The 72,089-nt window shown below is 38.0% G+C and overlaps 3 protein-coding genes across 3 annotated transcripts; 1 reads left to right on the forward strand and 2 right to left on the reverse strand.

The window, feature by feature from the left end:
* Positions 1-20,465: 20,465 nt before the first annotated feature.
* LOC145776725 (leucine-rich repeat transmembrane protein FLRT2-like) lies at positions 20,466-24,567 on the reverse strand. Its single transcript, XM_082587954.1, has one exon. It carries the CDS (start codon positions 24,565-24,567, stop codon positions 22,705-22,707), a length of 1,863 nt encoding a protein of 620 aa, XP_082444080.1. The 3' UTR covers positions 20,466-22,704.
* Positions 24,568-44,762: 20,195 nt separating this feature from the next.
* On the reverse strand, positions 44,763-51,910 carry LOC145777341 (ras-related protein Rab-21-like). The gene is made up of 7 exons (XM_082588704.1): positions 51,804-51,910; positions 50,639-50,735; positions 46,906-46,975; positions 46,481-46,574; positions 46,295-46,324; positions 45,944-46,072; positions 44,763-45,702 (listed from the first exon to the last, which is right to left on the reverse strand). Exons 1-7 carry the CDS (start codon positions 51,844-51,846, stop codon positions 45,548-45,550), a joined length of 618 nt encoding a protein of 205 aa, XP_082444830.1. The 5' UTR covers positions 51,847-51,910; the 3' UTR covers positions 44,763-45,547.
* Positions 51,911-54,719: 2,809 nt separating this feature from the next.
* Positions 54,720-57,540, forward strand: LOC145777340 (leucine-rich repeat transmembrane protein FLRT3-like). Its single transcript, XM_082588703.1, has 2 exons — positions 54,720-56,636; positions 57,262-57,540. Exons 1-2 carry the CDS (start codon positions 54,757-54,759, stop codon positions 57,443-57,445), a joined length of 2,064 nt encoding a protein of 687 aa, XP_082444829.1. The 5' UTR covers positions 54,720-54,756; the 3' UTR covers positions 57,446-57,540.
* The last annotated feature ends 14,549 nt before the right edge of the window (positions 57,541-72,089 follow it).

Genomic DNA, 72,089 nt, shown 5'->3' on the forward strand with positions numbered 1-72,089 from the left:
CGGCCAAAATTTCTGAATAACCCCCCCCTCCTAATTTTTTTTCTGGGTGCGCTACTACCCACGACTGTACATGAGTGGACATGTCAATAAGGAATAAGCAACACGCTGCTACACTGGACACTAAGAACAGAGTAAGGGGGGATGAGGTAAGTTGAGCCACTTTTTACTTGAACGCTTCTACTAAGAAAACCGCTTGGTTAACAATAAAAGTGAAAGTGGCTACATAATGGTTGATGTTTTGACTTCAATTAAAAACAAAATTTCATAACTCATAAGTTAAGAATATAACAAAAACATGTTTTAAATATTATGTCATTTTGGCTCAACTTACCTACCCCACGTGGAAAGTTGAGCCGGGGTGTGAGGTAAGATAAGCCACTCGTTTAAGTTTAATAACAAAAGCTGTAGCGACGGTAGCCTACATGTAAAATGTTATGCAATACATGTGCTCACGAAAAAAATTATTGCCCAGCTATTTGTCCCCGTATTGTAACATAGATTGTGTCGCAATCGTGACGTCATCATTACGATGCACTATCACGCTTGGGCGACAATCTTTCATTATTTTTTCTCTATTTTCTAACTCGTGTTTTCGCTACTTGGCAAAAACGTGGTTCGGCCTTTTACGATGTGCGCATCCATCGGACAGACGTGCCGTAATGAGAGTGTGCAGTGACTATTCCACATCACAATTGAACCCGTCTCTTTTTGACAATATACAATCTTAACTCAACACGTGTGGAACTTGAGTCGAAGGATAAGAAGAAGATAGGTTGGGTAGCAGTTAATACATAGCTGTTACCAGGAAGAAAGAACAACATATGAAAGGATAAATTTATTTTATTGTGACTGTTCGACTGTGAAATTGCGCACTTCCCAGCCGACAAATCCGCCACTTTTTTGTTGATTAAACGTCAACAGACGTTGAATCAATGTAGCAGAAAACAAAACGATGAATTAATACAGCACAATCCTGATTAAATATACCTCCAAATGTGAATTTGCTAAATCAATTTCCGTTGTCTGTCAGATCTTAACTTATTCAATATGCCACTGATCAAGAGAGCACGGAAACAGGAATTTCTGCTGACGTGGAAAGTTCCTCCAAGTTGTCGGGTGAGGAAGCTTCTTCACGACATCTTCTTTAGGAAAACCAAACTTATCGTTCCGCCTGTTCCGGACAATTTTTAAATCAAACGTCACATAAAACCGTTATGATCTACTTAACCTAGCTGGCGTCTTATGTCATGGAAATTGCTAGAAAATGTCCAGAGATTGCAACATACTTCGTAAGACCGATAAAACATTGCACCTGTTGAAACATTACATCATCGTTAAATCTTGAATTGCACAACCGTTTGAACACCTGTTGAGAATTGCTTCACAATGCATATCATTATTACGTCACAGTAGCTGCCTACGTGCGTTTGAAATATTGCAATCTGTTCTCGACATTTTAAAATTGTTGCTTGAAAAGTTGGTCGCATATTTAACTGTTTTGCTTAGTGCTTGCCAGCTGGACGAAATTTCCGTCTTTATCTCAGTAATTTGTATTGTAGTGACAAGTTTAGTGGTGTATCGCGTTGCACCCCAATTTCGACAGCCAGTGGGCTATTTTTTACAGAAATACAATTCTCGAATAGACGTTTTCAGAAGAGTGTTTCTTTCGGTCATTGCAAACAGACGAACGGATCCGGTAATCTTATGTTACAATTTTCCCACCAAGAAATGATGGTTTACCGCTGTGACCATAAAAAATAAAGACGGTTTGTTACTGGTTGGTAGTCTACAGAAGCAAAATAATAAAGACGTGTTGTTGTCAGTTCCAGAAGCACAAAAGAAAATTAAAGACGTTTCTTCTCAGTTGGTAGCCTACTGAAGAACTTCAAGCTGAAAATTAAAGACGTTTCTTTGTTGGTTATCAAGAAAAACAACATTGACATTCATTGGCAAGAAAAAAGATTAAAGACAATCGATTTGTGCTTGAAGATTCAAGTGGACGAATCCAAGCCAGTTTTGTGGAACTTTAGGACTTCATATATATACCCCTATAACTACGGTATTGTGCATTTAAATTTATTTTGTATTTTTACGGTCTTTGCAGTTAAGTTTTTTATAACTACTGTAATAATTTTGTGTGTTTGTGTAACTTAATTTTTTAATTGTTAAATTTAGCCCCAACATTTAATATGTCTACACTCGGTGGCGACAGGGACTCGGCCGCCGTCGACTCGACTGAGTTTAAGCCTGATGATGTTCTTTTTGGTCGGGCAGGCCATTCTGGGGAGGGACCCAGTAACGATGAGGCTAAGTCAGTTCGAGAGGCCCGGCATCTTAGAAGGGATATTTTGACTCAAATTGGGGAACTTTCTGTAGCCCTAGGTTCTTTGAGTGATAAGCAGGAACTGTTAATTTTTCGATCTAAGTTATCTACTTTAGAAGAGGAATTACGGCATTTCCATGCACTTTTGAGTAAAATTTTTAACTCTGCAATCTTGGCAGAACTTCGTGATAGGGTAGATCCCGAATTTAACTCGTTAAAAAATAACTTCGAACAACAGTGGCCGGCAGCAGTGGCCGAGTGGTTAGCGCGTTGGGCTCGCAGTCGAGAGCCTGCACACGTTCGACTCCAGCCACCCGCACTTGCTGTTGTTTCTCTGGGCAAGATACTTTACGATAATTGCCTCTACCCAGTGATCGATTTCGAGTAATGAGTGGTACCAAATTTAAGTCATAAGTTTGTTTGTTTGTTTTATCTTTATCCTGCATTGCGAGAAAGCGGACTTGAGCGCTATGCATCGGTGTGTACGCCTTCCGACGTACACCTGACCCACGCTGCAGCCGACGGCAATGTCTGTTTCCAGTTGTCTACTCTACTTATGACTTAAATTTGGTACTACCCATTACTCGAAATCGATCACTGGGTAGAGGCAATTATCGTAAAGTTTCTTGCCAAGAGAAACAACAGCAAGTGCGGGTGGCTGGAGTCGAACATGCCGGCTCTCGACTGCGAGCCCAACGCGCTAACCACTCGGCCACTGCTGCCTGCTGCCTGAAGTAAAGTAGACGACAGGAAACAGACATTGCCGTCGGCTGCAGCGTGGGTCAGGTGTACGTCGGAAGACGTACACCGATGCATAGCGCTCAAGTCCGCTTTCCCGCAATGCAGGATAAAGATAAAACAAACAAACAAACAAAAAAAGTAAGTGAGTTCTCAGATATGTTGGATGCTGACATAGGCTACATCCTGAGGATAGCGCCTCAAATGTAAGCACTAGGATGTCTAGGAGTTCGTCTCGGATATTGGCACAAATTAACCTACAGCTAAGAAGTGAGGAGCTCCAGATACAAGCTGAGGCCGAAGCGAGAGCTGCTGAGGCCATCGCGAGAGCTGAGACCATACGAGCTGAGGCTGCCGCTAGAACTGAGGCCGACGCGAGAGCTGCTGAGGCCATACGAGCTGAGGCTGCCGCGAGAGCTGAGGCCGACGCGAGAGCTGCTGAGGCCGTACGAGCAGAGGCCGCCGCGAGAGCTGCCGAGGCCGCCGCAAGAGCCGAAGCGAGAGCTGCAGAGTTCGCACTCAAAGACGCTCAGTTGAGGGCTGAACAACGTAAAGAGGTAGTTTTAGCTGAATATCGATCAGAGTTGGGCTCCCGGTGTAGTTCTAAGAAGGGCTCTTCTAGCCATTCCAGAAGTGAACATCAATCGCAGTTTAATTTACATAACCTTTTTCAGACGCCTGTTCAATCCGTAGGTGGGCCAGTGCAATCCAAACGTTTTCAAGATGTTTCAGGAGGTCTCGGGGCCGCGGCTAAGGGTCTTCCGAAGGCTCTAGAGCCAAGGCCTGCAAATTATAACCGAACTCCTCCCCCAGAGCGTACAGGTCACGGGGCCGCCATTAGCAGTAATGCTTTACCCCCTTCACAGTTTTCTGCGCAGCTAGTTTTTGATCGCCCAGCTACACGTAATTTGCGTGATTGTGAGAGGCGTATCGCGTCTCCTGATTTTAACGTTTGTGAGGATCGTGATCGGGCTGTACATGTGACTGAGCCCCCTCAGCCCCTTAAGGGATATAGCTTGTCTTCTCCCGCTAAATCGAGTTCTCAACAGCAGGATTGCTTTTTTGAATACCAAAATAGTAGGACGTTTTTCGATAAGGCGACCTTGATTGGTTACGATGGTAATAATATGCCATTTATCTTCTTTAAAAATCGTATTACGGCTTTGATGGCAGCTTCGCCTTTTACAGGGACTCGTTTGACTTTGTTACAAGCAGCTTGTGTTAAAACAGCTGCTCAAACGATTGCTAATTTGGTATCTGACACTCCTGGCTTGTCAGAGGAAGACAGGATAGAAATGTTGTTAGCTCGCTTGTCCCAACGTTTTGGAGTTCGTGGAGGTTGGTCACAGCGGTAAACCATAATTTCTTCGTGGGAAAATTGCAACATAAAGTTCCCGGATCCGTTCGTCTTTAGTAATGACCGAAAAGAAACACTCTTCCGAAAACGTCTACCGTATTCGAGAATTGTATTTCTGTAAAAATATCCCAAGGCTGTCGAAATTGGGGTGCAACGCGATACACCACTAAACTTGTCACTACAATACAAATTACTGAGATAAAGACGGAAATTTCGTCCAGTTGGCAAGCACTAAGCAAAACAGTTAAATATGCGACCAACTTCTTCAAGCAACAATTTTAAAATGACGAGAATAAATTACGATATTTCAAACGCACGTAGGCAGTTACTGTGACGTAATAATGATAAGCAATGATAAGTTATTCAAGCACCTGTTCAAGTTTGGCTTACACCTGTTCAAGTTTGGCTTACACCTGTTCAAGTAATTAAAGATTTAACGATGATGTAATGTTATGCTGCAGCTGCAATGTTTTACAGGTCTTGCAAACGATTCTGCAATCTGCTCATTTTTTAGAAATATCTCATTACCTAATACGCTAAGATTCAATGGACCTGAACGGTTTTATGTGACGTTTGATATGAAAATTGTCCGTAACAGAGGTCTTTTCGCCGAACCGGAAATTAGAAAGTATCGCTATGGTAGCAAATTAACTTCGATCTCTTCCAGTGATTTGAAAGAGTTTAAAGATGAATTGTCGCAGTGTCTGCTGGTCAGCGTGATAAATTGGAAGGACGTTTTGTTTTGGATTTGGCTAAGCGACTCCCGTTTGATGCTAAACAACGCTATCTTGACTTTTTAGGTGATCAGTATGGTAGCACTAATGAGCCTACTTTTCAGAGTTTGTTCGATTTTGTAGTACGGAGGAAATGCGCAAGTCGACTGATTTTAGCATTATGCTAATGGGCGATTCTGGTGAGTCGCAGCATTTTAAAAAGTTTGGCAAAGGAAAATTGCCTTCATGTCCGGTTAAGCAGACGTCGGTAAAACCCCATGATAATGTGATGTCAGGGAGTTCGCAGTACTCGACTGCTGTTGGCGCACCGCGCGGTGGTGAGGCCAGATGAAGAGATCTACCCGCATGTACTTATTGTTCGTCACGTGGTCAAGTTGAATATCATTTTTTGTCTAGTTGTAAAGATTTTTTGCGCTTGACACCTAAAGATTGGAGAGATGTTATTGTGAAAGCTGGAAAATGCTTGAGTTGTTTGCACCAGCATATGGTTAGGGACTGTAATCATGCAAACAACTGTTGTCAATGTGGGCCTAACAGCGATAGGAAACACTTTTTTCTTCTGCATGATTTTTATGCGACGTCACGTGATTCTCTGGATTCGATCGGCAAAGATGATGCTGGTGCCAGAGTTCCTGTGCGTAATGTTAAGATTGGAAATGTTAAAGCAGCCTTTAACCGCGTTACTGCTGCTCGTGTTTTGAATCCAATAACTGGCAAATCGAAGTTGGTGTATTGTCAGCATGATCCTGGTTCGGAGTTGACTTTTGTTTCGAGTGATTTGGTGTGCGAACTTGGCCTTAAACCGTATGATAAAGCGTCGTTTAAAATGGATACCCTGGCTGGTCAGAAAGCTACTTGTGCTGACCTTGTTAAACTCAACATCCAGTCGTTAGATACGGATGAACTGTTTTGTGATATAACTTCGGTGGTTAACCCAGCTTGGGCTGACGATGTTAAAACTTTACCGCATAAGCAGGATTTAAGTGGCTTCCGTCATTTTCATGACGTAAATATGTTTCATTTGATTGATTGTAGTACTGTAGATGTACTGATTGGCAACGACAACGCTTATTTGATGTGGGCTAAAAAAGAGCGTGTTGGTGAAAATCGTAGTGAACCGCATGCTTTACTCACTCCTCTCGGTTGGTTGGCTTGTGGTGGTAAGTCACCTATAGATGAAAGCGTTGCTAACGTGTGCAGAGTGCAGACGTCTTCAGAGTCGGATGTCATCTCTGGCTTTCAGCGTAAAATTGAGTCTTGTGATATGGAAATAGCAGACCTGAATAAAGTCATTCAGGATTTGACCTTGCAAAATGAAACCTGTGAATTGTCTCACAATGATAATTTGGCTAGAGAACTTGTTGAACCGAATATTAAGTTGAAAGATGATCGATTTGAGATACCTGTACCGTTGAAGGAAAACATTGATTTACCTAACAAATTTGTGTTGGCGTCAGATAGAGCTGCTGCTTTAAGGAAGAAGGCTTTAAAACAACCTGAACTTCGTAATTTTCTTACCTACACCATGAAAGATCTTAAATCTAATGGTTATATTGAGCGTGCTGGTGAAGCAGAAAATGTACAGGGATTTGAGTGGTATTTACCATACTTTGTGACGTTACAATTAAAAAAGCGCATTGTTTATGATGGCAAGTCTGAATTCCGAGGAACTTGTGTTAATGATGTAATGTTTTCGGGTCCTGACTTGTTAAACCCTCTGGCAGATGTCTTGGCTAGATTTCGGCTTGATAGATTTGGTTTCTTGGCCGATGTGACCAAATACTTTTTTCACATTTTGGACTCTTCAATACGCAAGCCCAATTTTATTGAACTGCTTACGTACACGAGCAGTGCCGTTCGGATCGTGAACGAACGCCCTTTGGTACCTTTGAGTGACGACCCTAGGGATTTTACTGTCATCACCCCTGCCTCACTGTTGAACCCATACTTAGACCCATACTGTGCTGTTGGGCAAACACATGATCGTGACCAACTAAGAAGGGATTATCGGTTCAATTTGTCACTTTCTCAGCAGTTTTGGAGCAAATGGATAGATTTTTACTTGCCAGGGCTTCAGGGCCGGAAAAAATGGTTAAAAATGGCCGAGAATTTGGAGCCTGGTCAACTTGTAGTGGTAGGTTCTTTCCAGCTCCAGGACATTGGTAAACGTGGGAAGTACCGGTATCAACTTGGGAGGGTGTATGAGGTAGTTCCACAATAGGAAAGGGAAGCCTGTGGTTCGTAGAGCTAAAGTTGCCGTCTGCAACTATGATGAGAGTACGGGGGAAGTGAAAGTAGACTACGTGTTGAGGGATATTTTGTGCCTCGCCCCCGTAAAGAACACTTAAGTGTTAGGGTTTGAGCCTGGTTCTGTCTGCGGTGGTCGACCCTTGTCTGAGCCCAGAACAGTCGGTTATTATCGCAACCATTGTATATAGCGTCATTTTAGCGTGTACCTATGGTACCAATTTCATGTATTCTTATTGTTGTTCATTCTTTGCATGCCCTTTGTATTTGCGTATTAACTTAAACGTTAGTGATTTAAACAATTTCTGTATCGTGTGTTTTTATTCATTGGCTCAAAATTGTCCTTAAATTCTTTTTTAGTTATGCCATGTTAGACTGTCATAACTAGGGCCGCTATGTTCCGGACAATTTTTAAATCAAACGTCACATAAAACCGTTATGATCTACTTAACCTAGCTGGCGTCTTACGTCATGGAAATTGCTAGAAAATGTCCAGAGATTGCAACATACTTCGTAAGACCGATAAAACATTGCACCTGTTGAAACATTACATCATCGTTAAATCTTGAATTGCACAACCGTTTGAACACCTGTTGAGAATTGCTTCACAATGCATATCATTATTACGTCACAGTAGCTGCCTACGTGCGTTTGAAATATTGCAATCTGTTCTCGACATTTTAAAATTGTTGCTTGAAAAGTTGGTCGCATATTTAACTGTTTTGCTTAGTGCTTGCCAGCTGGACGAAATTTCCGTCTTTATCTCAGTAATTTGTATTGTAGTGACAAGTTTAGTGGTGTATCGCGTTGCACCCCAATTTCGACAGCCAGTGGGCTATTTTTTACAGAAATACAATTTTCGAATAGACGTTTTCAGAAGAGTGTTTCTTTCGGTCATTGCATACAGACGAACGGATCCGGGAATCTTATGTTGCAATTTTCCCACGAAGAAATTATGCTTTACCGCTGTGACCACTGCCTTTAAGACAAAGGACAACTAACTTTTCCTCGGACTTTCCAGGCACTTTTCTTACAAACTTGGCCTCAATTTCTCCATCTTCATTGAAGCATTCGATTTGACCAATGTCACGCACAGATCGGGTTTTCCTTTGCATGTTGCTGGTACAGGTTACAAATAATCTTCAAACATTGATGATGATGATGGCGTATGAACGATCTTTCCAGGCTAGATTGGAGGGCAGGAAATCTTCAGCCACTCAGCAGTCTCGTCGTCCAGGATTCTCAGACCATGCGCACCGTGTGGAGGCCGGTGGGTTAGGCAGTGGTGGATGACATGGTCTGCGGTCTGTTCCGTGGCACCACACTCGCATTCTGATGAAGGAGCCTGGCCCCACTTGTGCATGTCCGAACGAAAGCGGCCGACGCCAGTTCGCAGGCGGTTAAGCCTGACGGGGATCGGCGTCGGGTATGAAGTCACGGAGCGTGGAGGTGTGATTTTGCCACTCCGTGTTCCACATGTGGTTCGTCCAGTGTGCCGCACTTAAACCAAGTTCTTCTGCGTTCTTAAGGAGTTGTTGTGCGGCAGGCACAAAGGGGCGTCTTGATTTCAGCCGCTGCTTTATAGGTGGTGGTCTCTTGAATGTTGCATGGAGGAGATGGTCCGGGTCCAAAGCGCGGCGAGCGAGAGAAATCGTGGCTCCTTTACGGCGTAGCTCAGCGGGTTGGATGCCTGCTAGGATGGGTAGGCAGTCCGTTGGAGTGGGACGCAGGCATCCAGTCACAGTACGCAGTGCGTCATTGATGGCGGTATCAATCTGGTGGGTGTGAGAGCTACGACACCAGACCGGCGCGCAGTACTCAGCGGTGGAATGAACAAGGGCTAGGGTAGCTGTACGAAGAGTTTTAGCACCAGCTCCCCAGCCGGAACCCGCCAATCGCCTCAAAAGTGCGACGCGTGTAGATATGTTTTTGCACAGTGACTTCAAGTCCCGGCGGTACGTGAGTGACCTGTCCAGGGTTATGCCGAGGTATGTAGGTTCGGCACAGTCAAACTTCAATACACTAATGGACAAATTATTTTTTCAGAGAGGTATACTATTATAAAGAGCAAAATACACTTTGTTAGCTATTTAATGACTACATATATCACCGCTTAACACTGGCAGCTGAAGTGAGGTAAATTGAGCCACCGGCTCAACTCACCTGTACACCACTGGCTTAACTTACCCCAAGGTCGGCATTAAAAGTTAAACTGAAATTTCTTCAGACATACATGAGCTAGCAACCTCACTTTAATAGTTTATGAATAAGCTAACATTAGTGATTACTGTTATACGTATCAATGCTGGTGAATGCCACAGACATTTTGTACAGCCCAAAAAACTTTTTTATCAAAAAGTTCAAAAAACTTCCCAAAATCACTTATAACTGTTTTTCTATCTTTCTACAAGACAAAGACCTATAATCTTACACAACAGCTCCACATAAGATAAACAGTCAGGTTGGTGGCAGTAGCAAGTTAATGCGATTTTTATTTTTCGAGTTATGGGGGGTGGCTCAACTTACCTCACCTTTCCCTGGGGCTCAGAATGAAGGAAGTAGCCTATTTTCGAAAGTAATTTTGTGGCATGTTTGTTTAGACTACCGGTAAGAATTTAGGCCTACCATATCTGTGATGCGATGATAGACTCTGTAGAAGGATTTTATTACTTGCAGGTGACAAAGTGACAAAATTTGTTACAAATTTACAGTATTGTTGCGGACAATCGTTCCCCAAATCAAACGTCATATAAAACCGTTATGGTCTTCTGAACCTGGTGTCTTACGTCATGGAAATTGTTAAGAAATGAGCAGAGATTGCAACAAACTTCGCAAGACCTGTAAAACATTGCACAATCTCTTTTGAACACCTGTGGGGAATTGCTTCACAATGTTTATCACTGTTACGTCACAAAAGCTGGTTACGTGCATTTGAAATATCTCAAGTCAGTTTCGTCATAATAGAATTTTCGTTGGGAAAGGTTGGTCGAATATTAAAACTGTTTTGTTTGTGCTTACCAACTAGACAAAATTTCCGTCTTTTATCCTAGTAATTTGTATTGTGGTGACAAGTTTTAGTGGGTACGGTGTTGCTCCCTCCTTTTCGACAGCCTGTTGGCTATTTTTTGCTGAAATACAATTCTTGAAAGACGTTTTCAGAAGAGTATTTTTTCGGTGTCATCGCATACAGACGAAAGGATCCGGGAATTTTATGTTACAACTTTCCAACTAAGATATTATGGTTTACCGCTGTGACCAAGTATAACTACTCTAGATCCGCGTGGTTGCATTGCAACATAGCTCGATGTCGAGTTTAGGAAAATGGGTAATATTTTCAGTGTGCGTCCTCATGTTGTGTTCTTAATGCTCTTTGAAATAGTTTTCCACCATTGTAGCCTATACACATTTTAAAACCCTTACAAAAAATAATAAAATTAGGAATTCAGGTGGCAACGTTCAAAGGTGTCTACATCAAAATCATCAAGAAATTCATAGAAGATCTGACGCTTTTGAAAGATTGTCATCAGCAGTTAGCGCTTTTGTCAGAAACTCTCCAAACCATTGATACAAACTTCGTAGTAGCACATCGTCAGGTTCAGCGGAGTGTTAATTTTCTTTCTACTAATAAAGCTGTTAAAAAGAGAGTATTTGTTTGATGAAATTGATAACTTGAGTCCTGGAAGTAAACAAGCTTGACGCAGATAGGTTACTACGCTTCTTTTCATCGTAATCAGTTTATTCAAGCTCTGGTCGACAACATTGGAAGCAAAATGACGGACACCAACAATGAAAATTCTGTCAAAAACTTGGAAATTGTTGCATTAAAGTTATGGCTCGCTGCAATTGCAGTTTCATGGCAAAAAGAGGACCGGAAATTACGAGAAATGGAGAGAAGATTTCATGTTATGGCGGTGGCTCCCATTTCCGATTGTAGGCCTGCGTTTACTGCTCGCTCGCTAATTGTCTACTCTCCGCTAGCCTACACCAATTATTTGTATGTATTTTCTGCCTATAACAACACAGGTAGGTGTTAACAGGCCTCCAAAATAAAATTCTAGGAAACATCCCTGTGTGCAACCTTCTACAAGCAATCTAGATTTACAAGCGCATTGCTTTGAACACTCCAAGCAGGACACATAGCCTACTGATTTGAGCCATGCGGCATAGGTTCCAGCAGAAAGGCAATCAAACGGGGCGTAACGCTGCGTGTAGATCAGGGATATCTAAAGAAGGGGATGCGAAGGCTCACAGCGATTGCCTTATTGTTATGACACTACCAGGGCGGTAGTTTGCAGCGCGTGAAACATGCAGTTCTTTTCAAAATTACAGAAAGTTTTGTAGTGCAGCTGATACAGTAAGCTACAGAAGACAGTCAGCAAATGTTACGTAGAGCATATAGAATACTTGTTTGGAAAGACAGTTGAAAAGTTACCTGTAAGCTGTTTTTCTTTACAAAGCCTTTGCAGTCGGCTAGATTTACCGTAAAGCATGTATACGGGTAGTTGAATTAACAAGTAACCATGAGCATGCAGTGAGTATCCAGGCCTGATGCTAATAGCGCAATGCAGGTTATTATAACAAGATTTATTACACTACTATCGGTGCCAATTGTCATTTTACGGTAAACAGAGATTATTTACGATAAACAGAAGCCCTTCTACTGTCAGACGTATTAAAAGCCTTCATATCCCCTTCTCTAGATATCCCTGGTGTAGATATCGTTGTTCTGGCGGCAAAAAATGTGACTGATTACTTGATTGCATTCCAAGTTCCACGACAGCAGTAAACACAGTAAGCGACGTAAAGAAACGCAAAAATGACCTACAGAGAACCTACAAATGTACTTCATTTGCACGCGAAAGTATAGGAGCTCCCATGCTACCTCGGCGACGTCAGTCCACCCTTACGATCTTCTATCAGAAACAAGTTAAAATGACCGAAATAAAGCAACATCACGAATGCTACTTTTGCTGTTTCATGCTGCATAACCAGCGTTTAGAGAGTGGGTTTTCCCGAAACACGCATAAATAGATTACCCTGGTTTGTTCTGAGCGTCAGGGGTTAAGGTCGCTCAGTTTTCACAACCAGCTGGTTGACGTTGTCATTTAGGCCTACATGCGAGGTTTTTGTAGACAAATTTCCCTTTAGGCTATGTATCATCAAGGCACGGCCGCGTAGGGTATGCTTAGCCAGGAGGTGACATAGCTTTGGGGCCGAACGTTTTCTTTCTGGCAAGCCAGCCTCTAGGCACTGTTGTACGCGTCAATGAAATAAATTGACGGCGTCAGCGTCAGCGCAAATTGCCTAAAAACTTTACGGTGTAAAGTACTGCGTCAGCTCTTAAAGAAATTGACGGCGTCAGCGCTAATTTCTAGCGCTATTTTAGCCAGGGTCTCACAAAACGGAAGTATTGCAACTAAGTTTAGGCGAACAATGGCTATAAATAAAGAGCAGGTTTTATGTTTTGAGACTGTATTGTGATTATTTGCTTAGCTTATTAGTTATTTACTTGTAGATACACAAGCATTTCAAAACGTTTGTCTGACAATCTGCTGCGTTTGGGAAGCATAATGTCCTTTCCAAGTGAAAACATGCGTTCCACAGCAGCGCTGAATGGTATTTGTGTGTTGTATTTCAAAAACAAGTCTTGAAAACATTTACTCGGAAAGGGATCACTGTTCCAAGCGTGCTGTGATGGTTTAGCATATATAAATCTTTTAACGAGGTCCACTGCACCAACATCGCTGTTTTTAAGGGTATTGAGCTCTTGAAATAATGTATCTTCAACCACCGCGATGACATTCATTGATTTTCCTCTTTCTCTCTCTGATTCCTCGTTCTCGATACTGCTCACGATATGAGTGATCACCATTTGGCGAACTTCTTCTGCTTGTATTCCAGGTAGCCCAGGGCCGGGTTAAGATTTTATGGGGCCCTGGGCTGAGTTGAAAGTGGGGGCCCTTATCAAGTGACATTGTTTCGCTAAAAAGGTTTTCGATCAATGACCCTAAAAGCATTTCTCAGCAGCTATAGGGACTCCGCCTCCAACCCCCGAGTTGTGTGTATTGTGTAGTTGGTAGCCTATTGTGCTTTTGCTGCGATTGGGATCAAAAAAAGCGATTAAACAGAAACATTATTTTTAGAACAACAAAATGACATAATTCGTTTAATGCTGACTTTATTAGAGGAGTGCAAGTTCTCAATCTTACCAGAGCGACGCCACTATTCGCTAGGTACGCCATTGTTCTCTTGTTGTCTTTTTGAAAGCAAAACCAATCAGTTTAGAGCAGATCAACAAACGTATCCGTTTGTGACATAGGCTATCACTGTTCAAAGTGAACTCGATCCTTTCTCCACAATATTTAGTGGCAACACTTTCAATACAAATTGCTTGGGCGATTATTGATATACCTAATGTTTGTTTGTTTGTTTATCTTTATCCTGCATTGCGGGAAAGCGGACTTGAGCGCTATGCATCGGTGTCCGCCTTCCGACGTACACCTGACCCACGCTGCAGCCGACGGCAATGTCTGTTTCCAGTTGTCTACTCTACTTATGACTTAAATTTGGTACTACCCATTACTCGAAATCGATCACTAGGTAGAGGCAATTATCGTTAAGTTTCTTGCCCAGAGAAACAACAGCAAGTGCGGGTGGCTGGAGTCGAACATGCAGGCTCTCGACTGCGAGCCCAACGCGCTAACCACTCGGCCACGGCTGCCGACAACATGTTCATTTTGTGCAATACTGTACTGTTTAAAACAAACAATTTTGCCCCAAGAAAATTTTGAGGAAAAACCTGGTTAATTTTCAATAGTATTTCTTCGGAAAAAATTCATTTTCTGGTTGAAAAGCAAATTTAGCAATGACAATAAACTTTTAGTGCTTGGTGTGAATGGTGTCGAATTCTTCACAAAACTGTTGAGATACAGAGCGATCAAAGTAAGCTTAATCGTTTCACAAAAAAACTAAACGTTTGTTTTTGGCCGCAACTTTATGTATGAACTGTGAATTGTTTGTCAGCTTCACACGATAAAAACAGAATCATATTCGTAGGAGTATAGGCCATAAATGAAAAATGAAACTGAAAACTGGTAAGCGGTACCGGTAGTCATTTTGTTTGCTGCTCTAGAAAATTGTTCATATCAACTCAAAATGGACGCTTTCTTGCTTTTCTCGTGGCAAAATCGCTGATCAATTCTTCAAAATTCAATGAATCCAAAATATCTTGTTCAATGCTTAGAAGCGAAAGATTCGAAACTCGCTCTTGCGGCAAAGAATTTCGAACTTCGTTTTTGATTCTCTTTAATTTTAAAAAAGATCTTTCTCCACTGCAGTTGGAGACCATCATACACAAATACATTCGTAGAGCAACGAAGACATTGGGAAAGGTTTCAACTAGTATCCCTGGTTTCAACGCACCTGTTTTCCCTTAGAAGTAAGAACATGTTGAGCTCAACAATGTCTTCCACTTTGTGTTTATCAGGGTTTTTTGAGGCTTCTTTTCCACCATCAGCAGTTTTCACTTTGAAAAACTCTGCAAAATGAACTGTTTCAGTTGGAAAATTGGCTTCGAAATCTATGGGATATTCCTTCATCAAAGCAACAACAGCTTGATAAATCTCGTTAGGGCTAAGATCCGTCAGTTTTGAAATGAAACCAAACTTACTTTCGACGTCACGGTATGCTTTCAAACGCTTATCCAGTTCTGCAGATAGTTTGTCAATTATGGCAAGATACACTTCAACTCTAAATTTATCTCTTGGGGAAAAAATCGTTGGCTCTGTAGAGGGCTCATCAAAATGCCTATAACGTTGGGTTTGAATTCGTTTTGAAGAACCTGCGTAGGTGTTGGATCCACATTTCTTCTTACCTTTTTCTTCATACGTTTCAAAGTTGGATCTTTCGCTTTTGACAAAGCTCATGAGACTTTGTAACTTAATTACTGCATTATTCAAACACAATCCACTTTTTTGAAGGGACAGGTTTGTTTTTTGAAACCTTTCCAAAATTGCACTCCACATTTCAAGCAAAATAATTGTCTTCAGTTGTTTCAACTTTTTTACAAATCCTTCTCCTTCGAATTTGCTCTCTCGAGATTGAGCATCATCAGAGGCCAATTCTTCAAGCGCTAAAATGGTCTCACTGTATCCTTTGTTTAATGCACTGACTGCATCATAGGCTATCTAGCTGACCATCTTGTATCAGATAATGTCGTTAAAACAGGCAAACCATCTAGGAATTTTCGATGGACTTGCCAACGATGAGTAGACGAGACGAGCCATGAATAAAGGGTTTGCAACAATTCAAAAAGCTCAGCGGCAGAACGGCATGTTTCTACAGCACATTTACCGATTAAATTAAGTGAATGTGCTGTGCAAGGCACATAATGAGCTACACTACATTTTTCGCGCAGAAGAGCTTGAAGACCGTTACACTTGCCAGTTGCCACTCATAATGGCAGCATTATCATAACTTTGACCGCGGCAGTCTTCAATGTTGATATTAAGCTTTTTTCAAGCCGTGTTTCCAATATTGAAAAAAAAATTCAAAAAAAATTCGTACCATTTCCGGATATGAAAGTAGCAAATAAATATGTTTTTTGTTAAAAAAAATTGAATAACTGGGGCGGGGCAGGGGTGCTGCAGCACCGCAGCACATATGGGCGAGCCGCCCCTGCTTGTTTGAAATACGAATTAAAGCAGCAATCTCCAGCTGTGCAACTAAACAAGTTAATATATTTTTTTCTTTGAGGTGGGGGCCCTGGGCTTCAGCCCAGTCCGCCCCCCCCCCTTAATCCGGCACTGAGGTAGCCATTCCAACCAATGCGAAATCGGGTAATTCGGATGAGTCGCAATGTCCAGAATACATCGTGATGCTCTGATTGTGAAACGAGATTTTCCATGAAAACAAAAAATGACGCATGGCGCTTGACGTTTCACAAGACAACAATTTTTTGTTTATCTATCTTATTCAGTGTTTCTATATGTTTTTGAGGTCTCTGATGCCGAATTTGGTGCTAGTTTTTGTCTAGTGTCAATGGTTTGGAAGATATTTGCAAAAAACCTTTTTAGTTATATTTGAAAATTAGTCAAAATATTGCGCATTAATTGAGATTATAATTTCCTTTAAAGTGCTGTTCGATATCACACATCCTGCCTAAATCATTTATTATTCCTTTTCATCACTCGCTAGATACTGCTGAAGAGCTATAAACTTGCAACGTGGAAATTTTTTGAACACGTGATTGGTCAAAATTTTGGCGGTTTACAACTGGTCACATTTGTTTGTTTGTTTATCTTTATCCTGCATTGCGGGAAAGCGGACTTGAGCGCTATGCATCGGTGTACGCCTTCCGACATACACCTGACCCACGCTGCAGCCGACGGCAATGTCTGTTTCCGGTTGTCTACTTTAGCCTACTTATGACTTAAATTTGGTACTACCCATTTCTCGGAGAGTTGGGCTAGTGGTTAAGCCTTTGTTGTTTATTAGCTAGTCAGCCGTTGAAGGCAAGGACTTTAGTGACTGGTGAAGTTTGCAGTGTAAATTGATTGATTGATTGAATCTTTATCCTCGGACTGGGAAAGCTTCTTGTAGAGCTTAATCCTGGCAGTTTCGCATACTTGTAGAGGCTTTGAATCACTGACGCAGGCCCGGTCACCGAGATTGACAGAGTGAAGTTTCTGATTGTTGAAGTCTTGTTGCCGGGAAATTATTCCATCCATTAGATACCGCTGAATGGAGAGCAGTCCTTAACGTGCGTTGCTCAAGCGCACACCCCGAGAGTCGAACCAGCGCCGCTATTGATCTTGAAGTTTCTTCGTTCCAGAAGTGACGCGCTAACCAATTGAGCTATCGGGGCGGATTTGATAGTGTTAGCATGATTTTAGATGGTTAAATATGTTTGCATGATTTGATAGTGTTAGCATGATTTTAGTTGGTTAAATATGTTTATTGACAGCTCAAAACGGAGCTTTGTTCTTCTTCACAATGGAAACACATATCCATCAATACCAATTGCACAGAAGATCGCGAATCTGTGGAAATATTGCTGGACTTGACACAATACAAAAACAACAATTGGGACGTGTGTGGAGATTTTAAAATGATTGCTTTGTTGTTGGGTTTGCAAGGAGGCTATACCAAACATTCTTGCTTTCTTTGTTTGTGGAATAGCAGAGCAGATGAGCAGCACTACTTGAAAAAAGACTGGCCAGTACGCGAAGAACTCACCCCAGGCTTCCACAATGTCAAAAATGTACCCCTCATTGAAAGGAGTAAAGTATTACTTCCACCTTTACATATAAAACTTGGGCTTGCTAAACAGTTTGTAAAAGCATTGGGACCAGCAAGTTGTGCCTTTCAACCAGGGCCTCTGAGAGAAATTTTCACTAGGGGTACGAAGAGTCATTTCGGGCCCCCCTCTCACTCCGGGCCCCCTTTGTCTTCAGCAAAACGCATAATGTTTGCTTAGGCGTATTGCACATCATACAACATTTTACTGCAGAATTGGACATCTGTGCGCAATAATAGTATCAGGCTGCCATACAACTATTATTTAGTGTTTTGTATCTGTCCCTCGCCAATTTGTGTAGGCTATCCTGCCTTGAATTCGTGTGTTAGTTGTTGAGAGGTGTCGCTTGTAGCCTACAGCTTTAATATAAAATGTTCAAATTCATGTAGCTATTTCTCTTAAATGTAGCCTTTAATTATTCCTGATGAGGACACTATGTGGTGTTGTAAACGTTGGATCACGGCCTACTAGAACACGGCCAAATATGTTGCTATTTGAGGAAATTTCTAAGAGTCTGAATTGTTACAATCATAGCTATCACAAACCTGGCATCTTCCCATTTCCAGAAGTAAGTAAAATGAGCAATATTTGCATCTAGACATATGTTTGGCTTGTTTTTCCAAAGATTAGATATGTATGTTAAGCACAACTTATGGGATAATAATGTAAAATATGTAAAATTTTCCAACTACATCCTGGAGGTAGTCTCATCATACAGTCGTTAGGTTTTTTGTATAGCAGGATTTTTTGCCAATAGCCACATTTTACTTGCAAAATTAAACTTGGTGGAAACCAAAACGAACTAAAATTTAAATTAGCACATCAAATAAACAGCTTACAACATAGAATCCACACAAAATCCTTGATATTTTAAATGGAACATGCAATTTCACCAAAAGCGACACACCAAACGATACTACCTCCAGGTTGCAGTTGGAAAATCTTACATCTTTTACATTGTTATTGCATAAGTTGTGCTTAGCATACATACCTAATCTCCGGTTAAACAAGCCAAACATATGTCTAGGTGCAAATATTGCTCATTTTACTTACTTCTGGAAATGGGAAGATGACAGGTTTGTCATAGCTATAATTGTAACAATTCAGACTCTTAGAAATTTCCTCAAATAGCAACATACTTGGCCGTGTTCTAGTAGGCCGTGGTTGGATTTATTAGCTTTTTCTTGCTTTTTTGTGTGTTTCATAAAAAATGTTAAATCCGTTAACGTTACCGAGTGTTGTATGTATCTGGTCAAACAAGTCAAGCTCTCTACCAAGGCTCAAATAAAACATCTACTGTAGTTAAAATATAATCAAATTAATCATCTGACCAATAACCTTTCTTCATTAACTTTTGCATTCACCACATGCCTAGCAGAGGTAAGCGAAATCACTTTTTTTTCACTCCGGCTCCTACTCTGAAATTCATTTTGAAGTGAAATAAGTGTGAAACTACCTTTTTCGAAAAGTTTTTAAAAAACACAAAAAAGCCCAAAAATATCCTGGCTTTTAAAAAAAACTTAGCAGGTTGGGTTTTAAAAAAGCCCGGTTTTTCTCGACCCTGCTTTTTCTACAATATGCCCCCCTCCCCCCCCCCCGGACAGGAGTAGAACTAACTTTCATGATTTAATTTACAATGTTTTTAACAAAACATTTTTGCACGTAAAGCATTAGCCTAAATTACCACTTTGGGCACTGCAATGCATTCAATTACCTTTCCGGGCCAATTTTCTACATTACGGGCCCCCCGGGACTAAAGAATAACAACTTTTATGCTTGAACTTAGACGTTTAGGATGGTTTTAACCAAACATTTTTGCGCGTAAACTATAAAATCACAATTTCGGGCCCCCCAACAATCACAGTCCTGGGCCCTCAAGGGTACGCCGTACCCTCCGTACCCCCCTCTCATAGGCCTTGCTTTCAACACATTCGCTCTATGTTTCCAAACCTTTCTGAAGCTAAAGTAAAGAGTGGGATATTTGTTGGGCCCCAAATAAGGAAAATGTTGGCATCAAAAGAACTGGAGGAATCAATGACTGCTTTGGAAAAACGTGCTTGGCAAGCTTTTCGAATGACAGTGGAAGGATTTCTTGGTAGCTATAGAAGAGAAGACCACGTTATGATTGTTTCAAATTTGATTGAAAGCTACCAAAAGCTTGGATGCCGCATGTCCATAAAATTGCACTATTTGCATTCTCATTTGGACTTTTTCCGTGATAACTTGGGCCATGTAAGCGAGGAGCATGGTGAACGGTTTCATCAAGACATTTCAGTTATGGAAAAACGCTACCAAGGGAGGTGGGATGAAGTCATGATGGGAGATTACATTTGGAGTTTGGTACAGGAGTTTGACACCACATACAAACGAAAGACCCTTTCCAATGTGCATTTTTGATCAGGTGTCCATACTGTTTGTCTTACTATGTGTTTATTGTGTTTTTTTTAGATGTGGTACGCAATTTTTACGCCATGTAAGAGATATTTGTAATGAATATAACTTGAAATCATGATTTCATAAAATTATAAGTTGTGAGTTGTGACGGACCCATTGACATTACAAAAATTTTAACGGCATTTTTGAAATCAGCGACCCAAACAACATACGAAAACACTCTAAAATTATGATAAACAAAATTTTTCAAAAAAATTGTTGTCTATCATTTCCGCCAACTAATTAGGCACTTTCTGGCACAAACCTTCAGCTACGTCACTGATCTTATGCTAGCAAATACCAAACGATATTTTTTCGATTTCATCATCCTCTTTATTTTTGAATCACTTTCATTGAAATTACTTTGCTCAACCATTCGATTGCAGCGAAATCATACGATACGTCTCTGCCAGCCAAAAACTTCAACTTAACGTCTGCATACTTTTGACTGAAATTAAAAAAGGACTGAACCTGGGTGCCTGGTTACATTGGCTTAGGTTGAGGTTACACCTACCTACTGAAAAGTGGAATAATTGGTAAAACTTGCAAATTCTCGCAATTCGATTATATTTCTTTTAAAAATTCTAGAAAATACTTTGAACATGATCCTAAATAAAGCAACAAAAATCGCATGGATACAAAGTTGTCTGGGCCGGCCAGAAAAAAACAAAAACAAAATAGAGCAAAACAACTTAAATAAAACAACGGCAGGTAATCAACAAATACAAAATACAATAATGCAGTTTTGTTGATTTTAGTGTGAGGTGTTTGATACATGTGGCCGATGAAAAAACAAGTCTACCTACAGTACGCTAGTTTTCACGAATGGGTCATGGCAACGTAAGAGAATTTCATTTTTCTTTTTTTGTGTTGGTTGTAACTTGTAATCAGCATGTAATCATGGCATGGCTTCACCAACTGCCACACCTCCAGTTGCTTTAGGTATGTGGATAATCTTTAAATCTGCATCACATGCACGTTTTAAACTTCTGAGGTTTTGCCACCTATTTCTTTTGTTTGTTTTGTTCCCGTACACTATTTGTAACTTTATCATTGCTGTTGTTTTCCAACAAAGAAAAAATAAATTTAATTGAATTGAATTTGGTGGTTTCTCTGCTGTGATGTCGGTTTTTGTACTCAGATGGGCTACTTGGAAACTACAGTGCGCTGGATGAAACAAGTTGAGTTCAAAACAAATTGAAAATTTTGGAAATAAGAGCTGGGGTTCTCGACCCTGGGTAGCCTACAGTATATTGCTATCATTAAATGAAAATTATTACTTGAAATTTTTAACGATGCAAAAATTACAAACTAAGCACGATAAACGTAGCCTACAGCAGGAGGCTACTTGGAACAGAAAATAGCAGATGGTGTAAATATATCTTGAAACGTCGACATAAGGTTAGATAGAAGCATAACGTCTTAGAACTCTTTTGACAGTGAGGTGTTCGACGAACAAAACCAACAGTTAAACCATGGATGAAACGTCACCACTCACCAACACATCAAATAAACTGAAGCTTAGTGTAAGTTTACATCATGCCGTTAAGAACAACAAGTGGGAACAGCAAAATATGTTGATAGCATTTAGAGACTACAACTTACAAGTTGCATCAAATATAAACTAAAATTGCAGTATACTTTCTAAAATGTTTAACTCCTATGACAAGTAGCATGGAATCTTACGACAGCTGCAAAACGATTGTAATGGAAAAAAGAAAAGCGTAGGCTACTTATTTGTGGGAGAATAGGATGAACATATTTTGCATTATTGAAATGTAAACGCAATAAATTGTCGAAAAAAACATCATCGGATATACAGGTCATCATCCTTACGGCAAAAACAAAAGGTACTGTTTGGTATGTGCCGGGTTGCGAAGCAGAGGGAGCTCTTTTTAACTATAATTTGTAGTGACACAGCAGATTAGACTACCACTTTAAAACAATCTTTGTCCATGCAACAAAACATTTACAGCGCTTGATAAATCAAACAAAATTCAATTTTTGAATAAGTTATTTTGTCAAATATTAAAAACAAACAAACACATGATAAAAAATGTTTAATATAAAAAGTAAAATTGTAGGAGCAAAAACATGAAGAAATCCTTAGAGTACTTCATTTTATGAAAGTATTCTGTTCCCTTCAGGTAACAAGACTAAGGGTTGGATACACCAACAGTTCAACAACAGAATTTTTGAGCGGTCGATTACGCTGGCCAACTAATAATAAGATAATATGAAACCAAGGAAGTTTCCAGAAATATTTAATAAAACTAATAATAAGTTAACCAGGAACCAGTTTGCGCAAAATCCAATGGTGAATTAGTAAACGGCAATTCAAATCAGTGGGTTACGGTTGATGCATAATAAGACTTTAGGCACCGGAATAAACTGCTTAGTCGGCCATTTTTGTTTGATCGTCGAAAGATCGACTGGTGTTGCTACTGGTACATCCAACTCTTCCAAATATAACTGTGGCCACTGGCCATGATTCACAGGATTCAGAGATGAAAACACCATCATAAGGCTGTTGGAATCTAAGCCAATGACAAACAAAACCTCCTTGTGTAGCTTGCTATAAGCACAAGCCTGAGTCGTGTGGCGAGCTCACACGAGTCATGCTGTCGGTTCGAGTTAAACCAATAGGAGTTAAGTAAGTCGCATTGCTGTCGTCGGTGTATTTTAAAATATGATCGCTGTTTCGTGACGTCATTGTCCCCGTGTGTGTGGTTGCAAAAGACTCGTCGTGACTGTCGCTATAACAACTATCACTCTGACGCTGCAGATCTTGTCGTATCATTAACGTGACGTCAAATTCTGGATTTGCAGCGACTAAATGACGTCCTCTTCCGGCAGCATAACCACTGGTTGATGCAGTCACACGGTGGGGTTTTGAGCGAAAAAATCGAAAGGACCGACGTCGACAGAAAATTACAGCCGCACCTGTCAACGCAGTCAATAGAACGACAGCGCATCCCGCTGCAACAATTTCAATCCATGGAAAACTTTCATTAACTTTCATGGGAGTCGGCTTGTCAGCGTTGATTGAAAGTGTTTTGATATCTTCGCATTGTTCGATGCCGATGTGGTTTGGGTGTTGGTACGAGGTGATGACACAAATAGCATATTTCGTGTCTGGTTTCAAGTTAGACATTGTAGTCGATTTTCCTGCAACGATTGGTTTGACCGTGTATTCGTCAATCCACATACGAGCGTTGGATTCACTGCCAGAAGACACAGGCTTACCATCGGCTTTCAAAGAGCAGTCTTTGCATAGCATCGCTCCGTACATAATTGAATATGTAACAAAAGGTGGCTCCTGAAGGTCACCAGTGTTCAACTCAATTGTCACTTCAGTGGCTGCTACTTCTTTAATTTTTACAACGTGTGGAAAGTATGGACATCTCAAGGCGTTTGATTCAATTACATCCAACACAACATCTTTTAAGGCAGGAGGAGTAGCGCATTTGATCTCATCTCTGCTTGCTAGGATTGCATTGGTAAAGGTAAGCCATTGTTTGAAATATACCAAGTTGCAATCACAGCCCCATGGGTTACCTTGCAGCTCCATAGAAAGGAAAGAAGGTAGAGAATTAAATGATCCTTTTTCAATGCTTCTTAAGCGATTAAATGAAATATCTAGCTTCTCTAGTTTGTTCAAGTTGTGAAGGTCTCCATGATCCTTTTGGTGATTAGCATAGATGTATTGGATTAGGTTCGAAGAAAGTCTCAAATCTGTTAAATTTTTTGGCAGATTCGTAGGGAAGTTTGACAAACGATTGTTGGTTAAATCCAAAACCTCCAACTTAAACAAATGTTCTAAGCCCCGAAGATTGTCTTCAATCATATTGTTACTAAGATCAAGCAAATACAATTTTTGTAACGGTTTTAAAGAACGGATAGAAACGATAGAGATCTTATTATGGGCCACTCGAAGACTCTTCAAGCTGAAGGGAAAATCTTCAGGAAGGAATGTGAAAGCGTTGTTGGTAAGAGCCAAATCTTCTAAGCTAGTGGCTGCAGCGAAAGCACCGGGCCGAAGTCCAACATCAGTAATGTTATTGTAGCCCATGTCCAACTCTTTTAGATTTGATAAGCCTTTCAATGCGTTCTTTCCAACAAATTTTATGGTGTTTGACCTAAGTGACAGATATTCGAGACTTGCTGGTAGATCGTTTGGGAAGGAAGTCAACTTGTTTTCATGCAAGTCAAGCTTTTCCAGGCGAGTTAAACTTTCCAAAGCTGATTCTAAGCGTGGGTTGTTTTCCAAAGCATTTCCTTGCAGCCAAAGAATTCTGGTATCAGATGGTATGTTATAAGGAATCTGCCTCAGGTGTCTTTCATTACAAAATACGGTCTTTCTTCTTTCATCACACCGGCATTCGGTCGGACAACACACAGCTAAGGTAGCATATAATACTTCAACACATATCACCATTAACCAAAAATTTGGCATATTGTGGATGACAATTTAGCATAAATAAAATTTAATAACTTTATTGACCTGTGAAGAAAAAGAAATGTTCATGAACATAAGCGCCAAGACATGCAGTTTAAAGCAAACAGCGTCATACACTATAATGCCAAGACATGCAGTTTAAAGCAAACAGCGTCATACACTATAATCAGAAATATAAAAAATGCCAAATTTCCGTATACACAACTTTAAAATGCATGCGCAGACGACAGCCGATACCCCTGAAAAGAAAAAAGCTTAAAAAAGTTGCATGAGGAAATTGAAGTGTTTGCCCAGCAGTTCAGATATCTTTTAAAAAGCTAAACTATCTATTGTAAACATTAGTATAGAAAACCTTAGCGTTGTTTTATCAAAATGAATCATTGGCAAATCGTAAGTTGAATTTACAACGTTATAATTAACAAGGGAATTTGCACTTGTTATACTACAGCATTATCATAGAAACTCATACAGAAACACCTGCATTTTCGTCAATCAACAGCGAAATACCAACTTGATATGTGAAAAAAATGATTTTCTTTTGTTCAGAGATCATCGTCCACTAAGAAAAGTAGTCTCACTAAGAAAATTTAATTTTGTGTTTTATGATCAAAGAAAAAGTACGAGGAGCTTAAATCAATCAAAAACGGCGGCGCGTCTCTTACGATTTGTACTTCACGTCTCACCGCCTTAAGTCATGCGGAAAATCAATTTATATTTCAACCATAACACAAGTGACGTCAGTCTTTTCAGCTTTTTGTTTAAAATCAAGTGTAAATGACGATTTGACAAGAGCCTTTTACCTTTCACATGTGGAGAATTGTGGATTACAATAAGACCGAGATGTTGCGGGAGAATACTGCCACAATATCCCGTTGCCTAAATCCCTAACTTCACGCCAAATAAAGTATATAAAAAACAGTAGGTTGTATCATTGTTCTCTCTAATAAAGCAACAAAGTCATTCTTTTAAAAAACAACTTTAAATCCTACCAAAACCTTTACTATATAGCACAATGTAATTAACTGTATTTTAACTTAAAACTAACTTTTTCGCTGACAAATCTCCTCTTTGTATTTAAACGCTTTTTTGCTAGCAAAAAGTTAAAGTGGAGGTGCTCGAGCTTGATGTGCAGAAAACAACAGGCAAAACCATTTTTAGAGCGTCGGTTTCCAAAAAGAACTTTATTGGATTAGGTTAATAAAGTGACATAATGGGTCTAGCAAAACATGCTATGGTTTCCTGAGCATTGGCTGCCAGAGTGGGGAAATCAAATCCCAAATGTAAGCAAAGTTCATGAAATATTCATTTACGTCGAAGGTAATCAGATCAAAAAGCATGCTCAGTTTGAAAGCTCTTCTGCAAGTAAGTTGATTGAAAAACAACCAAACGTTATAGACGTGTAAACCTATGCCCACTTTGTTTACTTACAAAAAAAAAAAAAAAAATACTAGTAAAATAGACAAAGTTCATAAAATACTTATTCTGGTGTACTACCACTTCAAAGGTCACTCGTTCAGATTCCTTCACTGCATTCTCTTCTCTCAATCTCAGTAATTCGAAGTTGTTCTTGATGTACTTTTTCTTTTATTTTCATCTCTTTTTCTTAATGTCCAACTAAGACACCCTTTTGTATAGGTAACTATTTTTGATTATTGACTTGATCATCTAAATTTATCTCCAACTTTTTCATGAACACCTTAAACTGTGCTTTTAATGACTCATGACTATTGACTACCTAGGTAGCCGTAGCCACAATATCTCTACGTAGCCATGATATACTATAGTTTCATTGCTCATTTAGTCTACCTTTACTTCAAAAATCTTGTGCTTTCATTTCGTCAATATTGCTGATCTCCAATGTTTTGTAAGTCTACCCTTTCGCCTTTTTAAAATCCGTATCACACGTACAATGAGATCTTTTTCCAACCGCCTCTTTGGGGGCTTAATATTTGATTTTCCGTCCACTGGTATAATCGAATATCTAAAAATGTGAATCTTTTTTACTATACTTTCTCTTGCAATTTCACTTCAGCTTCAGTCGCCTTCATCCTACTCTTGCTACATTTCTGCTGTAATCGTCAGCCCGGCAGACTTGGTCACTTCTTTCCTTACCTTTTCATACTTAAAATCGATAGCGTACAAAGGTAGAAAATTATAATTGAAGGATTGAAGCCTACTTCATGCTCTGCAAAAAGCTTCATATCACCGATTCAGAATGAGGTGAGTTATATTTCAACATTAACGTTTTGTCAATTTTCAACCTCTTTTACGACCACTTTCAATTTCACAGATGGAAGTATGAATAAAGTAAGAACGATTTTTAGTATGAAATACAAGACTTTTTGGAAAATAACTGGAAAATAACTTTCTGTAAAACAAGCAGTATGGCAAGGTTTTCATTCTATTCCGTAACATACCACTAAATCCTTCAGATTTAGTTGGATCTGAGCATGTAAGTTAAGTACTTTAATGTTTACGCAGGTTTTTGCCCATTTGACTGAAACATAAGGCAAACGACTGGCAAATAGTTAAAGTTAAGCAAAAATTATCAAGCTAACTACGGCGTTTCAAAGTAAAATTGATGTCAAGGAAAGCTTATCCGCGGCTGTTTTTGACAAATGTTTTCTAACTAAAAATGAAGGAATTCAGCGACACACTGACTAATGAAGAGATTATCTGCCCAAGCACTGATCATTAACCAACCAAATAGAGAGGAATTCATTTGTAACAACCACGAAATAATTACGTAAGTCCAACCCACGTTTAAAACACATGAACAATTACGTACAATTTTTGTTGATTCAACTATTTTTAACATCGAAACGACACAAAAAGATGTCAGTTGATTGATGAGTAACTGTGACAAAATAAGCAAAACTGAAGAAGTTAATCCTTAGACAAACTATACGCAGGTTAAAAAGGGTAGTGATTGGCTGAAGCGTACACGGCGTTATTTTCGATAAGACCCGTTTGTTTTCGAGGGTTCTCGAGTGACACGGAAGCTTAGTTGAAAGCGAATTCAGCAAATATTTCACCATTGCAGAATAACAAACTTCATTCCAAATAAAAAAAAACAAGGAACTTGAAGCTTGGTAGGCAAAATATGGGGTGTCTAAAGTCCGGCCCGCAGACCAATTACGGCCCGCGATGCGTTTTTGTATGGCACTCGTATGGTTTTGTGCAATGTGTTATTTTTGGCACGCAGACTCGCACAAGTTATATCATTTCACCTTGCAATTTTTTAACAATGGCAGTGCTTTTAAAATAAACAGCACTCCTGGTATCTCTTGCCAACGATTGCAAGGCCCACTTTTAGAATTGTGTCACAAATGAAAGACTTGTTGCTTTTAACGTTTCTTTTCAACGTGGACCATGATGAGGTTCCAGCTCATCTGCAGCTGAAACTGGTTGAGCTTCACAGCGACGCCAAGTGCTACAAGCTACAGCAACATCTTTCTCTCATACTTTTTACCAGCAGCTGGATACAAACAAATTTTCAGAAATGTAAGCGTTTGCAAAAACAATGTTGAGTTTCTTTGGCTTGACATTTGTGTGCTTGTGTATGACATTTGTGTGCTAGTTATGTCTTTTTTAGACCAAAACTAATTGACTTCTAAGTTCTACCTGCATCATATTTTACTCCAGACTTGACCTGGGCGTTGAAATCAAAACGTTAGTTTCATGCTTTCTATTCTTCAAACAGCAGCTGTGTTTTACGAAGTTTCTAGATGTTATAATTTCTGCTAATGCAGGTAGCCGACGTAACTTACATTCCTTGATATGTAAATCACAAAATGTTTCAAATTAAATATTGTTTTTTTTTTTGTTTTTTTAAATGACAACAGTAATTTACACAATATTAATCCGAGACTTTAAAAGTCCCGGGTATTAATATGCATATGTTATTACGCAAAAAGAAATCATCAGGGATTGTTGGCCTTCGGGCACTTCCGCAATATCACGTTTGGCCCTGCTGGAGACAAGTTTGGAAATTCCTGTGCCAAATGGAGTATGCGTTGATTCAACACGGTTTTTGTGACTTTAATTGAACAGCTGAGTTTCTAACGAAAAGCTTTCATCCCACCGCTATCAAGTCTTTTTTCAAATTCAACAAACCAAACGGTTATTGAAAGGGCGAAATTTAACATTGGCAAACTTGTTGACTTATGATCTAGCCTCGAAAGAAAATAACTAGCAAATCTCACAAAGGTTTCCGTCAATACGTGAATCACTTCATTTTTACCTCAGACTTGCATGCATCAAAGAAGTCACTAATCCACTAAAAACATTACATTCAAATTTCAATTAGAATTTTCACCATGACATCATCAATATTTGAGACACCAGACGTTCATTTCTTCGACAATAATTGTACGTAAACAAACTTCAATTTCGTGACCAATCTACGCACTGAGAACTTGTACCGTTTGTAAGTTTAGAAAATGAACGTTTCACCTTACACAAACTCCAGACAGCAAAAACCGTTGTTTTTATATTGATTCAACGTCTGATTTTGTTGTCTGGAACGTTGCTCTTCAATAGTTTGTCAAGCTGTCGTTGATATAACGTCTTGCAATGTTGTGTAGAACAAAACAGCGTAACAAAACTTATTTACAATTCAATCAGACTTGGTTACTTTTCTCTTTTGGCTACACGAAGTAATCAATCAAATGACTACACTGTTTATAATTGACCGTGAAATTCAAATTTGTCAACTAAACCATGACCCAGCGATTACTGAAGAAGCTATTTTTCTCTAGACATCATTTCACGCTTTTAATAAAAAGTATGACGTTTGTCAAGACAATATCGACACCTTGGGGTCGCAAAAAATATACCAAGCCCCCAAATGGTCAATTCAAACGACGACTAAGTTTGTAAATACGGTGAAAAGCATTTTCTTCTTTTTTAGTTTGCTTCGAAGCAGGCTCGTTCATTGAAACATAATTTGAATTTATAACTCATTATTGTGTCAAAATAAATTTTCAGTAGCCCAAACCACATAAAGAGTGAAAACAACTAAAAATCTACAGTGACTATTGCATTGAAAGGTTTTTTAGTCACTGAACAGCGAACAGATATAATCAGGTTGTCATAACTGTGGCTCGCTTTGCCCTTACCTAAGATCGACATTCTGCGTCATCGTATGTGTCTAATAAGCCAGCTTATTGTGGAAATCAATATATAACCATTGCAAATTAAACTCAAACAATAAACTTTTGTAGAGACCTGACAATGCATGAAAGCTTCAATTACTTTTAACATAAACAAACAAAAATAACATAATCCTTTAAAAAACTGTGAAAGACACAGACGTTTGATCTTTTAAAACATTAAGCAACCAGATAGTATGACTTTTTTCAAACTATCTAAAAACTATCACTCTGTAAAAGCCTACTATCTGTTCTCACAAAGATACTGATGATCTACTGGACAGTAAAAAAAAAAAGGAACCGCATTACATACACACAATTAATCTATCTACCAATCTACCATGTTACCAACTTCCTCACGCGTGCCTCACGCTAACGGAAAAATAAACTTAGCTGAATTTGCAGCTGCTCAGATGAGACTGAATATTACGCCTCGTTTAAATCGCACAAAAAAAATCTTTTTTGGGAAGTTATTTTCCAGGTGATACTCTATATGTCAACGTAACTTGATCTTACTGACAAATGCAGTTTTAAAGCTTATTCGTTTCTCTCCTGCGTTGACCAAAAGGACAAAGCAAAAAGCTGCCCAACGAAATATGGAACTGCCACAGAAAAAGTTTACGATTTCGTTGAGTTCATTTTATGCATTCAGTCAAGCGTGACGCTTGATGACTGTGACTCAAATGACTGAGGTGAATTTCAAATGATTCGTTATTGCATCAAATCAATGTAAAATCAACTGAAACTAAACTACCACTGAAAAATAGAACTTTTAGCAAACGTTTATTATTTTTTTTATAACATGACAAGGCTATTAATCAACTACACGGATTTGTTTCAATTTTGAAATAGTTTCCATACTTTCAATTTATACAACATAAACTCATAATTTATCTTCAAACTGCCGATTGATAGCATTTTACTTCATTTATCAAAGTGAAGTAGGCTACATACGAGCGCAAAACTTGTTGATAAAGACAAATATCGCAGTAAAATTACAACTTTTTAGTATTACTTGCCTGATATAATTAATGAGAAGGGTCCAAAACAAATTTCAAATTTGTGTTACAAAATTATAGTCAAGGCAGTGCAGAAAGAATACTCTGCATGTCATTAACATTCAAAATTAGATTACTGCATATCTCTTCGCATCTTAAATTTTTAAACAACAATTCATGCTTCTAATGTTCTACGAAACAATTACAAACGCCTTCCACCCCTTGTGAGAAATAAAAGAGGTTCTTTGTTTCGCAAACGAAACGTGAAAAAAGTAATAGGCTACTAATAAAAAAACAAACAAGTTTGATTTATTGTCGATGCTCCTGCTAATCCTTAATGTAAAACACATAAAGCAGAACATGCAACGCCGGATTAACTATAGTAGCAGATGTAGCAGCTGCTACGGGCCCCGCGCTTCACAAGACCCCGCGCTTGGCGAGGAAAACATTTTTTTTTTGCAAAAGCTTGTCGAACATGGCAAGTAATTTTTGGCTTGCAAACTGGAATGGCATAGGAGAACATTATACATAATTGTAGGATTAAATTACTGTAGTCCCAATGTCTTGTCCCTTCCTAATTATTCTAAACTTAAAAAACCGATAATTTCCGCTGGAGGCACTTGTTCCTACAGGCACTTGTTAAAAAAGAATTGGTGCTGTTGCAGAATATGTTCCATGCTATGCTCAAATTGCTCATTTGTTGAATTTAGTTGGTATATGCGCTGCACAATCGTGTCCAGAAACAATTCAGTTCTTTGACTTCGTTGAAAATATCTATGTATTCTTTGCTGCTTCAACACACCGGTGGTCCGTTCTGGAGTGTTCAGGTGGTGGAGTGCTAAAGAGGCTCTCTGCAACACGATGGTCCGCAAGAGCTGTGATGCCATTAAGGTTATTAAGGAACGTTTTCTTTTCATAAAGGAGGCTATGGAGAAACTTGCGAATGACCAAGAACAAAAGGCAGAATGTCGACAGCAGGCCAGTGGACCCTACACGGCTAACGGCTAACCCTACATGGCTACACTATGTAACTCTTCTGAATATTGAAAATGACGTTCTGGAGTCACTAAACTCATCTGAAATAATTGCCAAATTTGCAGAGATCAAAATGCGTCGAAAAGACCTTTGAATGATATTGTTGAAGTTTTATATTTCTCCTTACAAATAAAACATTACATTAGACTTTTGTTACTTTTGTTGTAGAATGTAGATCAAATCTATAAAATATTCAATTACTTCCCAGGTATTATCTGTACATCAAATCAATCTGCTACAGGCCCCGCACTTGGTTAATCCGGCACTGAGAACATGTGTTGTGTAAACGCTGCTTAACGAAATACTAAAACGTCTTGACAGCTCACTTTGTGAAGAATTGTGCAATCGGCAGTTTTTTCCAAGTAAAACAAAAAAACTTAAACGCTTCTCATCACTCCCTTTGTTCACAGTCTTATTTTTGTGAAGCTACAGTATAGTAGCCTATGCTTGACCGCAAGACAATAGACGTTTTTCGTTGATCTCGGTCTAACCAATTACTACATATGGCGATTCAAAGACAATATTGCTAATGATCTATTTTGACTGAGAACAACTACTAATACTCGACATCTGCCATGACCAGTCTCGAAGCTTCAACAACGTTGATGAATATATTGGTAATGAACTCAGTCGTAAACTGGCAACTGCTCAAAAATATATAAGAAAGTAATCTGACTCTAAGCAGATGTTATTATCATTTGGATGAAAGATCGACTGACCAGTTGCAGCATTTGTTGCCAAACTTTAGGTGACAATTCAAAACATGGAATAATAATTTGACTATAATTTTACTGAAGAAAACAAAAGGTATCCAAAAAAAGATTTTAGGAAATGTTAATTCAAAATTTACCTGAATGGTTTATACATCAACATAAAACAAAAAATGACAATGTTCGCTTTTTTACACCAACTGCAAGTTTGAAACTTTAAACATCAACGTAATCTAATCGTTGAATTTACTGATGCCATTTTCTTTTGAGGTATCGCGTGTTTGCAATTATGTTCTCGTTTTGCATAATAAAACTATTCCAAGTAACTAGAATGCATCTTTCATCATCCAGTTCAATGAAAGTTCATTGTAAACGACTACAGTACATTCTCACTATTTGAGCACTCAACAAACCTTTACATTTGGCAGTAGCCTCTTGATGTGAGCGGTAACAAGCTGTGGTGATTTCGAAGCAGTCTGTCAACACTTCGCTTCACAAAAAAACATTGTAACTTCTTTCAACAAAACTTGTAACTTCTCTCAAGCTGATTGAAGTGGTTTAGCACGCAAGTTTAGTTTGAAGCGACCAAAGTTAATCAAACACAGTAGCCTATCCTTTCGGCTGTTTTGGTGAACGCAGGAAAGAACAACCTTGCAATGTAGATTTACGATTTACATCAATGGAAACTGAACAGTTGGTTGAACAGAAAAAACACTTCAGTAGTGACGGAGTATGAAAATCAATATTATTGTGGTTTACCTACCAACAAGTTTTGTAACCAACTTGTTTGTGTCGTTGCTATTGGTATTAGTTCGATTCCAGGTACAATCACTCGAAAACTTTACAATGGGTCCGACTCTTTTTTTTTTTTTTGCATAAAGCTGTAAGCTAAGCTAAAATAATAAAGGTATTCATGTAGTAGCATATTCAAGGGACATTTGGTCACGTGGCTCCCGAAGGCTGAGTGAAACACACACGTAATGCTTTTATATTGCATTAACTTAACGGCGTATAGGCCACACGCCAAATCAGCAGCATATTAAAGGAGTAGGAATTTGGTCATGATCATGTGCCCTTCAAAAACTGAAAAAAATGTAGTGTTTCGAAATAAAAACATTTCTTAAACTACTACATTAAGTCAACAACTAAATTAACCTATTCTAGTGATGATAAAGTTATGACGTAAACTTTACCTTGTACTGTATTATAGTAGGTAGAGCAGTGGTTTTCTAAACCATGGGACGCAAAAGGAACAGTTGGGAGAGCTATTCTAAACATGCAATAGATTGAATTTCGTTTTTAGCAGCTAATCGTTGTTTACTTTACAATGTAGATGCAAACGACCTGTTTTAGCCTGATGCTGCGGCTTTGCTCTGGTAGTTATTGGACATGACTGTAGGGAACTGCGTTCCAAAAGCTAATGCAAACCGTTATTACTGCAACGAACCTGCAGCATCAGGCTAAAAAAGGTCGCTTGCATCTAGCGCCTGACTTCACGAACGAACAAGCTGCGAGATCAAACGGTGCTGGTTCGACTCTCGAAGTGTACGCTTGAGCAACGCATTTCAAGAACAGCTCTCTATTCAGCGATTCAGCGGCGCCTGATGGGTGGAATAGCTCACAGATAACCCTTCTACAAACGGAAACTTGACTCCGTCAAACTCGGTGACCGGGCTTGCGTCAGTGGTTGAAAGCCTCTACAAATATGCAAAACTGCCAGGATTAGGCTCTCAAAGCAGCTTTCTCTGTCCGAGTTTCAATCAATCGATACTCGTGAGTCTGGAACGCTAAGCGTTTTTCATCAAAAAGATTTAAATCTGAGAGCATCTAGCGGAGAACATTTCTGCTTGTTGTCGATATGGCATGGACACTAGAGGACTGGAACAAAATTTCAAAATGAGCTGCAACTTCATCATGTGCTGCACTGTATTTTAGCACGTCGCGGTTTTCGATCATCAAACTATTATTTTCTAGAAGTTTGTCTTTTTTGTTTTTAGATGGCTTTGCTAGTTGGAATTGCTTTACACTTAAAATTTTATGCTACGAAAGTGAGATTTTGTACTTGATTTTGTTGTTTCAGAAGTTGTGGGATTTTCATCCTTGAATCTGAAGGCTACTTTGAAGACTTTATCCTGGTAGTTTATTTATACCTGCAAAGGCTTTCAATCACTGACGAAGGCACGGTCACTGACTAGAGTAAAAGAGTAGGCTACTGTACTGTAGATCTGAAGGAAGTATTATAAAAGATGTTTGAACCAATTTCTATTGATTTTGTCCACTTATTTAATGCACGTATCATTTCATAAAGATGTTTTTTGTTTGCATCGAGTGTAACAGGAATTGACATCAGTGTTTCTCACATGACGTTATTTATTTGCACGATATTCCGCGCACAAATTATCAAAAAGTATGTGTCAGTTGCATGATAACGTGTTTGATATTATTTTCCATGATATTTGGTGGCCATTCGTTGCGTATAATTTGTTAGGTTGATTTTAGTGCCACAAACAACATAAGGTAATCTTTTCCTTTAGATCAATTTCTCCATGAAAAGTCTAGTTTAATTTTATGATCCACTGCATATTGATGACAACAGCTATTGATTACACTCGCAATATCCAAGTCTGCTCGTCGCTCTTAATTCTTCTTTTATTGATCAAGCAAAAAAGCATTTTCGAATGATGAACATTTCAGCATTTTCAATTCTTTAGTGATTTTATAAATGGGAGCTTGACTATGCAAGTTGTAAATAGTGCCAAATTAACTTTTCCCTACATAGTGCTACGCGATTTTATTTGTTGTATGGTTAGCATTGGAACATTTCGAAGCATCCGATAACTTTGAGAATTGCTTCCGTTTTTTCTTTTGTCGGCTTTCTAACCAGTAAAACGTAGGTTAGCATTACACATAGGGACGGTACATTACGGGACGCGCAACTCCGTTGTTCCTTCAACATTAGAAGGGTCAATCGCCAATTTAACATTTTTTTTACACTTTACTGCTGGCTTGCTTTCAACTAAAAACCTTAAATTACTTTAAAACCAACTTCACTCTTCTTATATATCCCATAAAAAGTAAAATATTTTGTAAATTACAAAAAAACGTAACCCTTCTAGTGTTGCGGATAAGCCAAAAGCGGATGAAGTTTCGCATCCCTATGATCTATCAATCCCTAATTACACAGTAAGGTGTTGCATTTTTATGCTAACTTAGACTTGAAACCAAATGGCGTTTTTCATGACATAAAAAAATTAAAGTAGGTTTAGATTTCACACAAATTTGGTATTAACTTACAAAAGCATAAACATTGCAAATTAAAAATAAATACATTGCCTCATTATCCAAGGCAATAAACGGAAGTAGCAAAATTTATTGGTTAGATAATAAGATTAGCATTTTTTAGACAAACATTTGGTTAATTACAAACTAGTGTAATGAAATTTTGGTTAGAGTTTAGTTATGATTAAGTTTAAGGTTGCTTCACATGCACACAACTGATGGATTTGTCCTTAATTATCTCACTTTTAACAGAACTTGCATTGATGAGGATAACTCTGGACCTTTTTTTTTTCTGCAACAATATTGCTTGCTATCCGCATGGCTGTCCAATGAAAACAAAAAAATACTTGCAACAATGCCTTGAGAACTATACCAAATTGTGTTTTTTTTTTTCCAATCACCATGCATCACTTGCAAACAAGAGCAGACGTGGAGGTGTCAGTGGTAAAGAGTTGAAGTTATGGCAAGGTCCAACTTGTTTCTGACAAATAAGAAATCATGTGTAAATACATGTCGGAAAAGCAGCACCTATTCAAATTTCGGCAAGCAAACGAGTTTCCAACCTGACGTCAGCCTATTTTAATTTTGACGTATCAGATGTCATCATCAAGAAAAAACGGAGAAAAAAGCACGTAAGCAAATATATGACGGAGTTACTCTTTGTTGGTCCCATGCCAAAAAGAGACCGTTCGCACACCAAGTCTGACAAGGAAACCCGATGTCGTGTATCAAAGAGGCGTATGTTGATTTAATTGCTGTTACATTGATAACAGGATTGATTCAGACAGTTGCAATGAAACCCTTGAAAAAAATTCCCAAGTTAACATTGGGAACACATGATACTTATGAAATTGCTTATCATTTACGTTTTTCTACGTTCCTCATATGAGCAAAAACATGATGAAGCAAAGTTGATGGCTAAAAACCGACGTCACAAGCATGGCACCAGTCTGCCCGTGAGAGCTGAAATAATTTGATAAATTATTCAATACATTCCATTAAAGAGGACAACAATCCTAATCTATATCATTGGTTGGCTCGTATTCAATCTACAACTTTTTAGTTTACATCCATCCGACGTCGTTAAACATGAAATCGATTTTTCCAAAATTTTACATTTGTTTCTTTCCATCTCAGAGCTTCGCCTTTGAGTTTCATTACAAAGGTTTGTTGTTAAAGCAAAAGAAGCCGCTTTTTTGTTCACTCTTGTGTAAAATAAATTCAATTTAGCCTCCAATCTCAGGTTATTTACTAAAGCATTGAACCGAACCCTAAATTATCGGATCTTTTCTGTATTAATGGAATTCTTACCCTTCGAGCACAAGCACACCTATTTCGCACGTGGCAAGTTTTACTTGTTCATTTTTCTTATATTGAATGCTGGTTTCTGAACGTCAAATTCAATCTCGAAAAGGAATTTTTTTTATTACCTTTTTCTGTTGTTCATGGCTGGAGTTTATTATTTTATTTATGGACAGGTCGTTTCGTAGATAATTTGATCTTGGGATAAAAGTTTAATGAGGATTGATAGATTTTTTGTGCCAGTTTGATATTCCAAACTTGTGATGCTGCTGCATATTTCATTTTCATTTTATAACGGTTGCAAAATTTAAACCGAACCAAAGCCATTCGCCTGTTGTGCATAATAATCATGATCGTATCCAGCTTTATTACAGCTTTGCAATATTCTTGGAAAGCATCGCATAGCACTCTCGGTTTTTGTAAGATTCAAGTTATATCAATAAAACTATATCTTATATCATATACCTCGTCAGAAGACAGATAAAAGAAGATTACGACTGACAGCTGTTCCTTGCATGTCGCCGGCATGGTTTATAAAGTACAGCTTATAGGCAAATGTGCATTGAACACACCAATATGCAATAGCGTTGACAGGGGAGTCCAGGAGGTACTTTTGGGCTATGACTGGGGAAGATTTTAGGGCCCGAGAACTTGAAGAAGCCGCCACGCACTTTTTGAATATAGTGCGTTTTTAGAAGTGTCTTGATTTAGGACCGAAGAATCTCAATGGTACCGGAGCCAAATTATCCTCTTCATGGCCCTGGCTATAAGCGATTTGGCTGGATTGTTTGCTAGTATTTTTAGTGAGCTTTTGCAACGTTACGATTAGAATGAGCTACAATTATCCTACCTTGTTTTGGTAATAATTACAAGATTTCGTTAACTTAACAATAGATTTTTGTTTTAATACATAGCTCATGCGTGCCAGCAGGCTAATGCCACTACAAAAATAAATCATTTTTTTCACTTACCCTATTCAGGCCTATGTGACAAAGTCACGCTTAAAAATCAATAGCTCAGTAGCCAACAAGGCTGCTTGCAGAATGTCGTGTAGCATGTTTTTGTTGTAACTTGATTAAAGTAACTTGTGCTGCTTTAGTAAATTAGCCTTTTAGGTAAAACACATTTCTTTGTGAACAATAGGACGGTTTTCCCTCAAGTATTCTGCCTTATATAACAATTGTATGAAATTGGGCTACGCAATAAACTTTATTGAAAGTGTAGTAATTGTTCAATATCTAAAATTACTTTGACTTTTTGATTTAAATGAAACCTTGACAATTAAAAAAGATAGGCTAGTGATGAGATATTTTGGAAATACTTTACCTTTGTTTAGAACTCGATGAAAGTAATTTGGGGAATTACAAGTATATAATATTGAAAAGCTAAAGAGGTGTGTGCTTCAATACAACATCACTTGCATGATTCATGCAAATGAAAACTCTTTGATAACATCAAAGTATGAGAGTGTAGTCGCGTTTGCATGTAACTTGATCGGCAAAAAAGGAAGAATACGAAACAGCCAGTTGGCGACAGTTGTAGGCTAGTATGTGGTTTACTGAAAGCAATAAAGAAATAACAAAAAGACAGAGATAATTTTAATTAGAAATATTGTTTAGCGATAATTGTAATTAGAAAGTGGCTAGAGCGCTCGTGACACCGACACTGGCATGTGATTGTCAGAAAAATCAGCAAGGATAGATATGATTTCAGAAAATGATGTGATTTAGCAGTCGCTACAGTCCGCATCAATTCACAACAATAAATTCGGTTATTTATTTTTATTGTTTAATGTGACAGCGAGATTTACGTTTAACAAAACGTATGGGAAAAGGGCTTGCAGGTGTTGAGAATAATGGCATTGTGAAAATTAACTGATATGAGACTTGCTTTGAATGTAAATTTTCCTGTCTTAATTTTGTTGTGTTGCGTTTCACATTAAGTTTCGTAGTAAGGATTGTCTTTTCGTTTCATTCAAATAAAAATTCATTTTTAACAACCTCGACTAGCGATATGCAACACCTGTAAGAGTCATTAACATTTATTGCTTTCATACAGCATGCAAAGGCTTGTAGTGTTATGAAATGATGCCAGCGGTGATTTTAATATCTTATATAGTTTCAGTAGGTATTGCCACAAAGTTGAGAGGATGTCCCAAAGTTTGCAGATGCAGAGAAGCACAACACACGACGTATTGCAATGAAAGGCGCTTGAAGTTGATTCCTGTTGGAATTCCTTTATTCACCAAGGTGTTACATCTCCAAGACAACAACATAATTAATAGCCCGGCTTCAGACGAAAATTTAAGGGAATTACGCAATCTGAAGCTTCTTAACCTTCATAGCAACCAGCTGTCGTATTTTCCGAAAACATTTCCTGGCAGTTTGGAATATATCTCCATGCAGCAAAACCGTATCAAATATATAGGCCGTAATGCTTTTCTTGGCTTGTCTCGCTTGAAAGGTCTGAATCTCGACTTTAACAATATCAGCAATGAAGGAATCGCATCAACAGCCTTTCTACCAGCTTGGTCTTTGGAGAGTTTAACTATCATGAGAAATTTTTTAAAGTCGATTCCAATAAAGCTTCCTTCTTTTATTAAGAGCTTAAGACTAGATCATAATCAAATTGAAATAGTATCGCGACATGCTACTTTTAGTCTAACTGGGCTCATGTATTTACATTTGCCCTACAACCGAATCCAGAAGATTGAACATGGTGCACTTAGCTTCCTTGTGAATTTGCATACGTTGAATTTAGCTTACAATCACCTCGAAAATATTCCTTCTTCATTACCTCCAAGCTTAAGCGTCTTGTTACTGTCAAAAAACAGAATTAAATACGTAAGACTAATTGATATGTTGGGGCTCAGCAACATCACACAACTGGATTTATCATCTAATCAACTTGAAAGCATCGAAAACCTTGCATTTGGTGGCTTGGTAAGCCTTCAAGGAATCGAATTGCACGACAATCCATGGCGATGCAATTGCTACTCAATGTATTTAAAAAAATGGCTAGCTAACACCACGTCAGTTGTTGTCAGTAACAAACACAACATTCAATGCAAAGCGTATAATGTTTCCAGTAAACCTGCAATGCTTCTGAACATCAGCGATGAAAGTTTTCAGTGTCACGGTTACTCGGGAAAAAATATTATCTTCACAGATATAGAAACAACCTTGGCCAAGGTTACATACAAGCCGAATAAACATGTACCTGCGTTTGTGAAGTACAAGTTTTTGTTTGGAGCTATAGCTTGCAACACCTGCTCACTTTCGATAGCTTTACTACAAGAATCACCACAAAAGCTTCTGATCAATAAGAATATTTTGACCATGGAGAATTTTACAGTCACAATTTCATCTTTGTCTCCGAGCACTCACTACCTCATATGTGTCTTCGACAACACTTATCAAAAACAAGTAAAATCAAGTTCATGCAAAGACTTTAGGACCTCAAAAGAAGTTGCAACTGAAATGGTTACAGAGCGGATCTTAGGCATTCCAGCTTGGTCTATCCCCCTCGGCTGTATGTTAACGTTGATACTTTTAGCAATCGGTATAGTATGGGTAGGGAAGAATAAAAGACAAGCTGGTCTCGTCGATACTCCTAAAACCCATCGAGATTGTTGGCTCCATGCAAACACAAGCACTTTGGATGCACGCCAAGAGTTTGACGTCGCATTAAGGCCCCGTCAACAAGTGACGTCGAAAACAGTTGTTTTAACTAACGTTGTGAAACTAAGACACAAACCGAAGTATTCAATGAAAAACAAAATTAAAACTGCAATCAAAAACCCGGCACCGTTTTGCGGAGGGCACCAAGGTTTGCATGATTCAATTGTGACAGATCGACAATTTATTTTGGACAGTTTAGGAAAAAGTAACTTTCTTGACACAAGACGCATTTACATCTAATGCTTTGTTGCTTTATAAGTTAGGCAATATATTTATCGATGGTTTATTTTCACTGCTATTTGTTTAAAAAATATTTTACTGTATTGTACAAAGCTATTATTGTACTTACAAACAGTGTTAATCAAAATGATAGTAAGCCATAAAATTTTAAAGAAATTTCATTTTATATTTTCTTTCAAACCCTCATTTTTGCATTGTGACTGAATTTCGCCTTGATCAGGCGAAGGAAAAAATCCAATAGCTGTGGCCCATGGCTTAGAAACACTGCCAGAACTTGCATAATTTATAGAAAGATTTTTTTTCTAAATTAAATTTAACTAAATGTCGATTTTGAGAAATTTAAACTTTAAGCCAAATTGTGTTGTGGCATTGTTTTCCTCGGTGTTGTTTTCCTTTAATTTTTATAGAAATGTTTATTTTTTTAACTTGCTAGTTGAGAGATCAGTTTCGTCATCATAGCTTTCATCATCGTCCTCGATCGGACACAGGCTTCCCATCAGCTTCTATTCAGAGAGCAAATCAGTTGTTTTACCTCTGCAGACGATCATTCAATGTAAAAAACGACTGATTTGCTGTCTGGGGACAAACGCTTATGAGAAAACTTAAAACTCTCTTTGACTACAAATAATGTTGCAGCTTACATGTTATTGTATTGGTACGATAAGGTGTACACAGCTGTATCTATCAGTTCCGGTGCTTTGTCATCATCGAACGTTTTCCGAACGTTGACCTAACGTCATCAAAACTATTTTGTGTGATTGCGTCAAACTATAGGTCAAACCGTCAAACGCATGCTAGCAGCATATCTGTTATCTGGCAAACATCGTTCTCAACAAGCAAAGTTGCCCTTTATGTATTATTTCAAAGTCTCCAAATGTTAAAACGATGTAGAAATGGCAACGTTTGACAGATATGAATACAGGTAGATATTTCAACACTACGATCTTTTCCCACCATCAGAAGACAAGTGTTCAGGGTCACGTGATTGTCTGTGCAAGAAGGAACTGAAATATCTTGGTTGACCGCACAGAAGTTCAATTCGGAGTTAAACAAAGTATATGAAGAAGTTTTGTTTACTTTTTTGATGCAATCTAAATTAAATAGTAAACTTGCTGCAATTTTCTGCCGTGGTAGACTTGATTCAAGGTCAAAAATGAATCAAAAGTTTTCTTCAACGATGATGAGGGTTAAGAACGCAACCAGACGGAATGCAATTCAACAAAAACGGAGAAAATATTTTTATTGTACAAATCCTTTAAAAGCTTACAATGAATTAAAGGAGCTTCAGTTTTATTAATAAATTGATTAATATTATAAATTTCAATTTAGTGTTTCAAAAGTACTTTTTGTAAATTGTCTAATTGTAAAGTTGGTATTGACTTTGAGGTTATTTTACGTAACTTTCAAGAATTTGTCCAGGGAATTTTTTATAGGTCATGCGCCGCATGAAGCTTCTTTCCAATTCAACACTATGGGTTAGAATCGAATGGAGCGGTTTACCAGATGTCTAATTTAAAGCAGGATACGTTCTTCTGATGTAAAGAAGCAACGTTTTTTCCGATGTTTTGTTAGTTAGACACGATTAAGTTATACAGGCTGGTAAATCGCTGCCAGTCCAGCAACTGGCAGCACCAGGGTCGCAATGTTTTCGTCCTGTTTAGACGAAAATACTATAAATTCTTTTTGTTTTCCCAGAATAAAAGCATTCAAGTCTAAACAAAAAGAATTTATAGTATTTTCGAGTTTATCTAACTTGGATACTGAAACACTTTTTTTGATTAAAATAATGTTGCTTATACATCACGGCGATCTTGACTTAGCTTCGTTTATAATGCGATCAATAACGAGACCAATTTTAGCTCGCTTTCGACGGATAACTTTTCTTAATTTGCATCGTAGCTTATGGTATGACAGCCGTAGATGCAATACTGCAAGACGGGTAACATCGCAGATTGTGCAATAGAAAAATCTGACATGGGCAGTTTGCAATTTTAGTCGAAGATGGAGTTATCGAGCTGCAAGAGAAGTTGACTACGCTTTATTACGGCTAGCCCACCTTGATTTGACAATTTGGAGCTTTGAATAAGTTCAGTAGTATTCCATTTAAAGTAAAAATGCTTTCACCTTTAGCGCAGGCAGGTAGCCATGCTGCAGCATACATTTATGAAATTTTAGGTCTAAGCATCGCTGGTAATACGCATTGCGCGAAGCGTTTGTGAATAAAAACAGTCAGTGTGTTTCTGCTTTCAAGTTTGCATTCACCAGATAAACTTTGTAACTAGCCTATTACTAGAGAAGTAGATAATCGTGATTAACATTCAAACTTATCGATGTATTGAAAGCTATTGCGATAAGTAAAAGAAAAGATTGTCTGGTACAAAAACAGGATTGCGTTGTTTTTCCCAGTTGGTAAATCTCTTCAGTTACTGCCAATGACGCAAGCGTTCAAACACCAGGAAATATCACAATTATTTCAGAACAAAAATTGTGAACTGCAATCGATAAAGGCAAGGTGTACAGTTAGCGCCCAATTTGCAACTTTATTTCTGATCAATCTTTTTGTTCAAAAAGCACTAGGATTAATATCGTTAAGTGACATATCACGTGTTGTGTTCATCGATTCATTATTGACTTGGCTTTCCCTTGTTTGTTACTGATAGGATAGTTCAATGTTCCGCATGTAAAGTCTGACTCAGCTATACAAATCTATTAGAAGTTTGAAAAGCGTTACGAGGCAGCTGTATCGCTCACTTGCAGATAAGAGCCCATGAAAAACATTCGTAGGGGATTAAGTTGTCTTTTCATTACAAGCAACAGGCATTTGGGATTAACAAAAGAGCAAGTAATTGCTCCATATTTCAATAAAGCAGTACAAGCCTAACCCACGTCAAGACCTTTTCAACCATGTTTTTTTTGCGAAAATAAACTAGCTGAAAATTGAGGAAACATTTTATGTAGATTCAACGTGTTGTGTAGCATGCCATTCGCGCAGACACAATCTAACTTGATGTAACGCATCCAGGCAATATTATATCGATTTTAAGATTAATTGGTGAGCTCAAGATTTATAGGCTTACCCAGGAGATGTGTCACTTCAAGGACAATAGGTTTTATTGCGATTGTTTAATATCTGTTGATAAGTTCAACGAGAGATGAGATTAACTTCCAATTCGTAAAAACCGAGTTATGTAGTCATGCATTAAAATTGTTTTCTCTAGAACTGACAGCCAGAGATGACGTTAAAACAATTTTAAACCGGTGTATCCACTGCAAAACATGCAAGTGAATTCTCTGGAAAAATGATTCTAAAACGTTCGTGAATGTCGGAAAGATAAACTGGAAAAAAGTATGGTTGGAATGTTGGTTGTTGGCCTACTGTGTAATTCTTTGAACTTAGCGGCGATTTCAGCTTTTTTACTAAACTTTTCTTATTGTTAATCAGTTTTTCTTATTGTTAATCAGTCTTATTGTTAATCAGTTAATCAGTTTTGAATAATTTTATAATATTGTTTATTTTTGGTCCAGCTACTGATCGCTGAAAATATGTTTCAAAAGTTCGAAGTTTTAATAGATCACCTTTATTAACACTTGACAATGCCCACAAAACGAGGATTCTGGATGTATATTGCGCCTCAGACTACGGTGACTCAAAAATAGATGTAACAACTCTGGATGAGAGATCAAAATTTAGGCTGCGATTGTCCGCTACGATAGCTCAGTTGGTTCGCGCGTGACTTCATGAACAAAGAAGCTTTTAAAGATCAAGCGGGCTGGTTCGACTCTCGAAGTGTGCGCTTGAGCAACGCAGTATAAGGACTGCTCTGCGTTTAGCGGCATCTATTGGATGGTATAATGCTCCAGTAACAACACTTCAATAATCAGAAACTTCACTCAGCCAATCTTGGTAACCGGTCCTTCGTCTATGCGAAACTATCCGGAATATGCCATCAAAGCTTTGTCAGTCCAAAGATTCAAAAATCAAACCAGCTGGCAAGTTCAAAAACGCGTACCCTGGGGCTGCATACAACACACCAAAACACATAATAACTTTTTCACTATTCATGTACGATACTCAATCAAATCAGAATAGAGGAAAATGCTTAAGCTGAAAGTTGAAATACAGCCCCATCAATACTTCAATAGTTTCTGTCTGTGCAACGACGACTACATGATTTACACATCAAACAACTCAACCTGTCTTGAGTTTTTTTTACTTTCAAAGTCATTTAAAAATGTAATTTTTTGATAAAAAACATCTTTTTATCTCTTATCATCGTTTCTGATGACGAAGCTGTGGTTGGCAACATGGTAGCTGCGGTAAAAGTTCAAAACACTTGCGATACGTGCAATGCAGACAGCTACAGTAAGGGTAATTACAGTTCATACAAAAACTAAAAGTACGACCTATTCCAACGCGGCACAGTGTTTTTCATTAAAATAAGCTACCAAGCTTCTGACTGCTGTAAATCAATCTCAAAACTGCATAGTGGCAATGTTAAGGCTGCAGGGGTACTGCTCAGTGTTTGGAAGCACAGCACACGCAAGATCACGCATTGTTGGGGTCACGTGCAACACGAGGAAGTCCGTTGTGGTTTTTTTGGTTCTTCCAACAAAATTGAGTCTAAAAAATCATATGGAGATGCACTGACACTTCGTTTACGAATTTGGCTGTCATGGATGAGCTTAACACTGAGATCCACTTTCATTTCTGCAATACCTGAAAAAAGTTGTGTTTTTAGTTTTAAGCATTTTTGATGTGTCGGATAGAAATGTAAGGCAACAATAACTCTGCAAAGACAAACAGCCTCTGAGCCTTCATATTTGGACCGTTAGCACATGTGCAAATTTATTTAGTGGAACAACAAAGTCAACCAACAAAAATATTTGACATAAGAAGTCAGCAAATTGTGTGGAAATTAACAGCCGCTCAAGCTTTAAGTACTCCTCACAATACCAACCATGATTAGACAAGGCTGAAACCTCCCGAAAGTGTCCCCCAATTTCATTAGCAAAATTGTCTCCAACAGCATGGCCAACCTGACGTTCGCTCTCCGGCACGTCATATTTGTTTCCAATTACGTAAATAACTGAAAATCACGTAAATAACTGAAATTATTTCAACTGAAAGATTGATTAAAGGTAACACTTGGAAAACACCGTCTCACTCTTCTCAACAAACCTCAAGGCTGTGCATGAAGGGGAAAAGTTCAACTGGCAATCAACATCTGATACAGTCACGTGACAGAAGCAACAAAACGAATAATATCAGGCAATAGATTTAACAGCAAATCTATTAAAGAACCACTCACCAATTTTATCGTTTCCATGTCGTCGAAGTTCTGTTAAAAAAAGGTTTGGTTAAGACAGCATTGAAAATAGTTGGCTCCTGCTCGTATAAATTCATTTCTAAAAGATCAAAAATAATTTCATATTTATTCAAACCACAAAAACAACATGCTACTGTACTGTGCTATGACCTTACAAAATTTTCTCACCTGATTCCCACATTTTAGCGGCCCGAAAGCTTTCAAGGTCAGATACATCATATACAAGTAAAGCTGCTGAAGAATTTCTATAATACATCGGTATCTGTAGATAGATATTAAATATTTAATGCACTGGTTTAATTGGAGGTTGCCCATCTATTATTTAAAGCGCTCTCAAGCAGGCTTTGGTGTCAAACTAAAATTTCAGGCAATTCCTCAATAATCAACTTTAAACACGAGCAAAATTGGATATTAATCGAACGTAAAACAAGGTTTTTTTAAACAAATTTTATTAGAACTATATTTGGGATAAATTTAAACAAAGGTTTAGGTTACAAGACAGCCATTCCCTGGTGTGGGGTTTCAAGGCCTGTTATGCGACATAAAGTAACCGATCCGCAATGGTCATGGGTGAATTGCAGTCTCACGCTCACCATAGATTTAAAGCGCTCCTGTCCTGCCGTATCCCATATCTGCAGTTTCACAATGTGGTCACCGATTTCTCTAAAAATTAAAACGCATCAATGATTGTGTTGGTTAAAAAGGCAGCGTTTTTTTCCAAGAAAAAACGTTGTCAAACATTACATCTACGTAATGCTAATGAGCTGTCAAGACCTAGCAAAAGGGCGATCCCACAAATGTAGTCTCAGACGTTCGACAAGGTTCAATTGTGAGAAGCAGTCATTGTGTCGGCATCTATAGAAAACTCTCGGTGATGAGTTCACCAAGTTGCAATGTCTCTAAAAGTTACTAATGGTGAAATTGAATGTGGCTGTAAAGCTAACTAAAAAAAATTGCAGAAGTAACTATTTTGTGAATTATTCATCCAAGTTCCTCATTAAATGCACCATTAATTTCTGAGCAAAAAAGCATGTAACACTCTTGACTGCATCGTAATGGGTTATAGGCGAATTCTTCGTAAGCAATTCTTCGTAAAACAATTGTTCGTAAACAGTTGTTGGTGAAATGAAATCCGTAAAAGAATTTTTCGTAAAGCATTTCTTCGTATACATCAAATCTCCATTGCATGCACGAATAAATGCTTTGGGAAGAATTGTTTTACAAAGAATTAAGTTTACGAAGAATTGTTTTACGAAAAATTGCTTACGAAGAATTGCTTTACGAAGAACTGTTTACGAAGAAAACGTCGGACACCATCGTAATGTTATCTTACAATGTTAAGCTACTTTTTTTAACAGTTTTCGATACTGGGGTGTTATTTTGCTCAATAAAGTATCTATACATTAAAATTGAGCTGGTTGACCTAAACCTAAAGTTTTGCGATCAAGATTGAAAAAGGGGGTGGTACAATTCGGACAAAGTGATGAAAAGTGATTTAAAGTGCACTCTAGAAGATCTACATTGCAAAAATATAGCTTTTTGAAGAGGGCGGTTTGAAGTAGCGGTGTCTAGTAGTTTAAATAAGCTCTATTCAACATGTCACCAACACTTTTACGTTGAATGGCAAACATGTCAAATGCAGCGTCAGTAAGAGCTGAGACTTACATAAAGCGAAATTTTCTAAAATCCCTCTCGAGCCTTTATTGTCACAAACGTTCGATGAACTATTATCACGTTATAATCCCAATCGGAAAGCATTACGATTGTTCTCCTGGCAATATTATCAATATTATTTATGGGAACAAAGTTCGGGTCGGGATTTTAGTCTACTAAATCTCAGTTTAACAAATGGACATCCGCCGCAGCCGCGCATTATAAATTTTACAGAGTTCAGGCCTGCATCAGCAACTTCGCACTCAGCGAAATTGGAAAACTTTAATCGCAACAAATCTGTTCTTGGAAAAGATTATTTCGGCAGCTGTGGCGTAAACTTCTGCCAAGAAATTTATCTCACAAGTTACGGACAATTTGTTCCTCAGGCCTAAAGATGATATTTCAACAGCTGCAGAATAGCGCACAGTTCAACAACCTTTTTCAACTAACATTGTTTCGTGATATTGTCCGCAAGGTTAGAGGCTAGGGTTTATCTTAATAGGCAAAGTTTCAACAAAAATGAAGGGTGAGAACTCAAGGAAGTTCTGCTTATGTATTACTGTACTTGATAGTACTGATTACTGAACATGCGTACACTGTACAGCGGCCATTATACAAAGAAACAATTTGGGTAGCCACAGATGATAATGCTAAGAAATATTTAGACAGACTTCGTGGTTTAACCTTAGGTCACCAAATGAACAATGTCACAATTGAAACTTTGCGTTGTTTTACACCATCTTGGAAGCACAACTGCACAAGCAGCCTCCATGTTCAATATGTGCAATACTGTTTTGATCGCACTGCAAGGAATTTTGCTGAACTAAGCAACGAAACCACAACAGCTTACACCAGGAAGCGTCATCTACCGCTCCATTTCTATTACGTAGAATAATGATGACGAATAATGATTTAGTTATTTTAAGGCTAATTAAAGGGATTAAGTGGGATTAAGGTGGGTTCCCTCCTTGGAGCCCAAGGTAGAAGAAAAGTAAACAATTGCCAGACAATGTGATTTCTATGATTATCACGTTGAACAGACCTTACTTCAAACGTCCGCAGACGTTAAATCAATATAAACATGACGGATTTTGCTGTTTCTTGAGCGATAACTTGATCACAATGAAATTTCGAGATTTGAACCGGATTGGGGATTTGCTTGTGTCAGCCTTTCGTGTGGAAGAGAATAATACGTCACCTAATGTGAACTATTGCGTCATAAGATTTGTAGTCTTGACCATTCATTTCTCTTGATGCGTAACTGGTCACGTGACACCAACATTCCATTCACGTAAATAATAATTATCACCGTCTAGCATTTCAGCACCTTTCTCGAAGAGAATTTTTTTGGCTTGTACATTAGGAATTAACTGGTTAATATAATCTAACGGAGTCGATAAACAACAATATAACACATTGTCGCCATGTCTATTTTTTCAAATTCTGCTATTTAAAATAAAGTTGATTTGCTAAGCTTACACTTAGTTTATTTGTAGGCTATACAATAAACGTTAAGCAGATCATATGCAGGGCAGTACACAATAAACTCACATAGAGTTCATTGCAAACGCAATGCAAATGTCATTGATTCTTTGATTTACTAGTTTGGCACTGGTAAAACCACAAAACGATCCCTGGCGAAATCCAACTATGCCGCTTCAAGCCTCAGAAGATTACTTATGAATACTTGGTATCTGAAATGATGTTATCGCTGCTAAAAGGTTTCATGTTTCCCATACACTGTATCATTTTCCCGAGCGCTGATGAAAATATCTTGTAGCATGATACCTTTTAGAACTATGAACTTTGCATGGTGTGTGTTCCTGGGTTTAATGTCACGTTGAAATATTGCTGTTTGAACCACAATTTTCTACCAGTAAAATCAATATTTTTGTAATCGTGGGAGAAAGCGCATGTCTGAATGATCCCACGTAGTTTTTAATTCACTACGACAAGAAAAACATTCTATTGATGCTGATTCTTATTTATGGCCGGTTTCAAAGAAAGCGGCCGAATACTGCTTCTTGATCTTCAGCAATTGACAAAACAATGAAATGTTCTGCAATATTGAAAGAAACTTCGAATATTGAACAAAAGTGACTTGATTGCGTAGCTGGTTGGTGGTTGTACTCAAAGAGCAATAAAAGTTAAAACAAACACGTCTGCTCAAGCGACAAGCCCATGCCTTCCATCATTGCGAATCTTAGCAACAATGACAGAGCTGATTGGTTCTGATTTACAGTCAGTACGATAGTCATTTGGGACAATTTGACAGCTGCTTCACTGTTCAGTTATGTACATAAAGCGATTGACACGCACTCTAGGTAGAATGAATAGAAACTCTGTGCGTCAGTGTGAAAAAGGTAGTTGTTTCATGGCCTTCATTTTCTGCGTTGAACTATGTTAAAGCAAAACAAACCAAATGATACGAGCCCTTCTGTTGGTTGCTTTGAGGTCAATATTTGCCTTGGTTTGATGCATAGCCAGACAGCAAATCAACCGTTTTCAATGTAAGAAACAGTTGATTTGCCGTCTGGGATAGCCAAGCCGCTTCATGCAAAATTAACTGCAAGGTTTACGCTTTGTGGTTTCGTACACAGTGATAAAAATGTCTTCACAAGTACACAACATTTAAATAGTAAAAATGTCGCATTACATCAAAATTAAACTTACAGAGATGTTTCTACGTAAGAAACTCCTAGTGTTGGAGTGACACATCCATGGAATGCACGATCGGCTAATCTGTGGGCGAGAGACGTCTTTCCAACACCTGTTCCCAACAAAATAATTTAAACAGCTATTTTAACCCAATATGACGTAATAACTATCGAAAGCAACAATCAAATCCAGAAACATAATTATAACGGATGTAACATTGCAGGAAGCATTGAAAAACCTTACAATCGTCGAGTCAGCTTATCCCATTTTGACTTATCATTTAAGTGTTTTGTAAAACACAGCCGCTTGCTTTGTAGCAGTGTCAAACTGACGTCCTCTCAAGCGTGCGTCACGCATGAGCTCTCACCACAGGGTCATGCAACCGATTCAACTCCGAACAGAGTTGAATTAAACTTTTTTGTTCAAAGCGGTACAACGACGATATGTACAAAAAACTACAAATCTGGTGAGCCAAACCTTGGCGATGCCAAGATTTCTAAGTTATGGACCAGCCCTTCAGTGCCAATTCGACTGAAATATGATAGTCTGTGTTGGAAAAGCCGTATAGTCCGATAGTGCAAATTAACGTGAGAACACTTCCCGAGCGCGGCTGGCACCAATGCGGGTGGCGCAACAAAGCATTAATTATGATTGTTTTACTTTTTTAATTTGATTAAAAGTAACAGATGACTGCCAATCATCTGGAATGTTGATTGTCAGTCAAGAAGCAAATTTGGCGTAAAGGTTTCAATATCCAACCGACAGCGGTGTTTAGCTTTGTAAGGCGCAACCAACCGTTCCTGTATCGAATAGTTTATTGAAGTACTGAAATAATCACTCTGAACAAAACTCTCATAGCCAAAAAACTTTGGTGGCAAGTAATAATAACCATTCAAATTGACGTGAGTAATTAATTTTTGTTCGTATTAAATAAGGCTGTCAAAATTTGAACTAAAAACCACAATAAACAGCAGGCTACAAAAGTGCGCAAATGAATATAGAACAACAATAACTAAAAACTAAAACTGCACTAGACAATAATATAACTGTTGTTTCGCTCTTTGGTACATTGCAGCAGAAATGCTACACAAGTGCCTGCGTTATGTACTGTATGCCTTTCAAGATATCAAAACTATCTGCATACGGTAACAATCGCTGTACAATGCACTAAATGTCTAACCTTGGGCTCCAAGAATCAAAATTTTGGAAGTTAAACTTTTCATAGTGCTTCCTGGTTCCTGCAATCAACTGTCTCAATCATTGACAGCAACCACATTATGTACACAGAACACGTGACGCCTTCCCATAGTGTTGCACCCCAGTAAGCAGTTTATTGACCTGTAAACGACAGCTTTACTCGCACAATGGCAGAGGACAAAAATTTTTTTTTTGTTTTTTTGTACGTTTCTGATTGTTTAATTTGTGATAATCTTTCAACTTCGTTGTGTGCCCGTCAGGCTTAAAATACTATCACCTACTGAGTACTGATTTAGAAGGTCTGGCGAAAAATAGAATTAGGACAACTTTTTGTTTCAGTTTGTTCAGTAATCTTTTAAAACGCTCGGGATAAACTGATGCCAAAGACAAGAAGAAACCAGGTCAAAATGCTGCAAATGTGTAAAGTAGATTTTATTTTAACAGCGCATTGTCCCTTGGGTAGATGACATCTGACTTAAAAGCGCAACTGAACCAGCCAATTATTTCATTTTACATTGATTCAACCTTTACAGTCGTTCAATTAACAAAAAAGATCGATTTGCTGGGTCGGGAAGACATTTCTCGGTATCTGTGGTCTCCATCTATCTAGAAGTAATAAGCTTATGGCAAATATCATCGACTGAGCAATTCGCCTCAAACATTTTACTCATTCTTAAATACCATATACGGTTTAGAAATCACGTCTATCGTGCCTGTAAAATTTGGTGTTTGCAAAGGATTATCCGGATCATCAAAAAAGCTATTCCACACTCAAAGTGATCTTGTATGAAAGCAGCTTACTGGTTTAGGGCAGCCTTGCCTCTGAGAGGTATTCAGTTATTTTCATACTTTGTTTTTTCATTTGGATACTTTTTGTTGTATGAGAGACGGTAGAGAGCAATAACCACTTGAAAAAAACGAAAGCGTAGCGAGTATTGTTCAAAACAAACACTTGCTATCTGTCGAATTATGATAATATTTATGACTCCAATGCGTAGAGAATTGATTAAAAATTAACTTTCTTAGATCCGGTGTTGAGATGATTTAACGTAGGTTCCAGTAAATTAAACGACGACCAAGCAATTATAAGTCAAACCGCGGTGCGATGATGTAAAGTAAACATATGAAGGCGTTCGGCCCACGAAGAAAGAATCGAGAAAGTCGCGCTGCGTGTCGACACTTGAGAAGTTGCTTTGATAACAGAACCAGAAGCGCTTGTCAGTTGGTGTTGAGTTCTGCGCAGTTGGACATCTGTTTTGGGCTGCAGGTTTTAAGACGTTTACTAAACAGTCGTTACAAAGAAACAATACAAACAGGTTAATAAAATTAAGCAGTTAATTTTATTGCCAGTTATACTGGCGGAGAATTCAGATGCTGATTTTGACAGGTGTGACAGTTTTAGTGATAAATACTTACCACCCATTTAAAAATAGTAAAATATATTTTATGATGGATATCGAATTTATCAAAAGTGAAATATTTTTCATGAGTTGTTGTTTTTCTTGTTGATGTTTCAGATAAAACGCAGACAAATGTGCCATTTTCGAGATAACACAAATATTGCGTAACCAAAAAAGAACTAAATTTTTGAAACTTCAGTCAAAATAGAATGTGTCTAAAATGATGAATTTAGGGTTGCTAATTTCACAAGCTTGTTATTGTAAACAAGGGACACTTCATTATCATTTTAAATTCGTGAACTTATTTCAAACAAAAGAATATTACAAATGCACAAAACCAGCTTCATAACAATAGGCTAAGCAATTGGTAATATCGAATCTTTACAAATAGTTTTAACAGTCGAACGTTTTCGGCTTAACTTTAGCCCTCATCAGTTAGCTAGTTACCTTCAAAAAGTTGAAATTTATTTCATTTTTATAAATATTTTCAGATTCTTGATGAGGGATTAAGTTAAGCCGAAAACGTTCAACTGTTAAATCTATTTGTAAATATATGAAACATAATGTTATAATGCTCAACCCTTTTGTATTGTTGTGTCTTGCCTTGGTACAAGAAAGCAAACTCTCTCCCGAAACTATAATATCGAGTAGTTTTCATACAAAACCATCAACAACAAACGGAATTTGTAGTCATGACGCTTTTGATTTGTGAAAAGTTTGGCTGTAGGCTACATCAAGCTATTTACACTTTAATTTAAAGATTACAAAAGTGGAAAAATATTTCTTACTCAGATGCATATAGCGCATTAAGTCGGCGGTAATTTTCGAGCTAAGTTCTGAAAAGAAATTATATAGCCTACAGTATTTGTGTTTCACTCACATCATGATCTAGACGTAGTTGCTAAAAAAGGAATATTTGCGGTAGTATTTTATATTGAAGAAAACAAATCAAAATTTTCTTTTCGGTTCATTTGTTGGGATTTCTTGTGGACATCAACATTTCAAATCATAACATGTTACTGCTACAAACATTTATTTATTAATTGACTTTCACTGATATTTTATATTGGAAGTATTGTAATGTATATTACCCTAATTTAACTTCATTGATAAATACAATTTGAAGGATTCTTAGTGTTTAAAAAGGCTATTTGATCACAACGGCCGTAACATATTCTAAGCGGGGTTTTTGATTCTGGAGCGCCGCCAAGCATTTCAAAATGGAGTTCGCTATCAAACTCCATTTCACAACAATTGCATGACTGAACTTTGAAGAGATTCAGTTTTTTTCGTTTTTCACTGCACAATCTGTAAAAGTGCTTATGTCTATCTCAAATGTATTATTCTAGGTTTACCAACACGAGACGTCTCTTTTGCGTCATCTTATGTAGGCGCGTACCTGCTACGTTGTGTTACCATTTGTTTCCCTATCTAACATCGAAATGTGCTGATAAATGTAGAACAATAATAACAAATTATTGTTATTTATTTGTAGAAACACGCACCAATAAGTTGTTTTAGCCAACTGAAAGGAAAATGTCAGCGATGTATAACATTTTGGCAATTTTCTCAGTATTGGCGGTTGTGAATGTTTTTGCTGATGTTCCTTCTTGTCCACGTGCCTGTAGATGTGACAGAAGAAACGCTGTTTTTTGCAATGATAGAGATCTTGTTTTAATTCCATATGGTATACCAATAGAAACGCAAAGTTTGCATCTACAAATTAATAAAGTCACCAATGGGAGAACGACCGATGAAGTTCTATCAGGACTAAAGCGAATGGAAAAGTTGGACCTTCATCACAACATGTTAACCTCAGTTCCTAAAGGGTTGCCAAGCTCGTTAGAGTATGTTGATCTAAGAATAAACCGAATAAAGTACGTTGGAAAGACATCTCTCAGAGGAATGACTTCACTTTTAGAGCTTCAGTTAGACGAAAACAATATAACCAACCAAGGGCTTTCTTCGTTAGCTTTTCAAGACACCCAAAAGCTCCAAGTCCTTCATCTTTCTGACAATTTATTAACAGCATTTCCAGAAAACCTTCCCGTCAGTTTGCGTATTTTACGATTGGAAAACAACCTCATCCGAACTATATCCCGCAGAGCAATCCAAAGACTAAACAGTTTAGATGATCTTGATTTATCACAAAATGCGATTACGCAAAAAGCGATTGAAGTTGGTGCTTTGACCTCACTTGTAACATTACGCAAGTTGGACTTTAGTGACAATCTTTTCTCTGAGATACCACGAGATCTTCCTTATAATCTTGAGGACCTCATGCTTTCTCATAACCAAATTCAATACATCTACAAGGAAGAAAGTAAAGAACATGGTAGCTTGAAGCAACTCGAAGAACTAACGAGCATAGATTTATCTTCGAATAACCTCAAAAGCGTACAAGCATTATCTTTTAAGTTTTTGAAACTGCGCTCAGTCGAACTGCATAACAATCCTTGGCAGTGTGACTGTCATCTGCACTACCTTAAACAATGGCTTTCAAGCACCGAGTCTACAATAAGCAGTGAAAGTAGCATTCGTTGTAGTTCTCCCTCTGCTTTTTCTGGTGTAACATTAAATAGCATTGATGAAGAGGCTTTGAATTGCAATTCAAGGACAAAAACACGTGACATGATGAAAATTACGGATGCATTCTCTTCAGGATTTCAACTGCAATGGTATGGGGCAGAAGAAACCCCAGATCCACCATTTATAAAACGTTCTCTTATGTATGGACCTCTAAAATGTGAAAACTGTTCAATCCAAGGCTCAGCACTGGACGAGCAGTCATTGAGAGGAGATGCAACATCTTTCATGGAAAATTATAGTGCCCAAGACATAACCTTAGCCGTGCAATCTAATCCTACCAATGCGAGTATATTTGTAAACAGACTACATCCTGGAAAGCATTACGCAGTTTGTATTGTAGACTCTCAACAAGATGACAACGCTGTATCCACCAACCAGTGCATTGATGCATGGACAGATGTAAACGCGGTAACTTCCACCCCTCATCAAAAAGATGCCGTTTTTCTTCCATTATGGCTTATTATTATTTGCTCTATAATAGTGCTGCTTATCTTCATACTTATCATTGTCGTTATTGTTTGGAAACGAAGATCGGCTTTAAAGTCGAAAACACCGCGATTGTATTCTAATCACAGAGAAGAGCGCTATTACCCTCAAGATTACTTGCCTGGGTTTTCACGACCTATTGGATATAGACCTTCATTACCACCACAAACCTATGGTACGAGCGTATCCGAAAGAACATATGCAACGTGTGGGCCAGCCAGTACAACTCAACGAAGTGAGCATGACTCTGCAGTCGACGCAAGAATGGAGTTTGAAGTTTTAATTAAACCAACAGACAATACGACACCAAAGAGACTGAACACTCCTTCAAGTTCATACAGGTCAGCCAACTAGTATTGTATTTCTTTATCACGTTTAAAATTGTAAATATACTAGGCACATCAAACTGTAAGTTATTGCTTACTATTATATTGTATCTCTACAAATGGCAGTATGAAATTATGTTTAAGTATTGGATAAAAAGCTAAATAGTTTTTTATTGTATGTAGTTGTAAAAATGCACTTGATATAAACATGCAAATTACAGTAATGATATTCATCAACAAATTTAAGCCAAGATAACACCAGCACTAACTGAACCAGGATTCCAGGGAATTAAATGAAGTGGGAGAATCGCATGAAAAGCGAAAGATTTTGAAAATTATAAATTGGCTAGTTGCAGCCACAACAATTTTTTTTTTTCTTGGTTGTAGAGAAATGAAAAGTGTATCGTAGAATTCTGTTCCATAACACGCATCCCACGTTAATGAAACAGGCTGGCTATAGCCTACACGTTTTTTGGGGTACGATATTTTAGCCTTGCTTGCAAGTTGCAACTATGGCGACATATGTAGATCAGTATGCTTGCAACCTGCCAGAACTGGTAGGCTATTCAAGCTCACCATACAAACACGTTAAAGCAATTAGTTTTAACCACTTAAAAATTTTTTTTCTGTATTTTTGCAGTGACGATAATCAAGAGAACAACACCTTATCTACCAGTCAGACAGGAAGAAGTTCCATTCATGAAGTATCCAGCTTTCCGTCACCGACTTACGACGCGCTACATTCGTACACCCCCATAGACCAGCGATCTAGTGTTGTAAACGGATCTCTCACACCAGGGCATGATCCTGGCAGTTATGTTTAACAGTTAACGTCCTTTGTTTTTGAGTTACTTTTAATCTTACTTGTTTCGTCGAAATATATGCATTGCTATTTTTATAATAAAATATTTCTTGACAAGTCTTGCCGCCACCTTTAGCAGATGCAAGGCTAATTGTGTTATTACAAGCAAAGTCGTTCGTCTCGGTCAGAATCGTGTTTAAACAAACACAGCCGTCAAATATCGTTTTAAGACTGAATATTGGCGAATAAAACCGATCTGGTTCGGTCACATTTCATTTCAAACCGAAGGGAATCTTTCAGTAACAATGGCTGTGATCCCATGGAAATAATTGTGGGATTTACGCAATAAAAACAATTTCACGGTTGTCTGTAAAATGTTATGGCAGTTTCGCAAAGAAAGTTCTTGTCTTGATGTTGCACAAACATTGAAGATCAATATGCCGTCGAAAGGTATCCGCATTTTTACATAATTGCAGTAAAAACAATCGATTAAAAAAAAGATTTTATCAGTTGGTGATTCAAGCTATTTGTCACCGCAGCGACACAGACACATTAGCGAAGGCCAAAGCTACAAATTTGCTACGTTTGGTGGTTAAAATGGCTCACAATATGAAGGAGATTCATCTTAGCCATTAGCTGAATATGAGTTTTTTGATGGTATGATGTCTGCCGATGTTTTATGAACATGCGACAAACGTTTACGGCTGAGATTTGGTAAGCAAATAATTCGCTCATCCCTTGCTGACTTGCGCCATGAACCGTTTCGAATCAATTTGGCTGTGGCGTGATCGGACACTAACAAAAAAGTCTTATTCGTCTCAGAAGTGCCATTTTGGCTCATGAATCAATAAACAGTAGCTTCTATCGAAGGTTACATCGAATTCACAGGTGTATTTACTATTAATTGTACAATCGCAAATATGCGTAGGCTACAAATGACAAACAATTTCGCTTTCTCACAAATGTGTAACTCCAGCATAACATTTCCATCAGCAATTCCATTACTCAAACGGAGCAACCTAATTGACAGAGACTTAGTCAATCAAGCGTTACATCAAAGGACTGACTAGCCCAGCAAGACCACAAACTAACAGTTGTTTTTGACAACAACGAGCGCTGTTTTTAAAACTAAAATATAGATACTTTTTAGTGTTTGCCTGGCAGTAAATGATTTTATTAAAATTTTGATTGCGAGTCTAGCTTGATCATATAGACCTAGAACAAGCCTACTGTATAAAAAATGTGTGAATATCTAGGCCAGTGGTTCTTAAATCTTTTGAGACACGCCTCCCTTTTACAATTCTAACAAAATTCGCGCCCCACCTTGTTTCAAAATCAAAAAACATTAAGCAGAACAGCAATTCGTTTCCAGGTAAGTTACATTATATTATTGCGAAGGATGTAACTGTTTTTTGGATACTAAATGTTTAATTCGAGGATTGTAGCAGAAAATGCACATTTCAGATCGGCTTCACAGTCAAGTTTGTGTCTAGATTTTGTCTTTATGTTCATGAGAGTAACACTTCCGCACAAGCAAGTGGATGAAAATGGAAGAAGTGTGCGTATAGCCACAGCACCCACACTCTTGTAAATGGCTGTACATTTTTCACCCAGAACTCAGTTAGTGGCATTGCTTCAAAGTCGTCCCTTTCAGTAGAATTTCATGTTAGCTCCAAGAATTCCTCTTGAAAATTGCCTGTGTGGTTTCTTCTCCCGAGCTATCTTGTGAGCAATTCCGAAAGATGCTTCTACAACTTCCGTCGACGACGATTGGCGAAAGCACTCGCTACTTGCAATCTTTATTTTTTTAAAAGAGTCTTTCTTGCATTGGAAAAAGGCGAAAGGTTTACTTTGATGGTCAAGGTGTTTTTTTTTTTCAAGATGACGCTGCGAACGAGTTGGTTTCAAATCGTCGTTGCTCAGATTTTAAAAACACATGACGCATTGTGGTACAACTTGGTCATTTACTATGGCATCTATAAAGTCAAAATTTAGATGATTTTCGTCATACTTTCTCTTTTTTCAACTCATTTTATGTCAATAGAATTGATTAATTAAAAATAAACCTAATTAAATCAAAGTTTAAAAAAAGTTCACGCATGGTACTGTGGTAGAGTTCGGAATACTGCTGCTGTCACTTGTCAGTCAGTCGTTGCCATTATTATTACAATTAGAGCTCGAGGCTGCTGTGCCAGAAAACCGTTGTGTTACGAGAGTTAAGGTGTCGCAGAAACATTTAGCAACGTCTAAAACATCACAAAAAAATGCGAGATGACAACAACAGGCTCCACAAACACTGTAACACAAAGTTTCATCTTCAACAATCGACTGTCCACTGTCCAGCGTAGTTGTGAAGACGTGTTTAGTCATATTTCATGCAAAGTTTTTCAATTTCTTGCGCCCCCCTTGTGAACCTCACACGCCCCCCAGTTTAAGAACCACTGATCTACGCATTCTAGAAAATTGCCATAAACTGGTTTTACTGGAACGTTTTTACTAATTTTACAATTATTACCAGGTTTATTCAAACTATTCCTGATAAAAAAAGCGTTGAGTGTGAGCAGCAGTAGAGGACAAACCATCTTATCTATAACTTGCAGCGTCGACACGTTTTTTGAAACAAGGCAACAATTTTGTCTTACGGAACCCAGTGATTATTTGTGGTTTATGCGTAACAAATGAATATATGAGATACGTTGGGTGAGTATTTCCATTGAAAATACCACCTTTTGCATCATTATTATATTATGGTACAGTACATTATTTGCTTCGTTGAAGTGGAAATTCGCAATTCAAGCCACATGCTTGGTAAATGCAATACTAAAATTAATTGATATGCTGAAGTTTTCCGTGTGACCCTCCGTACCAGAATTGTATCCTTTTTGCACTGTCGATTCAATGTAATAATGACGGAGTTAGCTGTATGGTTGTAGAGAGTTTTTATTCACATCATAGCAGTGGCGTAGCCAAAGGTGTTTTTGGGGGGTTTCAATCCCCCCCCCCCTTTGGCACGCATGTGACGTCACGATATTGAGAATGATGTTTTCAGTCTCTTTATGTCTCTAAAACAAACTTTTCCTAACTTTAAACGAAACTGCATTAAACGAGCGAGTTTTGCCAATACCAAACATTCAAATATCTCAGCCAGGAGTTAGCAACAAGAAAACAGAGGCTTAGCTTTTTTCCGAAAAATGCTGAAGAAAACATGATCTCATCCTTTTGCTATGCCACCGGACAGCACCATTTTACAGGAATATTCATATCCACATTTTTGTTGAAAATGCTCTTGGAATGCACCAAATTCAAAGTAATTTTTCAAAATTGTCTGGGAGAGCCCCCCAAGATTCCTCGCCGCTGAGTGTCGTCTTAAGCGAACACGCCGTCAACCCCCCCCCCCCCCCTGCTCACATTTAGGCCTGCACAAGTAGGCTATACAAAATAAACTTGTTCGAAACAAACCATAATTCATTTTGATGCAAAGTTATGTATCATGGTTTTCCTCTGATAAAAAAACAACAACTGTGCTGAATTTTTGCAACATAAGTTTGTTCCCTGCACCCAGTGCCGGATTCACCATATTTAAGATGTACCCCGTATATTTAAAAACGTTTGATCATGGCCTATATATTTGGAAAAACTTTCGCCTGATAATAACGTAAAATTTTCATATGACACAGGTTAAGGGTTATATTTTTAACTGTTACATTGAAAATGGCTTCTGTTAGCCTAATAGTGATTGAGAAAATTATCTGCTAATTTTTAACCAACGATGTTAGTCAATTGTTTTCTTTGACTAACAATTTCCTATTTTACAGGAGCCTAATATTTCACAAAATGTTTACAATCAATTTACAAACTTTAGTTATCTTCAAATGATTCAATTCAACACTTGCGTGCAAGGGCATAGTCCGGAAGAGGCAATTTTCCCTCTGAAATATTTTTATATATGCACCGATCGACTAACAGACTTTTAAGCTAGGCTATTGGACAATAGATATTGATATATAGTCAGTGTTGGCAATTTTTTTTTGTCTGAAATAACTAAATTATCATTTCTGCTGTAGGGTGGCAATTCACTAGTAGATCGTATTGTCGTTTCGTTGTCTCCCCGTTAGAATGGGAATTTGTGCTATTTTGCAGTGTATATACAACTTGCATATCAGGTAGGTACTGTTCCTGACAAATAAACCATTGATAGATTGAGTGTCAGGTCTCGCAATGATGCAAATAAACAGAACAAATCACTAAATCAGAACAGTTGTTTTGGTTTTATGCAACTTAAATGAACTTTTTATGCTCTGTTGGAGCATTTGACAGAGTTTTTCTGGTGATTTAGGATAAAAATATTTTCAGAATGGGCAATTTTAGGACATTTCTTGAAAAGTTTCTGGAAGAGGTCTCCTCAAGTCCTCATACCCCCCACGCTGCCTGGCTTACTAGCATGTGCAATAATACTCAATACTCATTGCCCCACCACATATAGCTTGTAGTCGCAAACAGTAGCGTTGACAGAGAAGTCCAGGGGTACTTTTGGACCCGGATAATTTTAGAGGCCAATAACCGTTCTCGTTCTAAGGAGCCCAAAACTTAAAGAAACCACCGCATATTATTGCATTATAGTGCCGTTTTCTGAAAAGTGTCTTAATTTGAGGTCTGAGGATCTCATTGGTGCCTGACCAAATTATATTTTCAATGGCTGTGGTTACAACAAAGTAAGCTATCGCTTTTAATATCTTGACACTCTTAACATTTTATCATGTAATAATCATAACTTTTCCTCGCTGTAAGAAGATGAGTTTTGTTCTTTTAAGTAAGAAGATGTAGGCACAATGCCTCAGCAACAGGATACCGTTGATTGTGGTGCTTTTCTTGAGGCTTTAAATTGTTTGGATAAAAAATATTTTAGGAGCTCACAGTAGGACATTTGTAAAATTTAAAACTCAAAAAATAGTTTTTAAAAACTATTATAGGTCCATGTCAAGCATTCCCCCAAGTCAAGATGTTGTTGGCTTTGTACGAACTATTACCAGCTTTGCGGTTCTTTCTCTGTCACTGAACCTGTCACTCTTTCAGTTGTTCGATGTCAAAACCGAAACGAAGTTAAAAAGAATTACTTAATGCAGACCTCCCCTAAGACTGCTTTCAATCTCTTTTACGTTTCGTGATGTAGCGGAATGGTAAGCATTGTAAGTAAATCATAAAACAACATTTTCACATGCCAAGGAAAATTCATGTCTACAGACTTCAGTGTAGCTTACAATACCGGTACATGCAAGTTTTATTTAAGGTTTAACAAACATTCTTTTGCACATTGGAAATGTAAATGAATTGAAAACATTTAAAACAGGCTGGCTAAACTACTTCAAATTTTCTAGCGGAAATTTTACAACCCAACTGTGAAACTGGCAACTAGGACTGAAACAAAATATTTCATCTCGACCATAATTTACTCTGGTTCTTTTATTTTATGTTGCTCACTGGACAACTTTGACATCAAGACAATTTCGTTCCACTGTGCGTTGAAACGTAATTAATTAATTTTATGTAAACCGTTTCGTTTTGTATTGACCGAAAAAAGAATTTGTTTGAAACACCAACAATGGAAAGGCTTTGTTTCTCAAAAACTAGGTTTAGGATTGCTTAGCCTTAAAACACCGAAGAAACATTAAAGATTTCACAAGAACTGGAATGTAGCCTATGTATCTCATTTTCATGTCTGGACTTCATGAAGCAAACATCGCTACTTTTATGATATGACGACAGTAACATTCACAATTGAAATGAGAGAGGTTGTTCCACCATCGCAGTTGAGTTGTAAAAAACGAGTCTCCTATAAGTCAGCAGTTGTGGACTGAGCAAGTGACAACTGAATGAGCTAGCAATATTTGAGCTAGTGGCTCAAGTTGGGCAATGATGAAACTAAGCAAGTAACAACTGAGCAAGCCATAGCTTGGCATGTCATAAGTCAGAAAAATGACTTTGACAATGGATGACCAAGCACGTCCGACGTGAGCAAATCTCGCTTGCTGACTTGGCAGTAACTGAAGTGTAATTGCTGAGCCTCCCCCTCCCCCCCAGGAAATTTTGAAAAATTACTTTGAATTTGGTGCATTCTGATAGCATTTTCAACAAAAATATGGGTATAAATATTCCTGTAAAATGGTGCTGTCCGATGACATAGCAAAAAGATAAGATCATGTTTTCTTCGGCATTTTTTCGGTAATAAAGCTAAGTCTCTATGTTTTCTTGTTGCTAATTCCTGGCTGAGATGTTTGAATGTTTGGTATTGGCAAAACTCGCTCTTTTAATGCAGTTTCGCTTAAAATTAGGCAAACTTTGTTTTAGAGACATGGAGACTGAAAGCATCATTCTCAATATCGTGACGTCACACGCGTGCCAAAGGGGGGTTGTAAGTCCGCTGTGGGACTAATATCAGCTGTTTAGTAGCATATCAAACCATTGAACAATTTCTCACAAAATTTCGGGGGGGCCCGGGCCCCTTGGGCCCTCCCCATATCTCTCCATAGATCTAAATTAGGAGGCCAAAGTGGTGATTTAATGCGTTACGTGCGAAAAAGTTTTGTTAAAAACACCCTAAATTAAATTATAAAAGTTGGTTATTCTCCGGGGGGGGGGGGCAAAGTGTAGCAAAAAACCCGGGCCTTTTTAAAAAGCCCAATGAATTTCAGAGCAGGAGCCGGAGTGAATACTTTCGGAGCAAGAGTGCAGCTGGAGTAAAAAAAGAGTGACTTCGTTCACCTCTGCTAGGCATGTGGTGACTGGTGAATGCAAAAGTTAATGAAGAAAGGTTATTGGTCAGATGATGAATTTAATTGTGTTTTAACAAGATGTTATATTTGAGCCGTGGTAGAGAGCTTGACTTGTTGCAAGCTACCAGATAGCCTACATACAAGTAAAACACTCAGTAGGCTAACGTTAACGGATTTAACATTTTTTATTAAACACACAAAACAAACAAGAAAAACTACCAAATCCAACGTTTTCGACACCACATAGTGTCCTCATCAGGAACGGTTAGGATATAGGCTACACCTAAGAGAAATAAATAAATAAGTTTAAAAATTTTACGTTAAAGCTGTACAAGCGACACCTCTCAACAGTAGGCTACCATCAACAACTGACACACGAATTCAATGCAGGATACACTAATTGGCGAGAAACAGATCACAAGATATACACAGCACTAAATACGGTAATAGTTTTATTGCATCTTGATACTATTATTGCGCACAGCTGTTCAATTCTGCAGTAAAATGTTGTATGGTGTGGGCACCTAGCAAACAAAATTAGTTTACGCTAGTGTATGCGCTGACGCTAACGCCGCCAACTTTTTTTTACAACCCAGCTAAAAATTTCACGTGTATTACACGTAGATTCTACGTACCTTGGGTCGTGTATTATACGTTAATTTTCACGTATAATACACGCATATGTGTCGACACTATTTCACGTGTATTACACGTATATTTGGTGGTGGATTTTACGTGTTTTACACCCGCATTACACTAAATTTCCTCGTATCTGACACGTAGATTCTACGTTCCTTGGGTCGTGTATTATACGTTAATTTTCACGTATAATACACACATATGTGTCGACACTATTTCACGTGTATTACATGTATATTTGGTGGTGGATTTTACGTGTTTTACACCCGCATTACACCTAATTTCCTCATATCTGACACGTAGATTCTACGTTCCTTGGGTCGTGTAATATAGGTTAATTTTCACGTATAATACACGTATAAGTGTCGACACTATTTCACGTGTATTACACGTATATTTGATGGTGGATTTTACGTGTTTTACACCCGCATTACACCTAATTTCCTCGTAACTGACACGTAGATTCTACGTTCCTTGGGTCGTGCATTATACGTTAATTTTCACGTATAATACACGTATAAGTGTCGACACTATTTCACGTGTATTACACGTATATTTGGTGGTGGATTTTACGTGTTTTTACACCCACATTCTACCTAATTTCCGCGTACCGTATCTGAAATCAACAATTTAACACATTTGTATTTTTTAACACATTTGTATAACACATATTGTTATAAGAGGCTACTGTCCATTGTCCAATTGTGACCCTTCTAGCACTCATTCGGAGAGTTAATGCTTGTTTTGAACTTTATTTGGAATTAGAGAAGAAAAAGAGCAATAGCAGTGGTGGGAATCGAACCAGCGTCAATGAAAAATGACTGCCTTCTAGCCCTAACCTTAACCCCTAAGCCAACCAGCTGACAAAAAATCCATCACTTAATTTGCTTTCTATCATCTTCTTTTCGCCATTTTTACGTCACTTAAACCGGAGCTTATGATTGATTGGCGGTTTCATTCTAGTCATTTTAGTGGCAGAATTTCGACTTGTTAAAGTGGCTACCGTACCAAACCTTAGTAAGTAATTGTTTAATATCAGTAAGCGAGACCACTTAAATTTACACTAAGAACTATCGTTAAAAGATCACATTAATTTGCCACTAAAAAATGTCATGAAGTTTCCTTTTTACATAACGTAATAAAAACGTGTAAAGACACCTACAAAAACACATAATCTAACTTATATCCTAAAAAATGCGGAGGAGCGTGGTTGACACCAATCCACTTGAGTGGAGAATTCTTTCTGTTTATACCGTCCTTGGGAGGTAGTTTTACCTAACACAGATTAAAAATTGCCCAAATGAACGAAAGAACTTCAACACGTTTAATATACGTGGAAAACACGTGTTACTTTTCAACAGATGGAAACGTGCAATACACGTGGAAACAACATATAATCAACATACAAAAAATTCCGGTAAAACATCCTTCTGCTCGGGTAAACATTTTTTCTCTTTTGTATGCCCTCTTCTGGGTGTGATTTTATCTTATATACCTTAAAAATTAGTCAAATAATCATAGGATTTTGAACACGTGTAATATACGTGGAAAACACGTGTTATTTTTGCAAGAGTTATATTCACAAAATAATCCCTGATAAAACTTCTAGAATCATATTTACACACTAGTCATACTAAATGATAGCTAAAATATGTCTCTAAAAAAATGTTTTTAAACGAGGGAATTTTTGTTGGTGTACACAAACTCCTTAATAACACCTGAATTCTACCTAAGATACCATACTACCTAAAATCAACCAAAAATCAACGTGTAATATACGTAGCTTTCTAGCTGGGAAGTTACGTTGACCCATTCGGTGTATGGTTTTTCGAACGTTTGCGTTTACGTTGACGGCGTCAATATTTTTGTATACGCGTACATCACTGCGCGCTTTTCCCATGAAAAAGGGGGCCCGAAGTGAGAAGGGGGCCCGGAATGACTCTTCGTACCCCTAGTGAAAATTTCTCTCAGAGGCCCTGGCTGAGCCTAGGCCTACATGATGTAGGTGAGAACAATTCCCACAGGTTGTTTGCGTTATCAATTCAAAAGTCATTGCACAAAAAACTATAAAATTTTCGTGAAATCTTTTTTATTGACGGTTGAAAAAACTTGTCCCTGTTGACAGTTTTAGTTATGGTAGAATAGTTGTAGGCCTACCCAGGGATGGAGGAACCATTTTAAAAGTAGGTGGGCCCAAAGGCATAGCAGTCAAAGTTAATCAAACTTGGCCCACCCAGAAAATAAAGTAGGTGGGCCCAGGCCCACGCGATTCCTCCATCCCTGGGCCTACCTTAAACAAAAAAAAAATTCAAAATGTTATTTTGTTTAATCCTGCAAACGGAGTTCAGTTCAACTTAGTTCAGTTTATTTATAGCCTGCTGTGTGGTGCCAGATATTTTTGTTAGCCTATTACGGTAGGCTAATGTTGACTAGCATTAGTAATTTCTGAAGGAAGGGACCACTGCAATATGCTATGTACAGTAGGCTTGCAACAACCCACATCTTATATTTTGCAGATTAGATTGACGGTATACTTACATGCGTATCAGCAGCGCCATCGCGTAAGCATCGAGATTTGGAATAAAGTCAACCGAACCAGCTAATCAGTTATTTTTCAACGATTCCAATTGGACTCCGTCAGTGACGAATCTATTAGGGGGCGATTGGAGTAATCGCCCCCCAAAAACACAGAACTTTGTAACTTTATTTACGGTGTATTTGCAAAGTCAGATTAAAGTAGCCGTCCTAGAGTTGTTGCAACTTGCGACCTTGCCGTATTTCAAATTGATTGTCCTGTTTTGGTATCGTGCACGTTATGACGTTTGCGTTTTGTCTCTCCTACCTTTTCTAGACTTCTGCTATGATTGGCATACATTGTTTTTCGTTGTGATAATTTTGTTAAAATCGTCCCTCCTAAGGGTAGCCTACTTACTAGGTCCGCTCCTGGGCGCCATGGTAGCGATTTAAGCAGGACAAATCCCAGTAGGCTACGACCCAAGGACACCGTCAACCAATCAGAACATGTTTAAGTGACTATCATCTAATTGTAGTCACTTAAACATGTTCTGATTGGTTGACGGTGTCCATCTAATTATCCACATGGAACGCTTGGACTGAAGGCCCTGGATGACGAGACTGTCGAGCGGCTGATGACATCATGCCTAAACATATAGTCCGGAAGAACAGCTCATACGACGAAGAAGATCTAATTGTGACCCTTGTCACCCTTCTGGCCAGGGCCGGATTTAGCTGATGGGCCTCTGCCCCCCCTAAATCCGGGCCTGCTTCTGGCACTAAGTCATGACTCATGCGCTACTACATGCGCTACTACTACATATCATTAGGCGCAACACTTATTCAAATAAAATTTTAAAATTTATATACTATTGTAAAATTTTATTTGAGTAAGTATTGCGCCTGATGATTAGACCTAGCACAAAACCTTTATGTAGCGATTGACTTAGCCATTTTAGTTTTTTTTATAATTAGGCTATTAGCTCTGCTACCTGCATTGAGCACTTTGTTTTGCATTTGCTACAATCAATTCTTGGAATAATAACTCTTAAACAGATATAGGCTATTTGTAAAAACTTTCACCTGGTAATAGCGTGAAATTTTCTGAGAACCAGATCTAATAAAGTAAGCTAGGCTATGTAGGCTATTCTTAAACAGATTATAATGAAATTAAATTTCTGCTGTATTTATTTATTATGGAAAGGAATATTACCCAGTATTTTTAACTGTTATTTTGCAAATGACTTGACTGGTCATAGTCATTGCGAAAATTAAGCTTAGGCCTATATGGTATTTTTTTGCAAACTGTTAGTTTTTGCACACTTTGAGTCCCGGGCATAAATGAATGACGAGGAGTGACCGGGACACGAGGTTTCACTATTGATTCGTTTTTTGACTTATTTTAACTGAGTAGAGCTGAACGACAGAAGCCAACAAGAACACCGAATGAAAACACCAGAACAACTAACGATTCCACCACCAGAGCTTAGTAGCTACAATGTGCTGTCGTCCTGCATGGTTAGCTTGACTTCAGAAATTAAGAATTCTTCTGAGTAATACTGAGTAAAACTGAATAGCCTACCACTAAGTCAAACTAAATAACAAGAGTGAGTCAGGAATCATGGTTATAGTTGCTTAAGATGGATCCTAGTCTTGATTGGGAAAGCGTTACTGTGAGCATTGCAAACGCTGTACACAATCATACAATGTAACATAACGGCAAATCTACGTGTCCATGAAGCATTAGTCGGAATGCGATTAGACATTCTTCCAAAAAATCATTGCTTACTATTACTTAAATTTCTAAGCGAGACGCAGGATTGCGCTAAAAGCCCGTGATATTTGTACAAATCAAGTAGGTTCCTGCGCGCATGACGTCAGAGAGAGAGTGCTCGGGCGCTACATTTGTTAATCGCAAAGCGATGAAATAAAAATGGCTTTGAAAACAGGTGAATCTTTTTTAGAGATCACCCTCTGCATGGCAAGACCGAAAAGTTGGTGAAACTTGTTAGGGACATAAAGTTGTCTTTGGTGAGTTTTCTCGGTAGCCTTGAGAAAATTAACCCGTCACCATCTGGCAACACTAGTTAATTGACGTCACTCAGCGTTGCCAGATGGTGCTAAAATTTCTTCTACAACATCACAGATTTGGTGTAATTTTGAAAATATTTGCTACTTTGTTGTAATGAAGTATATTTATTGTTGTGTTGCATTTATAAAGCTGTTTGTTCGAAATCATAATTCGTATTTTTTGTCCGTAATCTTTGCTGACCTAATCTTTGCTGTCCTTAAATTTTATGCAAAAAGGTAAGGTTCTAGACATGACTTTTGGCTCTTGCACACTTGCACTGTTTTTACTAGAAAAACAATTGAATGTTAATTTGTTAAAAAACTATTTTAATTTTAACCTAGCTTCTCCACCTAACTATCATTAGGCTGCTGTATTGGCTGTGTTGTACATGTAATTTTGTAATTTTTGTTCTTTGCTATGTAAATTTTTGTTATTCCCAATACTTTTTTAAAACTTCTGTATTCTTAAGAGAAAATTTAGGGCGTTGGTGTAATTCTAGGTAAAATGGTGTAATTTGGAGGTTGAAATGGTGTCGTGAGCAAACTGGAGTCTGGCAACACTGATGTCACTCATCTTGATCTCCGACTTTAATCTTTCCAGCCACTCTGGGACAGGGTTGCCAGATAGCCTTTTTTTAGGCCAAATTCCTGAAAACTGGCCTTTTTAAATTGCAGTTGGCCTAAAAAAATTGATGCAAATAAGGCCAAAAAATCTGGCCTTATTTGGCCTTTTTTATAGCTGCAAATTTTTACCGGTTTAGAAGGTATTATTTTAAGGAAATTCAATTTCAATTGTAATATAAAAGTATCACTTATCATCACTTAGAGCCTGACCTATATTTGTTTTAATTTTAATTGGTGAGCAGAGACATAGGTAGAGACTTAGAGAGTAGAGAATGTGTTAGCGGTGGACAGGGCGATTCTATTAAGTTGCACCTGCGGTAAACCGTAAAGTATACACTTGTCTTGTTTGTTAATGTGATGTGTTTGCATTCCATTTGTGCAATTGTCGTATTTTATTTGCTGCTAAATAATTTCAAAACCGAGTATTAGTTTTAGTTCTTATGACATCTTAAACGTATTGATTTCGTACTGGGTTGATCTGTGAATAAGTTTATTATAAAAGCCTACGACAACACATTTCACTGATTGTTGAACACTCCACGTTTACTTCTGATCCGGTTTGCAATACGCAAAATGCTACAGAACGACAGGGAATCTTTGCATTAGTTTATTTTTGATTTTTTAGATTCGTGATTTTAAACTTCTTTACATCAAATAAGTTTTGATGTGAGTATAGGCTATATTTTATATGTTATTGCGAAATTGAATTTTATGATATACATTCTTTAGTTGATACAAACAGTGTTTTATTTTAATAATTCTTCTGTAGTCATGTATAGCACTGAAAAGAGTTTCCAATCCTGTAGTTGTAGACAATACATCCCTGGTAAATATACTCAATAAGACAAATTCATGCTTATTTCTTAGCTAGATGTTCCGAATAGCACTGTTCATGAATTGAAGTAATAATGGTTTCTAGTTTATCTGCTACTACAGTAATTTTTCATTAATCAAATTATGCAGACGGTCATTATGCTCTGACAGTGCTAAATTATTATCTGTCATATTTGATCGTAAAATGGCATTTTCAAAAAATTATTTTAATTAAGTTGTTAGCGTTTATTTAGCCTCAGAAGTAAATAAAAAATTTGGCCTTTTTTTGGCCTTATTTTATAATGGATTTGGCCTTACTATAGCTTGAGTATCTGGCAACCCTGCTCTGGGACTGGAATCTGGATTCTTTGGACTAGTTTCATAATCCTAGGTATTGGGCTTGCAGGCAGCGCTATTCTCTGTATTAATTATTTGCCATACATTTTAATCGCACAGCAATACATTAGTTGTCGCTTATTTGCTTAGACTGTAGTTCTTTTTGCAAAAGGTAAACTTGTCAAAGCAAAGATGAAAAACAATGATTTTGTGGTAATATTTATTTGACGTGTAAGGATGGTTTTATTGATATTTCAAATGTTAATTGGCTGTCTAATGAAATTCTGTCTTCCTGATGGACGTCCTACTCCTAACTAATTAGACTATCCAACTCCATTAAACTATTTTCACACAATTGTTGCTTAAATTCAGTGATGTAGCCTACGCGCATACAAAAAATATTGACGTCGTCAGCGTAAGCGCAAACATTCGAAAAACCATATGTCGTTTGCGTCAACGTAACTTGTAAAAAAATTGGCGGCGTCAGCGCATACACTAGCGTAAACTCATTTTGTTTGCTAGGTGCCAAACATTCACACGTTGTAAACCACTCGAAACAAACAAGTTTTATTTTAAATTTCCACGAAGAAACACAAGCATCTGAAAGTGTTCATCTGACACTTTGCTGCGTTTTGGTTTCAATATGTCTTTGCCCATTGAAAATATTATTTCAACTTATTCAAAATTTGGAAAGTTTGATAAAAAAAAAAATGCAAACAACAGATACGTAAGACATTAAAAAGTATGTGTTGACACTATGTTCTAAAAAAGTGCAAAAACTTTACAGCATAGCCTCAAGCGACAACTATCCAAAAAAATGTGGCCGCAAGCGTTAGCGGAAACAAAAAGTCTACGCCGCAAGTCTACGGCGTAGAATTTGCGGCGTATATGTACATCGCT

This window comes from Aplidium turbinatum, chromosome 9, assembly GCF_918807975.1.
Source record: "Aplidium turbinatum chromosome 9, kaAplTurb1.1, whole genome shotgun sequence".
Lineage (NCBI taxonomy): Eukaryota > Metazoa > Chordata > Ascidiacea > Aplousobranchia > Polyclinidae > Aplidium > Aplidium turbinatum.

What these genes read in the sequence shown, in the direction of transcription:
- LOC145776725 (XM_082587954.1), bottom strand. Translation starts at nt 24,567, where the DNA reads ATGGTGATATGTGTTGAAGTATTATATGCTACCTTAGCTGTGTGTTGT.
- LOC145777340 (XM_082588703.1), top strand. Translation starts at nt 54,757, where the DNA reads ATGTCAGCGATGTATAACATTTTGGCAATTTTCTCAGTATTGGCGGTT. An exon ending in ACTCCTTCAAGTTCATACAG is followed by an intron (nt 56,637 to 57,261) that starts GTCAGCCAACTA and finishes GTATTTTTGCAG; the next exon opens with TGACGATAATCAAGAGAACA.
- LOC145777341 (XM_082588704.1), bottom strand. Translation starts at nt 51,846, where the DNA reads ATGAAAAGTTTAACTTCCAAAATTTTGATTCTTGGAGCCCAAG. An exon ending in TCTTACGTAGAAACATCTCT is followed by an intron (nt 46,976 to 50,638) that starts GTAAGTTTAATT and finishes TTTAATTTTTAG; the next exon opens with AGAAATCGGTGACCACATTG. An exon ending in AGGAGCGCTTTAAATCTATG is followed by an intron (nt 46,575 to 46,905) that starts GTGAGCGTGAGA and finishes ATCTATCTACAG; the next exon opens with ATACCGATGTATTATAGAAA.